Source organism: Loxodonta africana, chromosome 23 (genome assembly GCF_030014295.1).
Source record: "Loxodonta africana isolate mLoxAfr1 chromosome 23, mLoxAfr1.hap2, whole genome shotgun sequence".
NCBI classification, from domain to species: domain Eukaryota; kingdom Metazoa; phylum Chordata; class Mammalia; order Proboscidea; family Elephantidae; genus Loxodonta; species Loxodonta africana.
In genome coordinates this window covers 10761155-10833243 of record NC_087364.1, presented here as the reverse complement: position 1 = coordinate 10833243, position 72089 = coordinate 10761155, and positions in this window count along the sequence as shown.

Here is a 72089-nt window from a genome sequence, read left to right as displayed (position 1 = left end):
ATAGGGCACTATGAGTCGGAACTGACTCTATGGCACCTAAGGCCAACAACAACATATAGAAAAAACTCAATAACCAAGATAAATAATATTCTAATGCAATGTTTAATACAGTGAAATTTGTGAGGGGTGGAACTCGACAGGACTGCCTTGTTTTTCTAGGTCTCCCAAGTTTTCTACCTTTGATATGTTGCAGTCTTAGTAAGTTTCTATGGCTTGTGTTATTGGAAAATATTTGAGTTTTCCTTCTTTGACAGGTGTCTGCCTTACACATGGCTCTGACTTTTGCAGGTTTTACTGTATTAATGTTAATCCAAAAATATCCAATTAAGCCACAAAACTAAGATCATAATAAATAACATTTTGGTATAAATAATAAATAAAATCTTAATATACCTACTTTTTAAATTTTTAACTATCTTCTCAACCACTTTAATGTTCTGGAAAAAGTTACCATAAAAATCCATTTAAAAACACATATAAGGGGTTCATAGTTTTCCTTTTGCCTCAGGCTCTGAATATGGCTTAGCATAGAACTGGTATCTCCACAAGCATGTTTCCATGTACTGATCTGGTATAATTTCCTTTCTGTCTCCAGAAAGTCTCAGAACATTTCTAGTAATATGGGTCACCTGGTTATGATTTTTTTCAGCTTTTTTATGTCTGAAAAATACTGAAAAAATACTGTTTTTGCGAGAAAGTACTTTCACTGGATATAATATTCTAGGTTAATTGCACCTTCTTTTAGCACTTTTAAAGATGTTGCTGTGATGTTGTCATGGATTGAACTGTGTCCCTCAAAAGATATCTGTCAATTTAAGTAGGCCATGGTTCCCAGTATTGTGTGATTTTCCACCATTTTGTAATCTGATGTGATTTTCCTATGTGTTGTAAATCCTATCTCTATGATATTAATGAGATGGGATTAGTGGCAGTTATGTTAACGAGGGAGGACTCAATCTACAAGATTAGGTTGTATCTTGAGTCAATCTCTTTTGAGATATAAAAGAGTGAAGCGAGCAGAGAGATGGGGGACTTCATACCACCAAGAAACAAAAGCGAGGAGAATGGCGAGTCTTTGGATGGGGGCTACCTGCACTAAGTAGCTCCTTGACCAGGGAAGCTGGATGACAAAGACCTTCCCCCAGAGCTGACAGAGACAGAAGGCCTTCCTCTGGAGCTGGGACCCTGGATTCAGACTTCTAGCCTCCTAGACTGTGAGAGATTACATTTCTTTTTGTGAAAGCCATCCACTTGTGGTATTTTTGTTACAGCAGCACTAGACTAAGACAACTGTTTTCTTATTTTCTAAAGATAACTCTTTGATCATTCTAATTTTGTTCCTCAATACATAAAGTGCCCCCTCAGCTACTTTTAAGTTTTTTTTTTAATCACTTTTTTTGAGTAATCTGACTTTAATGTGACTTAGTATATTTGGTTTTTGTGTTTTATGTTTCTTGTACATGAGTTTCATGAAGTTTTTTAGATATGTGGGTTTATAATTTGCAACAAATTTGGAAATTCTTCAACAACTGTTTCTTCAGATAGTTTTTCTCTTACCCTTTTCCCTCCTCTCCTTTGGAGACTCAAATTACAAGTATAAATTGTCTCATTGCTTGCTTCATTTTATTTGATTATCTTTTTATTGGTGTTTTATTTTAGCTTTACTGCAATATTTTTAAATTCACTTCCTTTTTTTCCTCCAAAGTCTAACCAGCCATTAATCAGTCACAGTAATTTTTTTTTTTTACCTTAGCCATCATAATTTTCATTTGTATGTTTTGATTGGTGTCTTTTTATTTTTTAAATGTCTTCTATGTCTCTAATTACTTTTTTGAACCTATAGAATGCAGTAACTGTTTCAATGTACATGTCTGCTAATACAAACACAAATGTCAGTTTGGAGCAATGTTTTTCATTATTTGTATTTTCCTACTTCTTTCATTGGTGATTTTTTTTTAATTAGAAGCCAGATATTGTGACTATTGTCTTGTTGGGTGAGGCAAATTTTTCTTTTCTTATAAACATTCTTGGAGTTTGTTCTGTGACACAGCTGAGTTGTTTGTAAACAGTATTATTCATTTGTTTTGTGATTTTGAGATTATTTAAGCAAGATTGAAGCAAAGATCTTTCCAAGTCTAAATAGGCTCCCTACCGAGGCTCTATCCAATGCCCCCTGAGTCATAAGGGTTCCAGGTTTGCACTATCCCTTGCCCTTTGTGAATGATAGGTACCTTTCCCTCTAACCCTTTTGGGAGGTGATCTCCCTCCTCACACCATTTTGTGTGAAAGACTGATTTGATTTGTAAACTTCATATTCATTAGTTTTCAGCTGGATAGACAAAGGGGTCTCTCCTGATCTCCAGAGTTCACACTGTGCTGATCTCTCCTCTTCAGTGCTCTGTCCAAGGATAGATTACCCAATAAGCAAGGTAGTAAGCACCTTAGAGCATCAACAAACCAGAGGCACCAGTTGTCCAAAGCAAAGACCTATAGATGCTAAGCAGACAGGACTTAAGGAAAGGTGAGCACTACAGTGGGAAGGAACTGGCTGGACATTAAGTGAAATTTATACCAGCTTCAATGCTCGAGAGTGTATTGGCTAGAAACAAAGTTCACACAGGGTCACAAGGGTGCTCACGAGCAAGGTTGTTTAAACTATGAGGCCCCTACCACTTCAATACCTTCCCTGACATCTCTCTTCTATGGTCCTCTTCCTTGTAATTGTAACTACTTATTCATCAGGTCTCTTGGGAGTATACATTTCTTTCTAATAAACAAGAGGTGGGGATGGGCTGCTGAATCTAATTCTTGCTGCATTCACCCAATATGCAACTAGATCCAACATAAGTGGTTAGAGGGTGAGGACAGATAATATTAACAGATAACATGTCTCTGGTCCATTTTGAGAGAACCTTCTTGTACATCCAAGTCAGCTGATCCACCCAGTAGAGTTAGCAATGCTCTTCGCCATGATAAAAACACAAGGGTATGCTCTTGCCCACATCCTGGCAAACAACCAATGGGAACGCCAGCACCAGGTGATGAGCAAAAGCAAGAATCTCGAATAAGTCTACCATAGCAATGAATTGAACCAAGTCACTTTTTAACTATATAGCATTCATGTACACAGTGACATCCTAAGTAAAAATCTTAGTACCTCACATCCACTAAAAATTTTATAATCTACTTCATCTCATTTCTCGAAAACGGCATACACCACTTTTACATTCAATTGTTAATTTTATAGTCACATTTAAAAAGAAGTTACATCATGGATAGCTAAGACACACACATCCTGTTGCAATGAGGAAGTAAGCAGAGGAGGGGCACCACAGATTATCACTGTTCAGGGCCCTGACATGCCTTAATCTGGCCTGACTCTGTTCTATGAACTCTAGCCAACTTGGTTTCTGACTCTCAGCTCCGTCTCAACTCCATAAGTCTACTAGTCTGTCTGCCCTGCAGCAAGGCAAGGAGTCTGTATGTCAGAGAGACCCAAAGGACAGCAGCACCCCAAGGTCCTTATAATGACAGAATTTTGCACAGTGGTTAAAGCAGGTGACTGCTAACCAAAATGTCAGCAGTGCCAAGCCACCAGTGGCTCTGGGGGAGAAAGATGTGGCAGTCTTCTTCTGTAAAAGATTTATAGCCTTGGAAACCCTATGGGACTATTCTACTCTGTCCTATAGGGTTGCTGTGAGTCAAAATCGACTCCACGGCACTGGGTTTGGTTTTTGGTTTTATGGCTACCATATGTTGGGTGCAGTTTCAAGAAATAAAGTGGAACCAATACACAGAGGCCTTTTTGACTCATTTATATACAGTAAAACCTGTGAAAGCCACAACCTCTATAAGGTGGAAACCTCTCAGAGAAGGAAAACTCAAATATTTTCCACTAAAACTAGTGATAGAAAATTGGTAAGACTGCACCCTGTCGAAGGCGGAAAACTTGTGAGACCTGGAAAAAGAAGGCAGTCTTGTCAAGTTCCTGCTCTCACAGGCTTCACTGTAACAGGAAGCTCTAGCAAAGAAGGAAGTTTTGAAGTAAAGATGGAGACCACAGCATCCCCAGAGCAATCCCAATGAGTGAAAATCAAACTAGGATGGTTTGGAGTAACTGCAGCATCACTGTCTGTTTTCACTACCTCGGCGTTACACTGGTATTTCCTCCTCTTGCTTGCTTACAGGAGCAATTATCTCAGCTGTCAAAAGTTAGAAAGCCCTGGTTGCCAAGTGGTTAAGTGCTACAGCTGCTAACCAAAGAGTCGGCAGTTCGAATCAGCCAGGTGCCCCTTGGAAACTCCATGGGGCAGTTCTACTCTGTCCTATAGGGTCGCTATGAGTCAGAATCGACTCGACGGCACTGGGTTTGGTTTTGGTTTTTTATCAAAGGTTAAATGATGATTTTTCTTTAAAGGTCTTAAGAAGGTATTTCATTTTCTTAATTTAACTAACCTGCCAATCTGATTCACAATTAAATCATAAGCTAGGGAGACCTTTTAGTAAAACAAAAGGGTACAGAAAAATGACAATATACAAATAAAGTTTTGTAAGGTTACCATAATCAAGTCTTCCATCTCAAAATTGTCCAGTTTACCATGAACTTTCAGAAACTTCCTCTGTTTTAGCATGAATATAAATATTACCTGCTTTATAATTCCAACAACTTTCACACCAAAGGAAGAGAGAATAGTATCAACACATTCCCACCAAAAAGTGACAAGAAAAATGTTCTTCATGTCTAGTTCTAACATGCTTCGAACAGGTTCATGGTACATAAGTAAAAAAAAAGTATTGAACCTTCTTTGGTACACTTAATATCTGATAAAATACTCATTTTTGAATCCACATACATTTATTTTTGATCAGACAAGCTTTAATTCATATGTTAACACACTGTTAGGTATAAATACAAAACTTGACTACTGCTCTGATTATTGGCAAATGTTCTTAAGAAGAAATACACTGAGCTTATAATTTACTATATTTGTGTTCTTCAATTGAAAATGACTGGGATTCAACAAACTTTACACCATAGACCGAAGCACATTATTCAAAAATATTCCTTTGAAGCCTCCTGGGTGAATATTATCATCTAAAGGCCTTTCTCTAGCTTGTGGTAATATGTTGTCAGAGACAATGTAGCAAATACAGCAGTAATCTCCATATAAAAAATACTCCTACTGCGTGATCACGAGACTCAAATTGAATTAACGGAATTCTTTTTTCAATGAGTGTGAATGCATTCTACTTCAAAGCATTTTATGCTTTTTGTTCGTGAAAACACTATGTGGATGTTAATAGCTAAAACTGTCAGAATTATAATGAAATTTTCTTTGAGACTCTGGCAAAACAGATTTCTGGAATGTTTCTGCTAATGGGCTTTACCACCTAGATTTATATTAATTCACTGAGCGCATTACTTTGTGAAAGTGGGTTGCATTATGAATTTCATAAAACTACCACTTCACTTTATGGTGCAGAATAATGGCAAAGGTAAGCTACTGGGCTAATATTATCTGTCTACAGAGCTTCCCACCACTCCCCAGGTGAACGAAGTGCTTTTCATCTGTAGCATTTCATTTATTTTTGCAAATTAGCAAAACTCCTATGAAAAAATTATTTCCCCAATTTATTGAAAAAATAATAATAACAGAGGCCTAAAAATTTAAGTGACTAAAATATAGGGCCGCTATGAGTCTGAATCGACTCAATGGAAACAGCTTTTTCGTTACATACAAGCAGAAAATCAAGAGGAGAGACGTCAAAACCAGAATTTTTTAACTTTTTATTTTAAAATCATTGTAGATTCACAAGAAATTGCAGTCCCTTGCACACTCCCCTTCCCCCAGTTCCCTCCAATAGTAATAGCCTTCACAACTGTAGTACAATATTCAAACCAGAAACTTGACATTGACGCAATACACAGAGCTGGTTCAGATTTTGTCAATTTTACATATACGCATTTGGGTTTGCATGTGTGCGTGTACGTGAGTATAGTTTAGGCAATTTTATACATATGTAGATTCATACACCACCACCAGAAACCCCCTTCTGCTCCATAACTCTACAATTTTATCATTGAGAGTATGTTATATAAATGCAATTATCCAGTATGTAGCCATTAGAAATTGTGTGTTGACACACAAGGCCCCAGCAATCAATCCAGGTAGTTGTGTGTATCCATAACTCACTGATTTTTACTGCTGGATTCCATGGTATTGATGTATTGCAGTCTGTTTATCCATTCACCTGTTGCGAGAAATCTTAGGTGTTTCCAGTTTTTGGCTATTACAAAGAAACCTGTGACAAACATTCACATACAGGAATTTGTGTGGACATACGCCTTCATTTTTCTGAGATAGAAGCTCAAAAGTGCAATTGTGACTTGAATGGTCTTATAGATTGAATCATATCACCTAAATATGTATGTTGATGTCCTAACACCTGGTACCTGTGAATGGCACGTGAACTTGTTTGGGAATAGTGTCTTTGAAGGTGTTATTGTTATTAAATTATTAAGAGTGGATCCTAATCCAAGCTAACTGGAATTCCGAAAAAAAAAAAAAAAAAAAAAAAAGGCATAAAGAGGCACATAGAGAGAAGATGGCCATGAGAAGATGGTGTTATGCTTTAGCTGCACGCCGCTGATTGTAGGGATTACCACCATTCATCTGTCAGTTTGTCAGACTGTGGTTGCATGTGTGCTGTGGCAATGCTGGGAGCTATGCCATCAGTATTTCAAACGCCAGGAGGATCATCCATGGTGACAGGTATTGGTGGAGATTTCAGACTAAGACGGACTAGGAAGAAGGGCCTGGTGACCTACTTCTAAAAAAAATTGGTGAGTGAAAACTTTATGAATAGCAGTGGAACATTGTCTGACATACTGAAGATGAGCCCCTCAGGTTGAAAGGCAGTCAAAATATGACTGGGGAAGAGCTGCCACCTCAAAGTACAGTCGGCCTTAATGACATGGATGCAATAAAGCTTTTGGGGCCTTGCTGATGTGGCATGACTCCAAATGAGAAGAAACAGCTGTAAACCTCCATTAATAATAGGAATGTGAAGTGTACTGAGTATGAATCTAGGAAAATTGGAAGTTGTCAAAAATTAAATGGAACTCCTAAAGATTGATATCTTAGGCATTAGCAACCTGAACTGGGCTGGTATTGGTCCTTTTGAATCAGATAAATATATGGTCTACTATGCTGGGAATGACAAATTAAAGAGAATTTGCATCACATTTATTGTCAAAAAAACTTTCAAGATCTATCTTGAAGTACAACACTGTCAGTGCTGGGATAATATCCACATGACTACAAAGAAGCCCAGTTAATACTATTAGTATTCAACTTTATGCACCAACCACTAATGACAAAGATGAAGAAATTGAAGATTTTTACCAACTTCTGCAGTCTGAAATTGATCAAACAGGTAATAAACATGCATTGGTAATTACTGGTGATTAGAATGTGAATGTTGGAAAGAAACAAGAAGGATCAGTAGTTGGAAAACATGACCTTGGTGATAGAAATGATGCCAGGGTTCCCATGAAAGGATATCGCAAGACCAAAGAACTATTCACTGACCTATTGGAAATACCTAATTTCAACAACATAAATGGTGACTGTACGTGTGGACCTCGGCAAACAGAATACACAAGAATCAAATCAACTACATCTCTGGAAACAGAAGGTGGAAAAACTCAATATCATCAGTCAGAACAAGGCCAAGGGCTGACTGTGGAAGACACAATCAATTGCTCATACGCAAGTTCAAGTAGAAGCTGAAGAAAAAACAAGTCCATGAGGCCAGAGTACAAACGAGTATATTCCACCTGAATTTAGAGACTATGTCAAGAATAGGTTTGATGCACTGAACACTCATGAATGGAAGACCAGATGAGTTGTGGGATGACATTAAAGACATCATACATGAAGGAAGCAAAAGATCATTAAAAAGACAGGAAAGAGAAAAAAGACCAAAATGGATGTTACCAAAGTCTCTGAAATTTGGTCTTAAACATTGAGTAGCTAAAGCAAAAGGAAGAAGTAATGAAGTAAAAGAGCTGAACAGAAGGTTTCAAAGGGTGGCTTGAGAAGACAAAGTAAATATTAAAAGGAATTTTTTAAAATAATTAAAAGGAATGTGCAAAGACCTGAAGATAGAACACCAAAAGAGAACATACTCAGCATTTCTCAAGCTGAAAGAACTGAAGAAAAAATTCAAGCCTTCAGTTGCAATATTGAAGAATTCTATGAGCAAAATAGTGAATGATGCAAGAAGCGTCAAAAGAAGTTGGAGAGAACACGCAGGGTCACTGTACCAAAAATAATTGGTTGACGTTCAGCCATTTCTGGAGGTAGCATATGATCAAGAAAGTAGAGTACTGAAAGAAGTCCAAGTTGCACTGAAGGCATTGCAGAAAAACAAAGCTCCAGGAATTCATCAAATACCGTCTGGAATGTTTCAACAAATGGATGCAATGCTAGAAGTGTTCATTCACCTGTGCCAAGAAATTTTGAAGACAGCTACATGGCCAATTGAATGGAAGAGATCTATATATGTGCCCTTTTCCAAAAAAGGTGATCCAACAGAATGTGGAAATTACTGAACAAGGTCATTAGTATCACACACAAGTGAATTTTTGATGAAGAAAATTAAGAAATGGTTGCAGCAGTACATTGACAGGGAGCTGCCAGAAATTCAAGCCAGTTTCAGAAGAGGACATGGAGTGAAGGATATCACTGCTGATGTCATATACATCTTGCCAGAAAGCAGAAAATAACAGAAGGATATTTACCTGTGTTTTATTGACTATGCAAAGGCATTAAACTGTGTGGATCATAACAAATTTTGGATAATATTGTGAAGAATTAGATTTTCAGGACACATAATTGTGTTCACGTAGAACCTATACATAGATCAAGAACAGAACAAGGGGATACTTTCTTGTTGTTAGGTGCTGTCCAGTTGGTTCTAACTTACAGCAACCCTATGCACAACAGAAACACTGCCCAGTCCTGCGCCATCTTCACAATCCTTGTTACACTTGAGCCCATTGTTGTAGTCACTGTGTCAATCCATCTCCTTGAGGTTCTCTCTTTTTCACACAGACTCGTTACTCTACCAAACGTGATGTCCTTCTCCAGGGATTGGTCCCTCCTAATAACATGTCCGAAGTACATGAGAGGAAGTCTCTCCATTTATTCTTCTAAGGAGCATTCCGGCTGTACTTCTTCCAAGACAGATTTGTTCCTTCTTCCAACAGTCCAAGGTATATTCAATATTCTTCACCAACACCATAATTCAAAGGCTTCAATTCTTCAGTCTTCCTTTATTCATTGTCCAGCTTTCACATGTATATGAGGTGATTGAAAACACCATGGCTTGGGTCAGGCACACCTTATTCCTTCAAGTGATGTCTTTGCTTTTCAACACTTTAAAGAGATCTTTTGCTGCAGTTTTGCCCGGAGCAATGCGTCTTTTGATTTCTTGACTGCTGCTTCCATGGGTGTTGATTATGGATCCAAGTAAAACGAAACCCTTCAATCTTTTCTCTGTTTATCATGATGTTGCTTATTGGTCCAATTGTGAGAATTTTTGTTTTCTTTATGTTGAAGAGTAATCCATATGTAGTCTTTGATCTTTGTCAGTAAATGCTTCAAGTCCTCTTCACTTTCAGCAAGCAAGGTTGTGTCATTTATCTCACCAGATAAATTTTAGAATCGGCTAGCCTAGGTCAACCAAAAAAAAAAAAAAAAACCTTGCAAGGATGTAGTAGAAATTGTGTTAAATGAAGAAATGAAATATTTGCTACGTTGAGTCTTCCAAGCCATAAACACATTATGTGTTTCCATTTATTTAGATTCTTTGACCTCTTCCATCGGTGCTTTATAATTTTCAGCATACAGATTTGTGCATAATTTGTTACATTTATACCTAAGTATTTCATTTCCTGTTGTATGATTTTAAAAGCTATTGTGTTAATTACATTTTCTACATGCTTATTGTTTTATTGTTAGCATGCAGTACATGCAATGTAGTTTGTTTTTTTGTCATGTATCCTTTGATCTTACTGAACTCACTTATTAGTTGTGTAATTTTTTGTTTTGTTTTTTAAATAGATTCCTTGAAATTTTCTATGTAAATAAATGTATCATCTGCAAATATGGGCAGTTTCATGTCTTTCTTTCCAAACTATTTTCCTTTTCTCTCCCTTTCTCTTTCCCTCTTCTTGTCTTATGCTGGCTAGAACTTCAAACATTATATTGAATAAGAGTGTTAAGAACGCACATTTTGGGCTTGCATTCAATCTTAAGGGGAAAGCATTGAGTCTTTCACCATTAAGTATGATGTTAGCTGTAAAATTTTGTAGATCCTCTTTACTGAGTTAGGTGTTCCCCTTTATTCATAGTTTTCTGAGAGGATTTAATCAGAATTTTTTTTTTTTTAATCTGGGATTTAATGTCTAAACTTTAAGGGTGGAACATTGCTGGGACAATACCATGACAATAAATTTTCTGTATTTAGTTTTAGCTAGTGTTTCCTACTTTTTCTATCTATGTACATCTGAGTGATGAAAAGTCATACAAGCACACGTATTGAGAATTAAAAGTAGATTATCCTCACCTTAATTTTTATTTATCTCATTTATATTTTGCCTATTTTCAACAGAGAAATTCAGAAGAATGAGATAGAAAGAGGACAGTGTTGCAAGCAGGTACCTGTTGCCCTCAAGTTGAGTCCGACTCATAGTGACCCTATAGAACAGAGTAGAACTGCTCCATAGGGTTTCCAAGGAGCAGATGGTACATTCAAGCTGCTGACCTTCTGGTTAGCAGCCTCTTAACTCCTGTGGCACCAGGGCTCCATGGAAGCAGATAGGAATAGACAAAGCTGGGAGAGGTAGAATTGCATAGTGGCTAAATATGTTGTTCTCTGTTTTAAATACAAGTTTCATCACTTATTCCCCATGGTTTTATCACTTACTGTCCACGATATCCCCACTCTAGTGAGAATAATGATAATGGTACAATCTCTATATGAAGACTGTAATCACTGAATTAATTAATTCATGTCAAGTTCTTAGAACCATGTCTGATACATTGTAATACTGGGTGACATAAGCCACCAGTAGAATTAACTGTTTTGCCCTATGTATGTTAACTTGCTGGTTGAATGTTCAAGCTTTGTGAATGTAGTGATATTGTCTAAACAGGATCTTTATTGATTTGTTTTACTTTTATAAAGTTTTGGAAGCCAACGTAATTAAATCATTGAATCAGTATTCAAAATAAATAATTATAATAATCAACAATGAAACTTAAAATTTGTGGAGATTTTTTTCTACTGAAACATATAATAATTATGCTATTGATAATGTGAGTATGTGAGTAGATACATTCAGAAGGAATTTAATGAATCAGCCAATATGTGGCTGAAAAGCGTGATGCTTACAGTTACTTATGTTGCAAAATTTAATTAGCAGTCTGTCAAAATTACCCAAATTTCTTTTTATTCAATATAATGGTGATACTCCAGTAATTTAAGTTCTGGTTTCTGATGGAATATAAAAGAGTGTTGAGTATAAAGAAAAAGAAAACCTCAAAACCACTTTCAAAACATATTGAAACTTTAAAATATTTCTGAACTTTTAAATGGTCCCCTGAGTAGAGAACAAAGTCTGTGGATATTGTCTGAAATGAACAGACAAGAGCGCTCCCTAGCCAGAATCCCTCAGGCCAAATATACTGTGTAATTTGGCCTAAAGCACTATTTCCAATTTCTATTTTGCTTCACTCCAAAGTGTTTAATAAAATGCAATAAAAATTAAATATTTGCTTTAGCGAACTTATTTTTCCAACTGTCGTCTAGTATATCTAGCTTATGTACCCATGATAACACCTTTGTTCTTATGAAGAAATTATTATAAATTCAGAATTTTTTATTCATTCATTTAACACATACAGTGACTGCCTATTATATATAAAAATATAAGAATATATATGTATTTTTCTTATTTTTTTATATATAAGGCACTAATATTGTCAGTAAGATTACAAGGGTAACTAAGAAATAAAGGCCCTTTTGGGGAGATTGACAATAATAATGATAAAATAACAAATTAATATGAAATATGGTGTGAGATAATGATATGGACAATGAAGGGTAATGAAACAAGGTAAGAGTATAAGGGGATACAGACAGATACAGTGTTTTATTGTGGTTGTTGTTGAGAATATACACAGCAAAACATAAACCCATTCGGCAGTTTCTGCATGTACAATTCAATGACATTGATTACATTCTTGGAATTGTGCAACCATTTTCACCCTTTTCTGAGTTGTTCCTCCTCCATTAACATAAACTCACTACCCTCTAAGTTTTCTATTTTTCAAGTTGCTGTTGTCAGTTTGATCCCATATAGATAGATCTTTAAAGAGCATAATGCTCAAGGCAGACATTCTTTACTAGTTAAGATAAACTACATATATAAATATATATATATATATAAAATTTATTGTGCTTTAAGTGAAAGTTTATAGTTCAAACCAGTTTCTCATACAAAAATTTATAAGCACATTTTTATGTGACCCTAGTTGCTCTCCCTATAATGTGACAGCACACTCTTCCTTTCCCCCTGTATTTCGTATGTCCATTCAACCAGCTCCTGTCCCTCTCTGCCTTCTAATCTCACCTCCGGACAGGACTGCCCATTTAGTGCCATGTATCTACTTAAGCTAAGTTGCACACTCTTCGCCAGTATAGTACTACCGGTAGTACTCTTGTGCTAGTGCTTGAGGTCTCTATTCACCTGGAGTAACAGAGGAAGAAGGAGAGTGTGTAGTCTAGTCCAATCTTTGTTTGAAGGTTTGGCTTCAGGAATGGTTCTAGTTTTCGTCTAACAGTCCAGGAGCCATGTCTTCTGGAACCCTCCAGTCTCAGTCAGGCCACTAGGTCTGGTCTTTTTACTAGAATTTGAGTTCTGCACCTCACTTTTCCACCAGGAGATATTTTTGGTTTAAGGTTTAAAAATTATCTCAGGACAACAGATTCAGGGATTCATCCAACCTCCATGGATCCAGAAAGGCAGGATTCCATGAAAACTTAAAATTCTGCTCTGCATTTACCTCTTTTGATCAGGATTCATCTATAGAATCTTTGATCAAAATGTTCAGTAATGACAGCAGAGCACCGTCCGGTTCTGGTTTCCTGTCCGAGGAGACGGTTGTTCATGGAGGCAATTAGCCACACATCCCACTTCTTCCTCCTGTTCCTGACTCTCCGTCTTCCTCCGTTACTCCAGGTAAATAGAGACCTCAAGCACCAGCAACAAGAGTAGGAGGTAGAACACAAGCACTAAACACAGTATTAGGCCAATTAACAGGAACGTCCCATGTAACTATTAGAAGGTGATCCGGTAAGGTCTCTGAAACCTGAATAAAATGATAGAGCGAGGGTGTAATTCTGTTCAGAAGAGGTCTTCGGTCAAAAGAACAGAAAGTATAAGGCCCTGAAGTGGGATGAATGAGTCATCTACCTAAATGCTAAAAAAATGCACACTTTATTATACATGGTTTTAAGGCCATGGGAAATACAGAGTCGTGCCTCGAAGAGTTTTTAAAGTAGCCTCAAATCTACTCTGAATTCCCACGAATTGTCCACAGAGCTCACAGTGTAAAATATCCAAGAATCAGGAACTTCTGTAATCATTGTCCATCTTTCATACTAGACTGCGCATACCTCAAAGTCAACGTGGTGTCTATCTTATTTATCTAGTGCTGCTATAACAGAAATACCACAAGTGGATGGCTTTAACAAGGAGAAATTTATTCTCTCTCAGTCTAGGAGGCAAGAAGTCCAAATTCAGAGTGCCAGATCCGAGGAAGGCTTTCTGTTTCTGTCGGCTCTAGGGGAGGATCCTTGTCATCGATATTCACTGGTCAAGGAACTTCTCAGCACAAAGACCCATGGTCCAAAGCCTCTTCTTTCTTGGTGATATGAGGTTCCCCTGTCTCTTTACTTGCTTCTCTCTTTTATATCTCAAAAGACATTGGTTTAAGACACAACCTAATCTTGTAGATTGAGTCCTGCCACGTTAATATAACTGCCTCTAATCCTGCCTCATTAACATCACAAAGGTAGGATTTACAATACATAGGAAAATCACATCAGATGACAAAATGGTGGGCAATCACACAGTACTGGGAATCATAGCCTAGCCAAGTTGATACACATTTTGGGGGAACACAATTCAATCCATGACAGTTGTGTATATAGGACTGCTGAGCCCTGACATTAAAAAGAACAAAAAGTATGCAGCAGGGGCCCAAGGTAAAGGACTGTCAGATCACATCTCTGTTAAACTTTAAAAGACTGTAAAGATTGGTCCTTGAAGCCATGGCTGGAGTCAGAAATCCACCTCTTCTGATGGTGTCTTACTCAACTCTGTGTCCAAAATAAATCCTAGATCCCTTGTATAGGTCGGGCATCAAATCAATATTTGTTAAATGAAAAGTTACAAATCCCTGAGACCAAGGAGGTTATTTTATCCCAAAGAACGTGATGAAAGTTGTGTTTCAGCTGATTAAATAACAAATACCTGACCACTCTAAGAAAAAAAAAAAACAGTTAAATAGACTAAAGTGATTGTGATTACATCTTTTTCTCCTTTTTGATTTCTTCTGAATTACTATACTACCTGCCACCCAAATGCACATACCAATGTCCCCACTTGGTTTATCTTTAAATAGGCAAGGAGAGGAAAGCTTACGTTTTGTTACGATTCCATTCTATAAAAATAATGATGCTATGTTAAGTCAAACATCATTTCCTGAATGTCTACTGTACATTGAAAACCTATTTATTGGATACCTAGTATTTGTCAAGCACTGATTGAGGCACTGGGAATATGCAATGATGATAACAAACTAAATTTCCTCTATTGTAGAAATTATACTCCTTAGAATGAAATAAATGATGAACAAAAATATTTAATACAGCGTCAGATAGTTCTAGGAAGGACATTTTGCAAGATAAGAGGATAGGCAGTGAACAGGGATTGGATTTCTTTTTTAGATATAAATGTCACCTGAATAAGAGTCCTAGGTGATGCAAACAGTTAACATATCAGCTGTTAACAGGCTGAAAGCTTGAGTCCACCCAGAGGTGACTTGTAAGAAAGACCCAGCGATCTACTTCCAAAAACGCTATGGAGCACACCTCTACTCTGACACTCTGACACACATGGCATTGCAATGAGTTGCACTCGGTCGGCAGCAAATTCTTCATTCTTTTTTTTTTTTTTTTGGTTACATGAATGAGGATTTTGTTAAATCAAGAATGCACATAGAAAAATTTAAGATAACCATTAAATGACCAGCTATAAAATTTATAACTTCCAAATAATGGCAATAAAAGAGAATATGTTTAAAAAAAATGGCCAATTCAATAGAAGTCAAAGAAAAAAAAAGGCAGACAAAATGAAATAAGTATGGTGAATAGAAAATGTAAAATAATATAATCAACATAAAACAAGTATATCATTCATTTAAAAAAAAGTATATCATTCATTACAATGGATTAAACTCACCATTTGTAAGATATAACTACTCCTATTGAATCAAAATAAAATCTATTGAATCAAAATAAAATCTAGGCTATTTACAAGAGTATTAAATAATATAATGATATGGAAATGTTCCATATAAAGTTATGGAAAAGTTTGGAAAGGGTCATAGAATACTATTATAAGACAGCTTTATCTAAAGAAAATTTCAGAGGTTACTAAGCCAGCAAGGGACATTGGTTTCTAAGTTTAAGCAGAAAGGAACTGATAGTTTAAGGATGACACCAATTTAGAAAATATTTCAATCTCCCATTTGGGAGAAAATATGGTTCTCAACTGACCAGAGAGAACAGAAAAGAGGATACATATTAAAGAAAAATGGAAGGGCTAGAGACCATGGAACTTTGTGATCAATTAGGTGCGGGGGAAGGAAAAAGTAGAGTTTTTCATTTAAGTTATTGTGCACTTTTACTCAGAATGGGTATCCAGTGGAATCAGCCAGCCTAAGCAGAGATACTGCTTCCTTCCTTGAATGGGTTCCAATGGGAGACCTCTGCAAAAACCGTGAAAGCAACCAATGAAACCAGCAGCTGGTATCACTCCAGAAGGTACTGACGCAGACGCAGAGCTGTGCAGTCACGTAAGACTGTGCACCTCGCCCCTACTCCCTTTCTGCCCTGGTCCTTCAATTGAAGAAGTCAGAAAGAAAGCTATCAAGTGGGAGAGGAGGTCCTTAAGGAGTGCACTGTCACACATAAGCAGGCCTGTGTAGGGTCGCTATTAACTCGAAATCAACTTGACGTGATGGGTTTGGTTTTGGTTTTGGTATAGCATAAGGCTTATAACAACAACAACAACAAAATTATGTATGTTTGCACTGGTCTACACTGAAGATTTGTGACCACTCCAGTAATAACCCCTCACCCCCCAACAACAACAACAACAAAATCATTGCCTTCGAGTTGATTTCGACTCATAGTGACCCTATAGGATAGAATAGAACTGCCCTGCAGGGTTTCTAAAGAGTTGTTGGTGGATTCGAACTGCCAACCTTTTAGTTAGCAGCCGAGTTCTTAACTACTTGCAAGGGAACAGAGGAGTTTTAATTTTGTACAAGGGACTGTAAAACCTATGTTTACTGCCAAAGATGTCACTGAGTGGAGGAAAAAGAAGGATGTCAAAGAATAGATGTTAAATGACAGTGGGGGAAAGACAAAGATTGGTTTCATTTACATTATGTCCAGTCCAACTCATTTAAGAAAATGTTTATAGTCTGAATAGTTAAAAATGTTTAAGTAAATATTTGGGTATTGGGCTGTGTTGATTGAAACTGTTTTATGAACTGCTCTGATATTCCTCATGGGAAGATCACAAAAATCCAAATACAACAGTCCTACTGAACTTGCACACTTTTCAGTTACTCTGTCTTAAAGTGAAGAATATATTAATCTTGATGATGGATGTTGAACTTTCTAATCAGGGCTTTGTAACAAATGTTCTTCACTAGACAAATATACTTTGAGTACCTTCTCTGTTTTAGGCAAAAAGCAGAGACTCTTGGAATATACTGATGTGTAAAACAAATTCACTTCCGGCCATTAATGTATACTTGGTATTGTTGCTGTTGTTAGGTGCCCTCAGGTCGGTTCCGACTCATAGCGACCCATGTACAACAGAACGAAACACTGCCTAGTCCTGCGCCATGCTCACAATCGTCGTTACGCTTGAGCCCATTGTTGCAGCCACTGTATCAATCCATCTCATTGAGGGTCTTCCTCTTTGCCACTGACCATCCACTTTAGCAAGCATTATGTCCTTCTCCAGGGACTGATCCCTCCTGACAACATGTCCAAAGAATGTAAGACGTAGTCTTTCTATCCGTGCTACTAAGGAGCATTCTGGTTGTACTTCTTCCAAGACAGGTTTTTTGTTCTTTTGGCAGTCCATGCTATATTCAATACTCTTCACCCGCAGCACAATTCGAAGGTGCCAATTCTTTTTCGGTCTTCCTTATTCATTGTCCAGCTTTCGCATGCATATGGTGCCATTGACAATACCATGTCTTGGGTCAGGCGCACCTTACTTTTCAAGGCGACGTCTTTGCCTTTCAACACATTAAAGAAGTCCTTTGCAGCAGATATGCCCAATGCAATGAATGTGTCTTTTTGTTTCTTGACTGCTGTTTCCATAGGAGTTGATTGTGGATCCAAGTTACACAGTATAGTAAATTTATATAGTGATGTCCATGAACCCATTTAACTCTATACCCCAACCGGAAAATACAGCCAGAAGCTACATTTTTCAGTATTTTTAAACTATTTAACATGTTTATTTAAAAAAACAAAAACAAAAAACTTCAATGAATGCATTTGCTCTAATATTTTTTTTAAATGAAAGACACACAACTGAAGTGTTGATTCAGTTATGATTCTCAAAAACATAATATAAATTAGTCAGAGTTAGAAATAATTACGCATGCTAAAGCAGGGGATCTTTAATCTCAATTGGATGCTCAATGAACTTAAGCTAATAAATCATGTGCTTAATTGTGAATAAAAAGTACAAATTTATAGAACACGAAAAGCTGTCAGAAAAATTTCGTCCATTCATGTGTCATTAGGAATGTGACTCTGAATTTAAATAGATGAAATCAGCCTTATAGTATTTAATATCTTTCTAGTTTGCATAATTTTTAATTTTTTTTTTCAGGAACACACTTAGATTGTCTATCACCCAAATCAAACTGGCTTAAACAAAATCAAAATGTGTGCTTTCATAGCTTCAAGTTTAGTGCTGGAGTGAAAAGTAGGGTTTCCCAAGGTTCTCTAGGCTCCACCTTCTTCTAATGACTGATTTCTCCATCTGGTAGACTCATGTTCACGTCTATAAAAGTATCATCTATTAGAGTGAGGCAGGGTTGCTTATGGGAGCGTTAACCAAGGAGCAAGCTCAAACTTTCATAGAAGTCTACAGAAAAATTCTCCTTGCTTTCTTTGGTCTGAGTTAACATAAGCAAACCAAAGCTGTCAGCAGTTTGAATCCACCAGCCACTCCTTTGAAACCCTCTGGGGCAGTTCTGCTCTATCCTGCAGGGTCGCTATAAGTTGGAATTGACTTGACAGCAACAGGTTAGTGAGATCTAGACCCAAAAGGTAGATTTCTTAAAAATCAGGAGCCCCTAGGCAAGAGAAAGAGAGAAATGGATGCTCAGCACCAGCAAATATTGTGTGCTACAATACGAAAATAGAAAACTGCCTTCATTTTATACATGCACATGTATGACTTTGCTGCTCATTTCAGTAGTATCAACAATTAAACTTATAAAGAGATGCGCAATGACTTGACAACCCTGAAAACATTTAAAGGTGACTCTAAGAGGATTTACACTTAAAATGAGAAGGTGTGCTATGGTCTTTAGGTTCACTTCCAGTCCTGAGATTGTCTAAATTCTGTGATAATTATTATCATTTTTGTATTTAAGCTAAAGCTTTTAGCTAAACAGAACACTCTTTTGAGATCGTGTTTTTGGTGCCTTAATTTAGCTATATGGCATCTCTACGTTGTTTTATTTGCTTTTTGGTTTTCTGAAAATGTAGATTATAAAAGCACAAGAGAAGTGATAGATATTTGGAGATATTCCCTTGCATAATATTGAAAGACAGATAGTAAGAGAGGATGGTATAAACATGGACCTTCTGCCAGTTGGTCAGTTGGAAATCATGAAGGTTACCCCTGGTCATTTTGCTCATTCTAGAACATCAGTTTTCTCCTTTTCACTGTATCCTCTGTATAGTCTCAAAACCATAGGATGTTTGACCATAATTAATACACAAGGGCATCAATCTTTGAGAATCATTGATGGATGCAGGCAAAAGCCAAACTTTGTATATGTCTAGAATTAATTCCCAAACACTTAGAATAAAACCAGGGTACAAACTGAATCGGCAATTTACCAAATAATGCTTGCATATTTTAGAATACTTATCTCTTGAAATAAATTATACAGAAGGCTATTTAATAAATATTAATATTAAATACTGTAAGGTTAAAAGACAAAACAAATATTTCAAAAGTATGAAAGTTATACAGACAAAAAAAAAAAAAAGAGGGTCTGCACACTGCATTGCCTCCTTCTTCCTGCTGATTTAAAGGCCAAGTTTCCTTAGAGGTTTGCTCAGTAAATGTCTCCAACTGTTTCTATGTCCTACCGCATCTGGTAGCCAACATCTGTATCATCTTCGGTTACTAATTACAGGTTCCTTTGTTTCCACAATCCTTTCTCCCAGTATGTTTTATATTTAAATCACAATTTTGAGAGAGCTTACATTTCATTTTCAATTCAGCAAATACTTTTCAGCCGCCAGTTATGCAGAAATTGCAATGCTAAGCATATGGTGTCTGAAGGAGCTGTGTGAACTTGAACATGATTTTTTTTTTCTTTCATTGCAGTTTCCTCATCTGCCAGATGACAATATTTCTTACATCGCCGTGTGGTTAGGATTAAATTACTCAGTGCGATGGCAAGCATTCTCTAAATGGTAGTTATCATTATCGTTATCGTCATCACTAAGTAGATGACAGAACACCGATTTAGGAGCACAAGTGATGATCCCAGCAATGACAGATTGTTTCCACCTGATCTGGTGAGCTGAGAAGGGGCAAAGAACAGGCATTCTCTCAGCTCTTAGAAAATTCCTGATGGTTAAAGGGGCCCTCTTCGCTCACCTTTGCTTTACACCTGTCTAGGCAAATGATTAAAAACAAACAACAATAACAACAAAAAACTAGCCTACACTGGATTAAGTATGATGGCATTAAAATGGGAAGAATGAAAAATCCTTCAGAGGAAATAATTTTATAGAAATGGCAGTAGAACGTAGGGTGGTTTGGAAAAGATTTTCTCAGATCAGCGTGTCTAATTTCAATTCTGGGTTCTACTAATTTCCAGCTGCGTTCCCCTGGATAACTTACCTCATTCCAGGCCTCGTGTCCTGGCATATAAATGGGCTAGTTATAACAGCACCTACCTGAAATGGTGATTTTGAGGATTAAAATATTCCAGGGGTCTAGAAGCATACTTCATGAAATGTATTATTTTATCATGTGTTCTTATATATGAAATCCATATCAGCAAAATATATTAATTTCTGCACCCAAAACATATTTTATCATAGTATTCACCCATTCATTTTATTCTTAGGGTAAACAATTTTTTATTAATAATGTATTACACCTACTGCCAAAAGGTAAGTAGTATAAGAGAAGTAACAAAACTGTTCTCCACCTTATATACATATCAGATATATGTATCTATATGTTATACATACATATGTATATAAATATATACCACATGGATATATGGTATATGACATACACCATATTTTTATGAAAATAATGCATACTTTCTACATTTGTTTGCTAACCTACCACTCCCCTCTAGAGATGTTTTCTCAAGACAGCTATGCCAATTTTTGTACATGTTGCTGTAAAAAAATTAGCATAGCTCACAAAAATACCTCTCAGGAAGATGGCACAGTTGGCAAGCAGAAGTGGAAGGTGTTCACTATTTGTATAAAAATATAATATGATATATAATTATAATATAATATAATATAACATAACATGACATAACATGACATGACATGACATAACATAACATAACATAATATAACATAATATAATATAATTAATATGATATAATATAATTAATATGATATGATATGATATGATATGATATGATATGATATGATATGATATGATATGATATAATATAATATAAATCATTATTGGAGCCCTAGTAGTGCAGTGGTTAAGAGCGATGGCGGCTAACCAAAAGGTTGGCAGTATGAATCCACTAAGCCACTCTTTGGAAACCCTGTGGGGCAGTTCTACTCTATCCTATAGTGTTGCAATGAGTCAGAATCACTTCAGTGGCAATGGGTGTATCATTATTAACATATATGCATGTATGCATGTATGTCGTTGTTGTGGTGTGCGGTCAAGGCAATTCCGATTCGGAGCAACCATATATAACAGAGTAGATCTGCCGTATAGTGCTTCCTACGCGGTAATCTTTATGGGATCAGATTGCCGGGACTTTTCTCTTGCGGAGTTGCCAGTGGATTTGAACTGCCAACCTTTTGGTTAGCAGCCAAGCACTTAACCATTGTGCCATCGTTATAGCTAAATAACAATTCCAAAGAAATGTATCAAGTGTCTGTGTAATAGAAGGGAATGGACTGTCTATACCTACATATAGAGAAATTCAAAATAAGAGGAAATGCTTGAATTAAGGGGGAACGTCAGGAAAGACTTCCAACCACAAGAAGCTCTTGGGTTATTCTAGAGCAGCGTACTCTGGGTCAGCAGCATCTGTAGCACCAAAGAACATTCGGAAATGTAAATTCTTAGACTCTATCTCACGCATTCTGAATCAGACATGTGGTGGTAGAGCTCAAAAATCTGTGTTTTTTGTGTTTCTGATGGCCACTTAACTTTGAAGAACATGAGTGAGAGAAAATGAAAGTTCTGCTAGTCTGAGCTCCTCCACCCCATGCCTTTCCAAATTTCTTATTTTATTCCGTACAACAAAATAGGCTTCTTTATCACGCATGGGTTCACTATGAGTCAGAATGAACTCTACGGCAAATTGTTAATCACGTAGACTTTCCATTAACACCAACCAAGATGACCAATTACAGGATTTGGCATAATAAAAGGTAACTTCTCCCTAAAGAATTCTGCCACTTGCTTTAAACATTTTTAGCGCTGCTACTTCCCTATCTTTTCCTTTGGGATGTGAACTACTCTAGGGAAGAAACTGTTTATGCTCATCTGTCCAACGTTTTGGTATATCACATGCTTACCATTATTAAACCAAAACTATATTAAGCCCATAATAGAAACTGAAGTTTATGGAATATATGATTTGCAAACCAGGGTAACAGTTCAACTAACCAAAAAAAAAAATCATTGCCCTGAAGTTGATTCTGACTCATAGTGACCCTATAAAAAAAAAAAAAAAAAACTAGTGCCATCGATAGGACAGAGTAAAACTGCCCTATAGGGTTTCCAAGGAGAGGCTGCTGGATTTGAACTGTGGACCTTTTGGTTAGCACCTGAAAACTTAGCCACTGCGTCAAAAATGTTCTGAAGATGAGAGAACCTCTGAAGACCCTTGTACCTAATCTTATCAGCATCACCATGGAAAAAAACCAGGAAACAGTGTTTACATAGTAACGATTTACCTTAAAACACAGCTTTCAGTCAGATCCTGGAGTCCCTGTTTCTAGAAATAGACTGCACATAGATAATTCTTCAAAAGAGCTCAGTACCTAAGGTAAGAGAGTCCTCCACTAAGCTGCTTACCAGGCTATTGTTAGACTTCTAGGTGACTGTAGGAAGCCAGTTTCTTCAAGGCTTAATGTTCAAAAGGATACCTAAGGGCAAATGGCCTGGGTGGATCACCCCAACTCCATGGACCCCGAAATCTGGATTCCAGGAGAATTAAAACTGTTTCTCACCATTTATACTCATTTATTCACATGTAAAAAAAATAATTGGCAACAATATTATTTTGTGCTTTTCCGTATCCATTTTTAAAATGCTTAGTCTATTTAAATGAATCTCCTAATGCGTATACTATAAAAATGTCACCTCCTTGGAGAGGGAATTCCTTATCACCCTATCTAACACAGCCCATGGAAATCACCATAACAATTTCCTCTTCTTAAAATAAATTAGATATTTACTTATTCATTGACTAACTCCCTCCATGGAATATGGTTCACTATCCCATTTCTAGAGTCTAGAACACTATCTGATGGTTAACAAAGGCTCAAAATTTTTAAATGGTAACACTTTGCAATCTAATGAATAAATAAAAACCCAGACCCAGTGCCATCCAGTCGATTAATGAATACATTTGTTAATAAAATAAATGCATTTTAAATTAAGCTAATCCTCATGCTTATTAGTAATAAAAGCATAATCTTTATATTTTGCTATTTGAAATGTTATTTGGAGTGCTGTATATTTCATTTATTTCCAAGGATACTTCAATATATTGGTAGAATACAAGAAATAGGTTATAATAGTCAATAGAGCTTTCTAATTTGCCAGAGTTAATTTGTTCAGTTTTTCTGTAATTACTTTTTTCTTCCTTAATCTTGTTTTAGCTCTCTATCATCAACTGGAAACCCTGGCGGTGTAGTGGTTAAGAGTTCGGCTGCCAACATAAAATGTCGGCAGTCTGACTCCACCAGGCAGTCCTTGGAAACCTATAAGGCAGTTCTACTCTGTCCTATAGGGTCTCTATAAGTAAGATTCCGGAATTAAAGTACTGTCCCTAAGAGATCGTTTTATTATTGTTTCTGAAGTGGTTATTTCATAGTACTTCTCAAATCCTTCCTGAAAATTCTCGCCTACAGCTATAAACAAATTGTCATTCCCACGGCTCAGATTACCAAGTACATCTGATGAAAAATTATTTAAAATAATGAGCCTAATTTTTCTTGTACAGAAAAGATGAAGCCTTCAAGTATTATGGCTTAAGTAGATGACGGCCCCAGCGAACTCACTGGATACCAAGAGGTGCCAAGGCCATCTGCCCGCGGTCCGCAAAGCTGCTCTGCTGGGGATGATAGCAGGCCAGGATCCTCCTCACACTTGCTCCGAAACCCTCTCGGTTTACATTTTGTCTTTATGGCTGCCGCATGGCCTCCCCTTTTCCAGGCTTCTACTGCTGTGAGTCGGAATCAACTCGACGACAACGAGTTTTTTTGGTTGGTGTAACAGACAGTAAAAAGGGGAAAGGGCAGAAAACTAAAGATATGTGTCAGCTGTTTTTCTCAAAAAGCAATAGTTTATCATTGAAAACCAAAACCAAACCCACTGCCATTGAGTCGATGCATACTCATAGTGACCCTAGAGCGACCCTAGAGGACAAAATACAACTGCCCCATAGTTTCCAAGGAGCACCTGGTGGATTGGAACTGCCGACCTTTTGGTTAGCAGCTGTAGCACTTAACCACTACGCCACCAAGGTTTCCCTTTATCATTGACCTCACCTTAAATAATACTTAAATCTCACTGACCAGAACCAAGTCACATAATTATTCCTAACCTCAAAGGAGTCTGGGAGGTGTTGGGTCATGTTGATTGTGACATTGTCCTTTGGAACAAATTTAGATTTCTTTTAGAAAGGAAGGGCGAATGTATACAATATAGGTAACTATTATCACAGAGGAAACCCTGGTGGTGTAGTGGTTAAGTGCTACGGCTGCTAACCAAAAGGTTGGTAGCTCCAATCCACCAGGTGCTCCTCGGAAATGCTATGGGGCAGTTCTACTCTGTCCTCTAGGGTCACTATGAGTCAGAATCGACTCGACGGCGATGGGCATTATCACAGATGTCAGCCGCCAAAAAGTATCCTGAGTATGACTAACGGATAGTCTTGAAAATTATTTTTTTTAATGACATTCAAGTATAAATTCACTTTTTTCTTCTTTTAAACATATTCTGTACCTAAACAAAAATAAAACCAAACGAACAAAAAACCCAGCACTGTTGAGTTGATTCCGACTCATAATGACCCTACAGGACAGAGTAGAACTGCTGCGCACGGTTTCCAAGTAGCAGATGGTGGATTCGAACTGCTGACCTTTTTGATTAGCAGCCGTAGCTCTTAACCACTGCACCACTAGGGCTCCATTCTCTGCTTAGAACCACGTTATCACATTTTTACTGTACAAATACAAATGGACATTGCTCTAGGCAGTTTGATATGATAGACCAAAAGTAGTTTAAAAAATAAAATGAGGGAAACAAGACATCTCAATGCAAGCCAAAACTATGATATTAGCCCTTCATTGCAGCATTTATGAATTCAAATGACATATTATAAAATATAAATTCTGATTATATATAGGCTCAATTATTTCTCCTTTATATAGAGTCTTCAGGCAACCTTTGGTTCTCAGACACATTTTTGGCTCCACAAATGAAGGGAATTTGACTTATTAATACTTGCTTTCCTCTTCTTATTGCAAGCACTTGATGAATCTCTGTCCCATAGTTCAGTATACAGAAACATACAACATTAATTTTTTATTTCCAAGATAGTTCAGTCTTTTACATTCAGGAGTGTCCAATAAAATATCTAAGCACTGGCAAATGAATGAGTTGGGAAGGATATAAAAAGGGATTCTTCTCTGTTTCCCATTTGGAAGACTGTTTAAGTTAAACTTTCTCAGTCTTCCCAGCAGCAAAAATTTTCATGTTAATTTTATTAATCTATTTATGTTTAGAAATACTTTTTTTTGCGTTAACCATTTATCATCTTTATACTGGCAAAGATGATCAAATTAAATTAGCTAGTATACATTTTACTGTTTTTATTTTAGCAAGGATATCCATATGCTTTGCACTCACAGAAGATAACAGTCTTTCTACTATGATAATTAAGGAAACACACTCTGATGAGAAAGTTAATCATACTGTTGTTTGTTCCTTTATGATTGTTCATTTTATTCCTTCATTTTGTTACTGATATTTTATTTAAATTATTTCATGCAGGATGGCAAACCATGCACTGGTAAAAGAAAGTTGATGTATTTAAATAAGTTACACTTGATATGGTAACTCCCAAACAGCCTGAAGGCTATACGGGTTTATCTATGTAGTATGATAATCAATTCATAAATTATGCATACCTAAACCCTTTTCACCTTAGGCAGTTTCTAGATGTCCAAAAAACATTAAGCTGTAGCACTCACAAATCAATGATTTAAGCCATCTTAATGGCCAATTAGGACTGTTGCAGAGTTAATCTAATCCTTTATGCATTGTTGACTGTTAACAGTGAAAAAACTTAAAAGGTTTTACCCAGATGTATAAACACACTCTTTGACTTTCTAGCTTTAAGCTCTTACTCGTTCGCTGGTGTCTGTGTGCATTTTCCCCAACGTTGAAGAACGTGGTGGCTAACTGTTCACAATGAGGAAAGAAATGGATATTTACACACATTAACTTTGTAATAACAGAGTACTACACCTGGAAAAGAGAAGGTAAATTTTTTAAGGATACATTGTAAATGAGGCTCTTTTTCGTTGACTGTGAATGATGAGATGATAAACAAACAAACCAAACCAAACTCATTCCCATCAAATTGAATCCGACTCATAGAAGCACTGGTCAAAAATTCTAATGATATTGTCCGTGTTGACAGTCACAAAAAATAAATCGCCGACTTAGACACGAAGTGTGTCACTCTGCAGTTGAGGCATAAATGTGGTGGGTAAATTATAGGACTCTTCCTTTTTCTTGACTGTGTATTTAAAAAAAAAAAACCACTGCCGTCAAGTCGATTCCAACTCATAGCGACCCTATAGGACAGGGTAGAACTGCCCCATAGAGTTTCCAAGGAGCACCTGGCGGATTTGAACTGCCAACCTCTTGGTTAGCAGCTACAGCTCTTAACCACTATGCCACCAGGCTGTGCATATTTTATAATAAAGATGATTACATTTTAAATTAATTTGTCTTGGTGGTTATAAAATGACTATCACTAAAAATCATTTATTAAGATGTTACTTATTTTTTCCATTTTATTCATGCCTCCTAAGACTCTTCAAAGAAATGGAAACAGACATGGATTTAGTTACAAATATTTTTTAGCAAAAAAAGAAGTAATTACTGAAGTGCATAAGATCTCAGAGGAAGTTTTAAGGATGAGTACTGGAATAACTCATTGACCAAATCAATCAAACTTAAAACTTTAATGAAGCTTATATTTGAACGCCCTTTGTGAATAAAAATCCAATTCCTTCTTAGGAAGCCTATTTCATTGTCGTGTATTTCTAAACATGAAAAAAAAAATCATTATTTATTCATTAATTTATTCAACAAATGTCAATTATTCATTTAAATTATGTGCTAAGTACTGAAATCAACTCTAATTTGACTAATTTTAGCCCCATTCTTTGACCTGTTAGAACAATGCTATTTTCCCCCAGCAGAGAAGTCATTAAATATTTGAAATTAGTTATGATGTTTTATTCTTCAAAAATACGCTTTTCTTCAAGTTAACCATTTGATGTTGTCAGTTATTTTTCTTATAAGATGTTATCTTTACACCCCCATCCTGTATGCACATACCAAAGCCAGTATTTCATATCTTTACACATCACATTTCAAAGCAGAGGACTATGCTTTTCACAGTTCTGTATACTCAGTTTCTATCGAGGCAACAGATGTTTTGCTTTTTGGCAGGCTTTGGCACTGTTGGTAATTATTGAGTTATGGCCAAGTCAGATCTCATATCCATGAACTACTGCCTTCACTATCCACTACTTTGCATTTCTTTTTCTCTTTGTTTTACACCCAAGGTCGTACTTAAGATTCATTCTTATCAAACTCCATATTCTTGGTATTCATCCAGCATTCCAGTTCTTTGAGACAACCTGAATCCTAATTTTTGTCATCAACAATTGCATCACTTATTTCTCCTGGTTTTGTATCATCTCAGATCTGGAAAGTAATATGTTCAGTCTTGTTCATAATCTGCACCCTGTCTCCTCGTCACAGCTGGGGTCAATTGATCCACGTCGGTAGACATACACTATCCCTTTATTGCAGGAGCTATCTTGTTCCATCGGAAAATATTTTAGCAGTTTTGGCCTCACATTTGACAAAAATATTGCATGATATCACACGGATATGATACAGAAAGGCAGACTGAATTTTGGTGCCACTGTGCTGATTCTAGTGTGAACTACAGTTAATCTGCCGTACCTACTATTTGAAATATTAGAAAGAAAATAAGGACTCATGTAACATTTTCATATAAGATTTTAGGTATTCAATGCATATGCAAAATATTAGATTCATTACTTTTTTGAAAAAAGATTAACTTAGATACCAAACACTGCATATTTTTTTTAAAAATGAAGCTAAAATTTGAAAACAAAGAAACAAGTGAATTCTACCTACTTATCATGTTTTTTTTTTTTTTTTTTTTTTTTTGCCACCTGAATTTTCCTAGAATTTAGCAAGGCCATCAGACTCAAAGTGGCCTTCTGATATTTGAGTGATTAATTTGCTTTATAATAGCATGCTTGACAAGCATAAGTCCTTTCTGGTTTTCTTTGTTATAGGTTTGAAATAATTTCCAAGAATATTCTTAGATGTCTTTATGCCAAGAAGTATTCATGAGATAATATTCTGATCATATTAAAAAAAAAAAAAAAAAGAAAGAAAATCCATTGGTTTCAGGAATTTTCTAGGGTTTTCAATTTCAGGGAAAATTACCACGCCTTGGAAACATTATTTTGGGGGGAGCATTGGGGTGAGGTGGGAAAGCTTCTTTTCTTTCTATCGTGTTTACTTGTGGTAAAACTCAGAGTAATACCCCTGGCTTCTTTCTATGGCTTCCATTTATCTCTTCTCCCGAGGAGGAGGTGACATACCTCACTGGTGAGTACGGGAGAGAAAGCTGAGCTTGCTTGGTCCCTCAATCCCTCTCTCCTTCAACCTCTTGGATATCTACCTCCCTAAAGTGGGTGATCATTCTACTCTGCTTTTCTGTCATGTAACTTAAGAGGGAGGAAAAAAAAAAAAAGAGGGAGAAGGTGTAGCTAATTCTTAGGTTGGGTATTAGAAAGCCTACCTCTTCCAAGACAGAGTTTTGTAATAAAAGTAACATTTGAATATCTGTCTGTCTACTTATTGTGAATATCTCTGACTTAAAAACAAGGCTGAAATTTATTTAGCCCCCCAAACTACAATAGAGGAAAAAAAGTAGCAAAAATATCAAACTAGGTAACCATGATCACAAAAGAAGTACACATTGAAACAAAGGGAGATTCTCCCTATTAGTCTGATATTTAAAGTAATTTCAACATCCCTTATCAATTCATTGATTGAATACTTTTTTGGGAGGGGATGACAAGGGTAGGATCAGTGGATCCAAGTATTATACTTGGCCTCCTTTTGGGAATGGATAAACATTTTATTCAATAATTATAGTATTTTCTACAAATTTTCCATATTTTAAGCTTTAACCCACAAATCATAGATTCCTAGAACTGAGAGCTATGGCTCTGAGAAATCTGATTCAGTACCTTCTTTATATAAAGGCCAATTTCTAAAAAAAGTTCTTTACGCAAAATTTCCCTTCCTTTATCTGGTAGATTCTAAAGCATTACGGTGATTTTATTAATCTCAAAATAACATTGGATTATTTTCACTAAATTATACCCACACTATGGTAAAATACATTTTTTTCTTTTTTTAGCAAGTATAGAAAGGGTATTACAAATCTCTAAAACAGGAGAACCTTTATAAATAATTAGACGAATAACTGAGGAATTTAAGGGTAGAAATTGTAGGCACTCCTTTAGTAGAGCATTCTACTATTGAACAAATAAACATCATACAGTTTTGTCCTTTTGATATATTAAGCCTTCAGCATAGATAATTTCATGTGGATTTTTTTTATGATTCACTGTCCTTTTTTCATTGCCCTTGCACAAAGTGGAATTAATCCCAGGGAACCAGTAAAGTTTTCTTGTTTCAATTTTTGTCCAACTTCTAAAATTTTTACTACTTGATTCTCCAAAATATTAGACTATTCTTAACACTAGGTAATATTACCAGGTTACCTGGTTGGCAGAGGTTATTAGATCAGATCCCTTAGAGAAAGATTTATTCAACCTAATACAAGTTATCTTCACCCTCATTTTATAACAGCAATAATATTTCTAATCTTCATGCCTCAGAACTTGACATCACATTTAGCTTTATATTCCATAAATTATAGTGTATATTCTGAAAGGGACAGAATTTGGGGAAAATTAATGTTTCTAATATTGGCTTTTTAACAGATGGCTGCCAAATCATTAAGCTTCTTAACAACAGACCACTAAGGAATTTTTAAAAATGAGTATAGCTTTTTTATAAATACAGTTTTCATTAAAAAAAAACCACACTAACAACACAAGGTTAAAGAGTAGAGGTGATTTGGAAATGTCAAATCCAGCTTCATCCTAAAAATACCCTTTAAGCAAAATGCATATACAAAGGGACATGGAAGAATAACCCCAACACATGGAATTATTAAAAAATAATAGTGAAAATGACATAGTTATAAATTAGGAAAAATGGTGGGGTGTGCATGTCTTATTTGCTTTTGAACATCCAATTTCCTCACCAATTAGTATGTCTTTCATTTTGATATAAGTGAAATTAATTATTGGCAAAAAGTTGCAATGTAACAAAAGAATGCATTTTATCTTAAAGAATAATAAAAAAAAACAGAAAAGAGAACCTTTTACTTTCACATTATCGACATAATTTTAAAGCAGGAAAAAAGGGAAGAATTTAGGATTTTTTGGGGGGGTGGTGGTGGAAGAGAATGGTTATTAATGTTTTCCATGAGGATATCAACTTGTTGAAAATCAGCAAATAATAATCTAATGTTCAGATGAATTTCTGGAAAGCCCGTGAGAATTCTTTTTGCTTGCACTGGAATGTTAATTCTACAACAAAACTAATTAAACTATGGGCATCTCCGCATTGATGGAAGATATTGATGGTAAGTGTTGAGAAGTAAATATACACCTTCTTTCTGTCTGGTCAGCTAGAATCCCGTTAGCCATTAAGCAGCTCTTAACACTAACACTAGGGAGCACACTTTTCTCAGGAATTATCCTGGGAAAGGAAGAGACAGGAGGCTTCCTGTCTGTAAATCAGCATCAGGCAGCGAGCCAACCGTGCCCGGCTGTATAGAATGACAAGGCACGCAAATATGACAGTGCTAATGGTAAACAATGACAGCTCTGTCAGGAAGCTGAGAGGCGTTTCATACTTCTGCATGTGCCGATGAAGAAGCAGTTATTTTATTTGCGGCATATAAAAATGACAGCATGAACTCTTCACCCCCTTTTTTTCCCTTTAAACATATCAAAATTAGAAGGGTGTTAGCAGCTTTATGATGGTTGGAATGGAACGTAGGAGGCAGTAGGAATTTGGAAGTTAGAAAAAAATTCTCTTTCTTTAAGTAAAAAATATAAAAACATTTTGATGAAAAACTTTTTTAATGTAATTGATCTTAGATTTGCAGTGAACTTACCATAAATCCCTCTCTTGTTCTTAAATACATATAATGTCAGCTAGAGAGGGTACAGAGCTTAGCAGGCACAATCCAACAGATATCTCAAGGGAAACACTTCTTATAATCTGGTTGTTGTTGTTAGGTGCCCTCCAGTCAGTTCTGACTCACAGCACAGTATATACAACAGAAGGAAACACAGCCTGGTCCTGCGCCACTTTCATGATCCTTGTTATACTTGAGCCCATTGTTGCAGCCACTGTGTCAAACCATCTCGTCGAGGATTGTCCTCTTTTTGCAGACCCTCTACTTTGCAAAGCTTGATGTCCTTCTCCAGGGACTGGTCCCTCCTGATAACATGTCCAAAGTATGTGAGACAAAATTGTGCCATCCTCTCTTCTAAGGAGCATTCTGGCTGTACTTCTTCCAAGACAGACTTGTTCATTCTTTAGCCAGCCAGGTACGTTCAGTATTCTTCACCAACGCTATAATTCGAAGACATCAATTCTTCTTTGGTCTTCTTTATTCATTGCCTAGATTTAGCATGCATATGAGGCAATTGAAAACATTATGGGGTGGGTCAGGGGCACCTTAATCCTTAAAAATGACATCTTTGCTTTTTAACACTTTAGAGAAATCTTTTGCAGCAGATGTGCCCAATGCAATGTGTCATTCGATTTTGTGACTGCTGTTTCCATGGGTGTTGATTGTGGATTGAAGTCAAATGTAATCCTTGACAAGTTCAATCTTTTCTCCATTTATCATTATGCTGTTTATTGGTCTAGTTGTTACGATTTTTGTTTTCTTTATGTTGAGATGTAATTCATACCGAAGGCTGTGGTCTTTGATCTTCATCAGTAAGTACTTCAAGTCTTCTTCACTTTCAGCAAGTAAGGTAGTGTCATTTGCATATTACAGGTTCTTAATTAGTATTCTTCCAATCTATGCCATGTTTTTCTTCTTATAACCCAGTTCCTTGGATTATTTGCTCAACATACAGATTGAATAAGTATGGCAAAAGGATACAACACTGATGTACACCTTTCCTGACTTTAAACCACACTGTATCCCCTGGTTCTGTTCGAACAACTGCCTCTTGACCTTAAAGATCTTAGTTCACATGCCCCATATTCTGACAAGGAAAGAAGGACAGAAAGTCCATTGAGTCACCCACAGTGCTTGGTACATCATATTTTAATCAGCATTTATTCAAAAGTTTGTTAAGTATCTACAATGTATAAAACATTGCCTAAACTCTTTTGAAAGATAAAAAAAAAAAATGAGACAAGAGGCTTTGTCTTTGGAGAGATGGCCATTTCTCAAGGGGAAATATGAGCACATGAGCAATGGAATGACAAAATATCAAAATATGATCAAGTGTTATGCACTGAGAGATTAATTTGTACAGGGTGTCATGCTAGGTGTTGTGGAAGTAATAAGGTGAAAAAGATATGTGCCTAGACTAGAAGAATCCTAATATAGAGAAGAAAAAAGACATTTACAGGCATGACAGTTATTATTAAAACAGAAGAAGCATGAGAGGGTGAGAAATAAATAGGTGCAATAGGGCATTTTTACAATAGTGAAACTATTCTGTGTGATACTGGAATGGTGGACACAAGACATTAAGTATTTGTCAAAACCCACAGTCAGAAGAGATTCTGAACATTCCTCTTGAGCACAGAGTAACTAAAGTGAACAGAAGGAATGGTGGCATAAAAAAGATGAACAAAATATTTCAAAGAGCTGCTCGAGACAACAAGGTAAAATATCATGAAATGTTCAAAGACCTGCAGTTAGGTAATCAAAAGAGAAGAACATTATACGTATTTTTCGAACTCAAAGAACATGAGAGAAAATTCAAGCCTTGACTTGCAATATTGAAGGGTTCTATGGAAAACTTTGAATGACAAAGAAATCATCAAAAGAAGATGAACAAAATACACAGAGTCACTGTACCAAAAAGAATTGGCCGATGTTCAACCATTTCATAGGTAGTATATAATCAAGAACCACTGGTATTGAAGGAAGATATTCATGCCTCACTGAAGGAAACATTGCCCGGTCCTGGGCCACCCTCTGAATCACTGCACCTAACAAAAACAACATAGGACAGTACAACACAAAGAGTGAACCCGAATGTAAACTATGTTGTTGTTGCTAGGTGTTGCCAAGTAAGTTCTGACTCATAGCAAACCTATGTACAACAGAATGAAATACTGCCCAGTCATGCACCATCCTCACAAAAGGTGGTACGTTTGAGCCAATTTTTGCAGCCACCGTATCAATCCATCTCCTTGAGGGTCTTCCTTTTTTTCGAAGATCCTCTACTTTAAAAGCATGATGTCCTTCTCCAGGCACTGATCCCTCCTGATAATATGTCCAAAGTATATCTGATGAAGTGTCACCATCCTCACTTCTAAGGAGCATTTGAGCTCTACTTCTTCCAAGACAAATTTTTCTCTTCTTCTGGCAGTCTATGGTATACTCAGTATTCTTTGCCAATACCATTATTCGTAGTCATCAATCCTTCTTTGTTCTTCCTTATTCATTGTGCAGTTTTTACACTCATATGAGGAGATTGAAAATATCATAGCTTGGGTCAGAGGCACCTTAGTCCTCAAGTTGGCAACTTTGGCTCTCATAGACTTGTTTTAATTTCCTTCAGCTTTAATGTAAATTTGCGTATGCACAACTGATGGTCTATTCCATGGTCAGCCCCTGGCCTTGTTCTGAATAATGATATTGAACTTCTCCATCATCTCTTTCCACAGATGTAGTTGATTTGATTCCTGTGTATTCCATCTCCCCAGGTCCATATGTTTAGTCTCCACTTATTTTGGTAAAAAAAGGTATTTGCAATGAATAAGTCATTGGTCTTGCAAAATTCTATCATGTATAAATATTGGTTCATCAATGGTGTGGAATGTACTACAACAATGAAAGATGTTAATAACAGGAAAAACTTTTTGCAAGAAGAAGGGAGTATATGGGAACTCACTATAGTTTATGAACAATTTTTCTATAAATCTAAAATGCTTTAAAAATAAAGCCCATAGAACAAAAAAAAAAAAAAAAAAGAAGGTGGAAGAAGGAAAAAGAAAGAGCGTAATGGGTTCAATGATATGCCAAAAGGAAAGAGTGATTGGTGAGAGTAATATGAATAACAACAAAATGCTTTCGCTCTGAGAGTCACCATGTTAAATAGTTTACAAATCTTATGTCATATCTCCCAAACGACCTATTTTATAAATAAACTGAAGCTCAGAGAGGTAGTTGTTAAGCCACAGAGTGAGGAGAGAAATACATCTCTCGAAACATAAAGATTTAGCTACTTCTAAAGGCTTGACGACCTGCTTCTGTAAAGATTCAAACCAAACCAGACCCATTACCATCGAGTCAATTCCAACTCATAGTGACCCTATAGGATGGAATAGAACTGTCCCATGGGGTTTCCAGGAGCAGCTGATGAATTTGAACTCCTGACCTTTTGGTTAGCCGACTAACTTTTAACCACTACGGCACCAGGGCACCTCCATAAACATTATAGCAAAGAAAACCCTATGGTTGCCGCTGTACTCTGTCACATGTGTTTGAGTTGAAATCAACTCGAGGGCACCTAACAACAACATAACTATTGCTGCCTCTTGAGCTTTTTGGGTCAGTTGGGCCAGCCCAATCTCTGCCCTGCTCGGGAAAGTATTATGAAGCTCTTCAGCTCCACTAAGTGCCCAGAGGCACCCCACTCTGCCAGTAAGCAGCAGGCTAAAGGTGCTCAGTCTTGCTCTGTGAGTCAGAACATGCGCTGTAGCCACATTTCTCTGTAGACTTAAAGATCACTTTGTTGTCTGGTGCCAGTCTCCAGGTTCTGCTGCTGCCACTTCTCTGCCACTGCTTCTTGCAGTCTTGCAGCATCTCTGGTGTTACAGTTTTCTCTTTCTCTATCTCCTGGGTCTAGGAAGTTCTCAGTGCAGGAACTCCAGGTCCAAAGGACACACTTCACTCCTGTCTCTTCTTCTGGGTGTAGTGAGAGCCCTTTCTGCTCCGGGATTGACACTCTTTTAAGTCTAGCAGGATGACAAACTGACCAATCCCTTCATTAGGTTTCCATATGCATTATTTGCATCATCCCACTCACCCCCAGAGGGACTTCATGAACCTTATTAGTATTATTAGCAAGTTGTCCAGTCCCCCTGGTGGGCCTTATTAGCATAGGTCTTTTGGTGGGAGTTACAAGACGATGCAAGAAAGGCCATGTAGGAGCAATCCATGGCATCACAATACCAAAATCCAGTTCACCTAAGAACTCTCCAATAAGTTAACTTGAGTTGAATTTATGATATCTGCCACCTATAGAGGCATAATTAATACACTTGCTCTTCGGAGGAAGAAAGAATCCAAGAAAGTGATATTCGCACTAGGATTTAGAGTATTAATAGTATTTCAATGACAATTATTCCAGGAGAAGAAGGGATAAAATGCATGAAACCTTGGAGGACAGGTTTCAGCAGAGCTTTCCAGAATAAGACAGACTTGGAAGAAGGACGTGGCGGTCTACATCTGAAAAAATTGACCAGTGAAAACCTTATGAATATCAGCAAAATATTGTCTGATATAGTACTGGAAGATGAATCCTTTAGGTTGGAACACACTCAGAATAAAACTGGGGAATAGCTGCTTCTTCAAAGTATGGTCAACCTTAATGGCATGAATGGAGTAAAGCTTTCAGGACCTTCATTTGCTGATGTGGCATGACTCAAAATGAGAAAAGATGGCTGCAAAATACCCATTACTACTCAGAACATGGGATGTAAGAAGCGTGAATCTGGGAAAACTGGAAGTTGTCTAAAATGAAATAGAATGCTTGAAGAAAGATATCCAAGGCAGTACTGAGCTGAAATGGTCTGGTTTTAGCCATTTGGAATCAGACAGTCATATGCTTTACTCTGCTGGGAATGACAAATTGAAGAGAAACAGCGTCACATTCCTTGTCGAAAAGAACATTTCAAGATCTATTCTGAAATGCAAAGCTTTCAGTAATAGGATAATATCCATATGAATACAAAGAAAACCTGTTAAGACCATTATTCAAATTTGTGTACCAACCACTAATAACAAAGAAATGAAGAAAATAAAGATTTTTACCAAATTCCCTGGTCTGAAGTTGATCAAACACGCAATCAAAATGAATTGATAATTAATGATGATTGGGATGCAAAAGTTGGAAATAAAGAAGAAGGATCAAGATCAGTATTTGGAAAATAAGGCCTTGGTGGCAGAAACTATGCCAGAGATGACATGACAGAATTCTGCAAGAACAACAACCTACTTATTGTAAATACCTTTCCACAAAAACATAAATGGTATCTATACACATGAACCTCTCCAGATGGGATGCACAGAAGTCAAAACAACTACATCTGTGGAAAGAAACAATGGAGAAGCTCAAAATCATCAGTCAGAATAAGCCCAGGAGCTGACTGCAGACCATCAGTAGCACATATGAAAATTCAAATTGAAGCTGAAGAAAATTAAAATAAGCCCACGAGAACCAAAGTATGACCTTAAGGATAATGCAGCTGAATTTAGAGACAATCTCAAGAAAGATTTGATGCATTGAAGACTAATGACTGAAGACCAGACACGTTGTGGGATGTCATCAAGGATATCATACATAAAGAAAGGAAAAGGTCATTAAAAAGACAGGAAAGAAAGAAAAAACTAAAATGGATGTCAGAAGAGACTCTGAAACTTGCTCTTGAACATAGAGTAGCTAAAGCAAACAGAAGAAATGATGGTGTAAAAAAAGCTAAAAGGGGTTTTCAAAGGGAGGCTTGAGAAGACAAAGTGAAGTGTTATAATGAAATGTGCAAAGACCTGGAGTTAGAAAACAAAAAGGGAAGAACACATTTGGCATTTCTTAAGCTGGAAGAACTGAAGAAAAAGTTCAAACCTCGAGTTGCAACACTGAAGGATTCTGTGTGCAAAATGCTGAATGACTCATGAAACAATCAGAAGAAGATGGAAGGAATACACAGTCCCTATTTTTTTTATCCACCAGGAACTCCTTGGAAACTCTATGGGTTAGTTCTACTCTGTTCTGTAGGGTCACTGTGAGTCAGAATAGACTCAATGGCAACAGATTTTTTTTTCTCTTTATACCCCAAAAGAATTGGTTGATGTGCAACCATTTCAGGAAGCAGCATATGATCGAGTACAGATTGTACTGAAGGAGGAAGTCCAGGCTTCACTGAAGGCATGCTGAAAAACAAACACCCAGGAATTGACAGAATACCAACTGAGATATTTCAACAAACAGATGCAGTGCTGGAGGTGGTTACTCTTCTATGCCAAGAAATTTGGAAGATAGCTACTTGGCCAACTAACTGGAAGAGATCTTATTTGTACCTATTCCAAAGAAAGGTGATCCAACAGAATGTGGATATTATCGAACAATATCATATATATCACACACAAGTAAAATTTTGCTGAAGATCATTCAAAAGTGTTTGCAGCAGTACATAGACAGGGAAAAGCCAGAAATTCAAGGTGGATTCAGAAGAGGATTTGGAAAGAGAAATGTCATTGCTGATATCAGATGGGTCTTGGCTGAAAGCAGAGAATACCAGAAAGATGCTTACCTGTGTTTTATGGACTATACAAAGACATTTGATTATGTGAATCAAGAAATTGTGGATAACATTGCAAAAAATGGGAATTGCAGAACTCTTAATTGTGTTTATAGGAACCTGTACTTAGACCAAGAGGCTGTTTTTTGAACAGAACTAGGGAATACCACATGGATTAAAGTTAAGAAAATGTGTGTCAGGGTCGTATCCTTTCACCGTACTTATTCAATTTCTATGCTGAGCGATAATCTCAGAAGCTGGACTATATGAAGAAGAATGCAGCATCAGGTTTGGAGGAAGGCTCATTAACAACCTGAGATATGCAGAGGACAAAATCTTGCTTAATGAAAGCGAAGAGGACTTGAAGCACATATTGATGAAGATCAAAGGCTAAAGCCTTTGATATCAATTGCACCTCAACATAAATAAAACAAAAATCCTCACAACTGGACCAATAAGCAACATGATGATAAATAGAGAAAAGATTGAAGTTGTCAAGGATTTCATTTTACTTGGATCCACAATCCATGCCCAAGAAAGCAGCAGTGAAGAAATCAATCGACATGTTGTATTGTGCAAATCGTCTGCGAAAGACCTGAATAGCAAACATATCACTTTAAGAACTAAGGTGCGCCTAACCCAAGCCATGGTATTTTCAATTGCCTCATATACATGCGAAATCTGGACGATGAATAAGGAAGACCGAAGAAGAATTGATGCCTAGAATTGTGGTGTTGGTGAAGAATATTGAGTACACCATGGACTGTCAGAAGAAGGAACAAATTTAGGAGAAATACAGACAGAATGCTCCATAGAAGCGTGGATGGTGACACTTCTCACGTACTTTGGACATGTTACCAGGAGGGACCAGTCTCTGAAAAAGGACATCATGCTTGGTAAAGTAGAGGGTCAGTGAAAAAGAGGAAGACCCTCAACAAGATTGATTGGCACAGTGACTTCAACTATGGGCTCAAACATAGCAATAATTGTGAGGATGGCGCAGGACGGAGCAGTCTTTCGTTCTGTTGTGCGTAGCATCACTACGAGTTGAAACCGACTGGACTGCATCTAAGAGCAGTAAAACGTGGTTTATAATTTAGGTTTGAGCTACATTACAAAGTCTCTTGAACATTAAGAGTTTACATATCATATTAACAATCTAAGTTTTGGTATGGATCAGAGAAGGCATATGCACATAATTTTCAAAAAGCATTGTAGGTAGCATTGTTAAATATGATTGGATAAGGTGTAAAATCCACTGCTGTTGAATAGATTTCAACTCATAGCAACCCTATAAGGTTTCTAGTGCGTAAATGTTTACAAAACCAGACTGCCATATCTTTCTCCTCCTCCCCAGTGGCTGGTGGGTTTGAATCACTGACCTCTCAGTTACCAGCCAAGAGCTTCAAACACTGTGCCACCAGGTAGGGTATAGAATTACATATTATCATTGTAGTCTATATGAGAGATGATTAAGCTCTGAAAAAATAACAGCACAAAATGGAAACACGGCTTGAACTTTGAAGTAACTGGGTTTGATAGAGTAGGTCATGTATTTGGATTTGAATGCCAACAGTTAGATAAAAGGAAGAATGTCAAGCTCCCCCATCTTTCACCATGGGCAGAGTGTTGAATGAACTGAAAAGAGTTTGGGGTTTTGAGTAAACGGTCATGTATAAAACTAGATTTCTACTCAGAAAACTGGAGCTTAAACTCTAAAAAAGTTTGTACAAGCCCGTGGGAGTTAGTGAAGATCATGGTTTTCTGGTGATAGGTTATTTTTAGGCACTTTGTGTTCTGAGCATATGGGACCACAACCACTTTTAAATGGCGCCATCTCTTGTATCTAATCTTTTTATACAGATTTAAAAATAAAGTCTATAAAACAAGAGAAGGAAGAATGACAAAGAGAGGGCACAATGTGGTCAATGAGATACAAAAAAGAAAGAGGGAATGGTGAGAGTAATATGAATAACAACAGAAGTGACTACATGCTGAGAGCCACCACGTTAAATAGTTTACACATCTTTTGTCCTATCTCCCAAAACCAAAATCAAAAACCAAACCCATTGCCATCAAGTCGATTCCCACTCATAGCGACCCTATAGAACAGAGTGGAACTGCCCCACAGGGTCTCCAAGGAGCATCTGGTGGATTCAAACTGCTGACCTTTTGGTTAGCAGCCATATTTCTTAACCACTAAGCCACCAGGGTTTCCCTATCTACCAACCTATTTTATATATATATATATATATATATATATATATATAAAACCCACTGCCATCGAGTCAATTCTGACTCATAGCGACCCTATAGGACAGAGTAGAACTGCCCCATATAGTTTCCAAAGAGTGCCTGATGGATTCAAACTGCCGACCTCTTGGTTAGCAGCCGTAGCACTTAACCACTATGCCACCAGTGTTTCCATATATATATACACACACACTCACATATTATGTAAAATAGGTATGGAAACTGTAGCTCAGAGAGGTAGATGTGAAGTCACAGAGTGAGGAGTGAAGTACATCACTATCTACTTTAACTCAAATTATCTCGAGGTCTTGAATGGAAATAATGTGGATTCCTTAGCTGAGTGGGATCAGAGAATGTGAGAGTTAACATAGAGACAATATGGAAGCAGAACTAATGGGATGTAGGCCATTGATTAGGTATGGATATTTAAAGAGAGAGAGAAGATAATATAGCTCATTTTGGTTTTAAAGTCCAGATGAAAATTTAGGTGTTAGTTGTTTCAAAACAGCTGGTAAGGAAGGACATATATTGTATTTTTATGCAAAAAACACACTCCTTCTATGCCTGTTTGCCAATGGAACCCTCCCCCCATGAGGGTATTTTGCTATACCAACTGTTTTTACATGTAACTATTAAAAAAAATTAGAATAATGCACTTATTAAAATACCTTGCAATTGGCAAATGAAAGTAGAAGGTGTGTGTTATTTGTGTAAAAATATTGTAGGAGTATAAGAAAAATGGTGGTGAAAACGTGACTGGTGGTAGACATTTTGAGTTTGAGGTAATGGCCAACTATTTTAGTACAACTGTCCATTTTCTTTAAATGTTGATATGAAACTCAAGAAAATGAGGCTATAGATAAAATTACTGAGATGTTTGATTTTTTTCAAATAAAGAGAGAAAAAAAGGCTGAAGTCAGTTCTCTGTGGAAAGGCCTGCCTTTCACATTGAAATGACAGAGAAGAACAGTTATAGAATCAGTAGACTTGCCACATAATTGAAAATAAAAATATCTTAACAGGAAAGGGTTCTCAATAATGTCAATTCCTGCAACTGAAGGAAGCTGAAATAGATTTCATCATTTTATGATAATATTTGAATAGTGGCAATTTCAATAGAATAAAAATATTGATGGCAAGAGTTTGAGAAATGAAAGAAGGTTGGGGTTACGAAAGATTGAAAATAATAAACAGTCTATGTTAGAATGAAGTTTGTGAAAAAGGAGTAAAAAGTAGAACAGTAGCTAAAAGGAAGGAAGACTTTGTGAAATGAATTAGGCAAGATGGGCTAAGATGTGCTGCAGTATCAATTTAATTATCAAACCTAAGAAGATTTATTTCTGGATCATGCAAAGTGTGAAGAGAGTTGGGTGACTCTCAAGGGCAGCCCTCTTCCACGAAGTGACTCAGAGTTCCAGGTTTTTCCACATTGTCTCTGCCATATCAGCAGGTGGCTTCTGTGATTATCATGGCAGGGGAAGAGAGTTCACAGACCATGTACTCACACCCAATCTTCTCAGTTTTAGCCTAGAAATGACACACATTACTTCCTTTCACCATCCACTTGCCAGAATTAACCACGTTGATGTAGCTAATTGCAGGTGGTGTAGGCAGCACAAGGATGCTTGCTGAGCAACGTTGTCTCAGGCACATTAGTACTGAGGGAAAAAAAAAAAAACTTAGAATGAAAGGAGCATGACATTAGACACAAGAAAAATTATCTATTTATAAAAGAGTTAGAAAAAAATTTAGTTTGAGTACTTGTTCAAAGTTATGGATTATCTAGATCTTAAACTCTATCACTCACCGTGAAAGTGATAATTTCTTTTTGTACTAGATGGATCCCTGGTGGCACAGTGGTTAAGAGCTTGACTGCTAACCAAAAGGTCTGCAGTTCGAATCCACCAGCCACTTCTTGGAAGCCCTATGGGACAGTTCTACTCTGTCTCACAGAGTTGCTGTGAGTCAAAACTGACTCAAGGGCAACGGGTTTACAGGCCTCTTCTGCAAAGTGAATGTTTCACAATAGATAATCTCTAAGATATATTTCAACTGTGAAATTCTGTGATTCTAAGACATTTTGTGGCTTGAAGATCAAGATCCAATGTTGTACTTTTAATGACCATTTAGAATTCAAATAACTATTTCCATTTACAACTACTCAAAAACAATTTAGGCTTTGTAGGATACAGATATTGGACAAACATAATTATAGAAAATATATGGATGCTGTCAGCTTTATTATTTCTTAAATTTATATATATGTCAATAAAGACATTTTTATTTCCTGACATAAAATCACTATTGTTGTTTAGCTCATTTTTCTACATATGTATATAACCTGTAAGAGCAGCTATAGAGTTGTCATTTACTTATTTCATTTTTTTTAGAAATCACTTACAGCTTTTCATTACTGAAGAAACTGGTAATAAAAGAAGCAAAATAGGAATGGCAAGTATCTAGTAGTGGAACAGACAGAGAAATGAACACATCAGCACTTATTTTTTATGGCCTAGATAACCTTCCTGGATTTATATACCTGACGGTTTGAACTCTTTTACCGCTGATAAGAATTAAAATTCATTCCGTAAGCTCCTCGATTGATCACTGAAAAAAGAGCCAGAGAGAAGCAGCAGCAAGGCTCAATCTATTCTCCATGTATATGGTGCTTTATATTAAATCTGGAGAATATGAAAAACAAATTCAAATAATCCCATTCTTGTAGAAGTGTTCATTGAAAAAATCCAGGTTACCGGAGTGACTCACTGGAATGGAAAGATATTTCAATCAGAAACAATGTTTAATTAAAAAAAAAAAAGTTTATTTAGGCTGTGTACAATCAGATTTGGGTGAGAAGAGCAAAAACATTAAACTATTTGGAGGTGTAAGAAGTTCATTTCAAGTGGCTTGAAACTGAGAGCTACTTTTTTCTTGTTCAACAAACCAAAAACCCAGTGCCATCGAGTCGATTCCAAGTCATAGCGACCCTATAGGCAAGGGTAGTACTGCCCCATAGTTTCCAAGGAGCGCCTGGCAGTTTTGAACTGCCAACCCTTTGGTTAGCAGCTGTAGCACTGAACCACTACGCCCCAGGGTTTCCGGTTTTTCTAGTTAGGAAACCATAAATGTTAGAAAAGTTAAAGGTCAGTGGTTAAATAGTATTCACTTTCTATGCAAAGAGATGAGTCTGGAGTTAGATTACTTAATATTTTGATTTGTGTGTATTTTTTTTTTTTCAGTTAGATACCAAAGATGTAGAGGAAATAAATAGCAAAACATAATGAAAAACCTTTTTATTTAAAAAAAATATTGTTTTTCTCCTGACTACAACTAAATTTGGAGCCCTGGTGGAATAGTGGTTAAGAGCTCGGCTGCTAACCAAAAGGTCAGCAGTTCAAATCCACCAGCCACTCCTAGGAAACCCTATGGGCAGTTCTACTGTGTCCTATAGGGTCACTATAAGTCAGAATTGACTTGACGGCAGTGGATTACTACCAAATATACAAGTAGGCCATGGTTTAAAGACAGGCTGTTTCAGACAACAGATTCATGGCAAAATATTAAAAAGATGTGTTTGAGTTCTGGAGGGAAGAAATATAGTGGTCGTGTCCTTTATAAAATTAATTCACACAACTAAATATCAGAACTATATTTTTCTTATTTGAAGCTTTTGAACAGTATTTACAAGATCTAGAACTATGGAATCTGATGTGAACATTATAAAGATTTATTGAATTTTGTATTAAAGCAGAAATAAGATATAATCTATAAATGAAGAAAATTCTGCATATCTTGGGTTATCTCTTTTGTTTGCTTTGTGCTTTGTTTTGTTACTTTGGGAATAATCCATCTAAGTAGAAAACACGGCCTTCTGTAACCCTTATGGTTCTGTCTAAACATTCACTTTTAGGGGGGAAAAATTATGTTCAGATTTAATCAACAAATTTTCCAATAAAATGTCAATAATAAACATATTCTCTTCTCGCTAGTATATGCTCTAACAAAATTAGAGTATTTTTGATAATGAATTGGGGACAGCTCATTGAACAGTTTAGATTCAAATAGTGCCAATTTGCCCATTTGGTTCGTTAGTAAATTGAAGGACTAAAATGTTTAGCTTGTCTTTGCAAATGCTTTCAACTCTTTTAGGCTTTTTTTTTTTTTTTCCTTTTCTTTTTAGTTGAAACATTTCTGTATTAATGTCCTTCAGATACTCTTTCTTAAAGAAAATGTCCTTTTGAGGCCTATTTTTGGTATGATGTAACTCTTAATATAGTAATTTCAAGTTTAAAAATACCACATATCTAACGAATTCCTATATGGCACTCTTTGTACCCAGTAATCATATCAATATGGTACTAATAGCTAGTGGAGACGCTTACATATTCTTCTTTGTTTTTATAAATCTTAACATAAATAATATTCTTAGGTTTAACTCCATCGCCATCATCTAATGGATGATAAAATGTAGGAATAAATTTTATAGCAGATTAGCTTCTTAAATGTCTCTGGAGAGAATTGCCCCAGTTGTCAGTACACAATATCTTAGCAGCTGAGTTATAAGCATGTCAAGTTGGCAGTTGTGTTCCTAATGGAGGGAGAATTATCGCAATGACAAGCATTTATCTAGCTTCCCTCCGCCCCTTCACATACTTTTGAGTTCCTAGACACCCAAACTCTAATAAACAAGTTCAGGGTAGTGATTGCTGTTCACAGGCAGGTTGTTAGTATTTAAGTAAATTATTTTGGCCTGATAGTTTATTTTAGTTATGTTACCATAATGCATAAGGTCATCATCACATTTACTTTGCTGTGCTGGCATTTTTAATGTAAATTAAGGCTTTTGTTTCTACAGTAATTTATTGTATCACATAGCAGACTTTAAGGCTCACTGGTACATTACCAGCTTTTTTATTAAGCTTTCCCTTTTATATATATATATTTTTTTTTTATGAGATTTACTGCATTGAGGGAAAAAACTAAATTAGTCTAGAAGGATTGTAACAATAGAGTGAAATAAGTTTTACATTTAAGATGTGGTTTGTATGATCAACAAGGATTGATCTTCCTTCTAGGTTTATTTAGTGATAAGTGTTAAGATATGCAGATACCACATGGAAAATGAGTTTCCTATTCTTTGAAGAGTCAAGATTATTTTTCTAGATAACAAGCCAAATTTTGTATGAATTCTGAAACTGAGTTCACCTACTCTAGACCAGTTAAACTTTTGACCACGTACAAAGAACTACTTTTTACTTTCTTTATGATCATGTCTTAAATTTTAGTTATTTCTTTAGTTTGTCTTATAAACTACAGATTAATAACAAAAGGAGAAAAGTAGAAAAATTGAGTCTATCTCCCTTCTTTACCTTATCCTTATGATCTTTTTTGGTATTTTAAACTTAGAGAAAAAGGCATTTGTTTAAAACCTTTAACTTAGATTTATTTAAATCGAGTTAATAAATAATGCAGTCAAGGTTAAAAATTTAATCACATTGATCATATACACAAAATCAACTTAGTTTTCTAATTTTTCTAGAAGTCGGTTAATCTTCTTTATAAGCCTCTACCCTACTTGGTAGAGGAGAAATTGAGATTTATCTTTTAATTTTATCCTGGTTTCATCTTCTTTTAAAAAGTCTCTTTGGGTTAAATTTTTAGTTTATTCTAACTTCCAGACAAGAAGCATTTACATTTTCTCATATTCAGAATGAAATAGGGGAAATTTTATCATACTTCCTGGCAACACAGCAAGAGTAGATAGTCCTGCTGTTGTCTTTCTATGCTGGCCTTGATGTTGGGGCGTTTCTTCCTCTACACTGCCACCTGCTGAGATGTAATCCCTTCATCTGGCTTTTGCTATTATGGTAACCACTTCTGCTGACTACTGACTGTGCCATAAGCTCAGCTCATCGAGGTACTGTATTTTATGCAAATAACACATGTATTATATGTTTTTTGCCAACCTCTAAACTCCCCCACATGTTATTTTTGTATGTGTGCTATGCCAATTTTTTTTTACATGTTGTAACTTCGATTTCTATCCTGATAACATAGAAACTTAAGATAGATACTGATTTTACATTACTTGCATTTGAAGCCAAACCCTATCCTGACTTCTTGACCATGGCTTATATCTTTATTATGCAATTATGATCAAAAGTAATATTTTTGGACTGTTTTCATACACATAAGCACGTGTCTTAGGCTGGGTGCTCTAGAAAAGCAAAACCAATAAAGCATATAAATATATAGAGAGATTTATATTGAGGGAATGGCTCATGCGGTTGTAGAGGCTGGAACATGGGACAGGCTGGAGGCCTCTCCTGATTCGCATAGCCACAGGGACTGGTGAACTCAAGAGTGGCAGGTCAGAAATCAGGGCTCTAGTTCACAGGCTGCAAAGGCTGATGAATCCCAACATCGGCAGGCAAGATAGCAAGGTAAGCTGCTAGCTCAAGTCCCAAGAATCAGAGGTCAGACAAACAGGAGTCAGATGCAGGACGCAATGTGAGAAAAAGCCCACAAGCCTTGCCAGAAAGTCCACTTACATTGAATGCAGTCCACACCCCAAGAAAACTCCCTTTCAAGTGATTGGCTACTCACAGCAGATCCCATCATGGAGGTGATCGCATTATATCAAGTCTCATCAGGAAAATGATCATATCACTATACAACTCCCAAACTATATCATAACTGCCAAACAACTGCGAATCATGGCCCAGCCAAGTTGACACACAGCCTTAGTGATCGCAGCGCGAGATTAAAAAAAAATGACCAGAATGAAAGAAAATGAACAGAACGATACGATTTACCTGAATATTGGAGGATGGGTAAATGAGGCTGAAATTCTCTTCTGGAAATGTCACAAGGCCTGAGTGATATATGTGCGGGCAGGCTATGCCAGGTTTGTTTTACTTAATTTCATCATTCCCACATGTTATATGTGTTGGCTGTTTATTTACGTGGGTGTGTTATTCAAAAAAAAAATACGTATCTATCCTTTTCCCAAACCCAGGTCTTTGATAATTGAGCGAGTCTTTCAGCAACTACATGTCCCCTCACCAGGCCATGCTGAAAACTCTTGATTCCCTGAACACCAGGGACAAGCTGTGGGCTGATCTCATTATCACATGTACAGCAAATTCTCTCCTTCACGGTGCTAGTATTACCCACCATGTTTGACATGTCGCATGCAAGACTAACTGTAGGCTTGCAAAAACAGGAAAAAAAAAAAAAAAAAGTCTTGGGTTGTCACATGCTTATTTTTATGGTTCAATTTTCTACTCATTCCACCATTTAACCCGCTCGAATGTCTGCCATAGGACAGGGAAAGAAATGTTCTTTCCTTCTTCCTTCTTGTTGCCGCCTATATTCCACCAGGCCCAGAAGGAGCAGGCTTTCCTTCTTTTTTCTTACCTGCCAGGACTTCCCCTTTGTGGCATCTTTATTTTTCCTTGAGTCACCAAGGATCCAGATTCCATTTTAATAGTAGAAATAAGATCTCTTATGTCCTCAGAAAGAAAATCTCTGAGTTAAAAAAAAAAAAAGTTACTATGAGTCAATTCTGACTCATGGCCACCCCATGGGCATCAAAGTAGAACTGTTGTTCATAGGGTTTTTAGTGATTGATTTTTCAGAAGAAGATTGCCAGAGCTTTCAAGCAGGGTGCCTCTGTGTAGACTCGAACCTCCAAGTTTTCAGTTAGCAGCCGAGTGAGTTAACCATTTACACCACTCTGCCATACTAAGCAAGAATACAAGAACTTTATTCTGGGGTATCAATATGATCTCTAGCTGATCTAGTTTTCTCCTGAGACTCACTTCAGTTTTTTTTTTTTTTTAAAAGAAAACCTCCATTTATACCTTTAGTAAAATCATTTGACTATGTTGCTTCTGTTTTGTGGAATGTGCTTGAATTTGAGGTATTAATTTTTCCCTACGTATTCCTTCTATTAAAGCTTTATGTTAAGCCCCACCTAGTCTCCTTTTTACCTATTCTTGCAGTTTCTGAGAGTGAATCTTCTTTGAAATTCTGGGACTAGCATTGATAGAGTCCTTGGATCTTAACAAATCTTTCTTTAGTTACCCTCGTTAATCCATGATTACCCATCAACTTTTCTTCTTCCAGAAAATTTTGAAATGGAATTTCTGAATTCTGCCATATTGTTTTGTTGCTGTGGGATTATACATGTTTGTTTTCTTTCCAATTGGTCTCAGAAGAAAGAAGTTATAAATGCCTGTGATAAACCTGCCGTATGTCTTCTATGTAGAGTGGCCATATTACTTATTGTCCAAATTTGCACACTATTGAGAGTGAAAGCTCCTCTATCAAAAATTTCACTAGAACAGGTTCAAACGGGAGTGGAAGTGAGCAAACCAGCATAAACGTTCACTCTATTTATTAACGACTTCCAGAAAAAGTGTAAATGATGTCCAGGGATGAAAGAGGTTGAGAACATTTTAGGAAAGGTAACTGAAGTAGACTGGTAGAGATGTAATACTAGATCCCCAGTAAATGGAAAATGTGGCAGGTAGCAGAAACTTGACTGAAATACACAATTTACTGGGTAAGAAATCAAGACTTAGACGAACAGATTGCCCAAGATCAGCCGACTCAATGATCATTGAAGGGAATTCAAGGCTGCTTCGGTTTGATGCCATATATGATGCATTTTTCATAATACAGTGACAACTTCACGGAAGAGAATGACCTTCAGAGGCATCATTTTAATTTAAAGCAGAGTGGCCCCCTCTTCCTAAAGGATTGCTGTAGAGAATTAGTTTCTGGGTTTAAAATAGCCAAAGGAGACAGTTGTTCAGAAAAAGTAAAAGAAAAACTCTTTTACCAATGTAAAAAAAAAAAAAAAAAAAAGAAGGGTTTCAATGAAACTAAGGACACAGTTTAAGAAAAAAGATTTAAAAACATTTCAGAGACAGTAGCTATGGATAACTATCTGAGGAGGACAAAAACATAAATATAAAAATTGTTATTCTAATCCATTTTTTCTTGCTTGCTGTATTTAAGTTGTTCTTTTCCTTCTCCCCTCTTTATTTCTCTGTCTTTCCTAAGTACATCCAGAACTCCTCCAACAACTCCTTCTTTGATCTTCATCTCAATTCTTCTCTAGGACATCACGCTTGGCAAAGTAGGTCAGTGTAATAAAGGAAGACCCTTAACGAGATGGATTGATACAGTGGCTGCAACAATGGGCTCAAGCATAACAATGATTATGAAGATGGGACAGGAGGCAGTGTTTCATTGTGTTGTCACTATGAGTCAGAACCAACTTAACAGCACCTAACAGCAACAACATGAGATGGGATGAGAGTCCCTCGGTGGTGTAAATGGTTAACACGATTGGCTGTTAACCAAAATGTCAGAAGTTCTAGTTCACCCAGAGGTACCTTGGAAGGAAGGACTGGCAATCTACTTCTGAGATTTAACCATTGAAAACCCTATGGAGCACAATTCTACTTTGATGCAAGTGGAGTTGCCATGAGTTGGAATTTACTTAAAATCAACAGGTTAGGGCCTGATGGAAAGCTGCTTTTCCTGGTCAGCTCCAGTAGCATTGCCTATGAAAATAGCATTGTGGAGCCTGGCTGCTCCAGCTGGGTCTTCCATATCGCTGCCTTCTGTTAACTGGAATAGAAATTTGTGCATATGAACTGTAATTTTCTAAACTGGAGACATCATGAGGAAATTTTCCAATAGACAAATAATGTGAGATTTAAGTTTTATGTATATTAAATTTCATACTTTCACATATAGGGGAAGTACATCATTATAAAGCATGGTTACAAATGTATGTCATTTAGACAATCGACATGTTGCTAGGTAAATTTTGCAGATGCCAAGAATTTTATCTGTTAAAACATTGTCATGACTGCCTATTTGTAACTCCTGTAAAGTACACAAGCTTGTTGAAATTAATAATTTCACTAGAACGACAGGTTTAAATGGGAAGTGACATGAGCAAAATGCAACATACGTTCACTCTTTTTATTAAGGACTTCCTGAAAAAGTATAGATGAAGTCTATTTGATTTCTGAACAGGTAATTTTATGGATTTATGAATGTCAAAGAAAAGTGAGTATAAAGGAAATAAAGTATATCTAAGGAATATATAGATAGATGTATATACGTGTATATACATATATTTGGAAATAGAATTTGCTCAGTTTGCTTCAATGTAACCTTATTTTTCATATTTTCATTTTCTACTTTTCCCATCATACCATTTTAAAATGTTTATCATTGTCATTTGTATGCATACCCTTTGGGGTTCAAGGCATTAGCTAAATGAAAAAAAAATAACTCTAGTTTTGAAAAAACTTTGGAGCAGATCCTATGTAGATTATGAGTAGAAAATGGCTAAGAAGTAATTTTCTCTGCATAAATAACTTTCTTAGTAAGGAAAATGACAGCAAACAACTAACAAGAATAGTAAATATTAATGCCTTCTGTATTTCTATGTACAGGGTTAAACCTATTCTTTTGAAAGAACTCTTCCTCCCTAAACCAGAGGTGTGCAAGGATGAGGCATGTGGCAGGGAGACAGGTAGAATCCCTCCCATGATGCTTTCAAAGAAGAATGTAATGTTAACATTAATTCCTCTCTCTGAATACCCTTCCATTCATCTACTCCACTCACTTTTTCTGACTATTACTTATCATTCCAGGGTCAGCTCAGTTGCCCTTCTTCCAGGCAGCCCACCATCACCTCCATCACTGTTACCATCAGCAGCATATGTTCCCCACACCCGGGCATTGACATCTCTGCCACTGCCACCCCCACCGCCATTACCCTTCCTCCTTTAGGCTACACAAAGTGAGGTATTCTGTTTTCCCATAAGTATACAAATTTTCTTTGCAGAGAGAGCATATCTGTTAGTAATTTTATTTATTTTTCATACTGCAGTGGATATTATGTATCACTGCATTCCAGGCCCAAGACTTAGCACATGGTAGCCATACAAAAAGGCATCCTGGTGGCCAGGTGGTTAAAGTACTTGGCTGCTAATCAAAAGGTCAGTGGTTTGAACCCACCAGCCTCTGCTCCAAAAAAGAAAGATGTGGCAGTCTATTTCCATAAAGATTACAGCCTTGGAAACCCTATGGGGCCATTCTACTCTGTCTTATAGGCTCTCTATGAGTTGGAATTGACTTGGCAATGGATTTGGTTTTTTGTTGTTGTTGTTGTTTACGTCTTCTTTGTATTCTAACTTGTATCAATTACAACCTTGGATTCATAGTATTGTTGGAACATTAGTCTACTAATATGTCAGACTTTTTCCAAGTCAGACATCTTCCATTCGTATTAATTCATTAAAAGAATAGTGTTTTTTTTTTTTCAATGATTAATGTTTAGTGAATGTTACATTAACATCCAGGAAACGAGGAAACTCAGAAAAATTTTCATGCGTAGCTAAGATTTGAAATTTTTTAGCAATAGAGAACCCGAACCAGCAATCTGACAATATTGCCTGTGAATATTGGCTTCACTTTCTAGACAATCATTTCTCTCTCCCTCCCCTTATGTATATTTACATGAATATTTATATATGTATATAAAATCACTTTCTTATAACACAATGATTTCCAAATTTCCTCATATGAACTACACTTTTTTGAACTTGAGACACAATGAGGAAATCTTCCAATAATCAAATATTGTGAGGCTTATTATTAAGTTATTACCTGTACACAGACCAAGAGGCATAAGGGGGTACTGCACAATTTAAAGGCAGGAAAGATGTGCTTCAGGGTTGTATCTTTTCACCATACTTATTTAATCCGTATGCTGAGCAAATAATCCAGGTAGCTGGGCTATATGAAGAAGAACACCACATCGGGATTGGAGGAAGACTCATTAACAACCTGCGTTATGCAGATGACACATTGCTTGCTGAAAGTGAAGAGGACTTGAAGCACCACTGATGCAGATACAAGACTACAGCCTTCTGTATGGATTACACCTCAGTATAAAGAAAACAAAAATCCTCACAACTGGACCAATAAGCAGCATCATGATAAATGGAGAAAAGTTTGAAGTTGGCAAGGATTTCATTTTACTTGGATCCACAATCAATGCCCATGGAAGCAGCAGTCAAGAAATCAAACGACGTATTGCATTGGGAAAATCTATTGCAAAGGACCTGTGTAAAATGTTAAAAAGTAAAGATGTCACTTTAAGGACTAAGGTGAGCCTGACCCAAGCCATAGTGTTTTCAATCGCCTCATAGGAATGCAAAAGGTGGACAATGAATAAGGAAGACTGAAGAAGAATTGACACCTTTAACTTATGATGTTGGCAAAGAATACTGAGTATACCATGGACTGCCAGAAGAACAAACCTGTCCTGGAGGAAGTACAACCAGAATGCTCCTCAGAGGCAAGGATGGCGAGACTGCATCTCACATATTTTGGGTATTTCATCAGGAGGAATCAGTCCCTGAAGAAGAACATCATGCTTGGTAAAGTAGAGGGTCAGCAAAGAATAGGAAGACCCTCAAGGAGATGAATTGACACAGTGGCCACAAAGATAGGCTCACGCCTAACAACGATTGTGAGGATGGGGCAGGACTGCGTGGCCCTTCTTTCTGTTGTGTGTGGAGTTGCTCTGAGTCAGACCCGACTTCCAACACCTAACAACAAGAACATTACTGAGTTTTATATATGCTCAATTTCATGCTTTCATCTACGGGGGAAGTGCATCACTGTAAAGATGATTTAAATGTGCGCATTTTAGACAAACGGCATGTTACCAGATAAATCTTGCAGATGCCGGAAATCCAAGCATGGTACTTAGAGGAAAATGAACTGAGTAACAGGTTGATTTTTCTAATCCTTTTGGAAACATTTGTGGAGAGAAACATCGAGACTTTTAATGAAACAGTATGAGCACACTTGAAAGACACAGCAGCCTGAGATGGTGGTAGAATATTTTCCCCACAGCAAAGATAAATGAATGAGCAGACACTTTCTGTTACCCACCCACTGAGCTGGTAGTGCCCAAGACTCCCAATAACCTCTGTTTGACTTGTCACTTGCAGGATAAATTTGCTCATATATCACGACTGTCAGAATCCCTTTTCGGCAACTCTATCGGTAATTAGCTATGCCTTGTTAGTGCTCAAGGCGTGTGCATCTGTCACGTTGATAAAAAGGTTTAGTTGTTGTTTTTTATTTTTTTTAATCTCAACTAGCATGTTCACCTCTCAGCATTATGAAGCCAACAAGGAACCACAATATTGATTGAACCCTCATTGATGACCTTTTAAAATGCTTACATTGCTCAAATACTAAGAGCATACTACTATGCCACCCTAAGGAGTATTAAATATTGAAAAGAAAATTCTCAGGTTAATATTTAGAACCATTCAGAATCATAAATACTCTGGAAAAGTTTTCTGATTGAGTCGAGCAATGTGAACTTATTATGACTATATTTTGCAGGTTTTTTTTGAGAAATGGTAGTTAACAAAATGCATTTATATCATGCCTATTAATAAACACCAGAAACTAACAACGTGAGCCATTTCAACAGTTCCATTGAAAGTAAAATGCCATTTAATATGTTTATTGGAGTTTAGAATAAATAACGAGGTAGATATGAAATCATGTAGACAAGGGAGCTTCTAATGTGGATTGTCAATATAATCAAATGCGGCAATTTTTAAAAATAAATATTCTCAGAAACCAACCAAAACTTACCAGAAATCTATAAAAAAGGAAGACACTACAAACCAAGTGAGGAAGGCAAGCTATAGACTCAGATGAACTATTTGAAAAAAAGTCTTAGATTGATATTATAATTAACATTTCAAAAATATTTCATGTATATTTGAATTCTACAAATAAATTAGAAAGAGACCAGTATTAAAAATAAGAAAAAGACGTGAGTAAAATATATGCTAGTCATAGTTTGGATACTAAGTTCACATCAGAAGCCAAGGGAAATGTTTTCTCTGTCAGCCTATCTTCTCAGGTAAACCAAAAAAAAACCAAACCCAGTGCCGTCAAGTCAATTCCGATGCACAGTGACCCTATAGGACAGAGTAGAGCTGCCCCATAGAGTTTCCAAGGAGTGCCTGGCGGATTCGAACTGCCGACCCTTTAGTCAGCAGCCGTAGCACTTAACCAGTACTCCACCAGGGTTTCCTTCTTCTCAGGTAAAAAAAGAATGATAGAAGGAAGATGTGAACAGGTCTTTTGAGCTTATCATTTCACCCTCAGTTAACATGCAGCTATAAATAAATGTGTTAAATGTATTACAGATGTATTAGAATTTCAAAAGTAGTACACTTGTGAATTGACTTTCCTGTCATTTTATATATATAAAGCTCATAAAACTGGGACATAAAATTAATAATAAAATAACTCCATTTTCAAAAGCTTCTTCAAAATTATCTTCATTTGCCTGGCAATATATTAGACAGAATGCCATCAAAATTTATTTCCTAGGGCATTTATAAAATACTCATTTTTCTTTTTGTTTCAAATGAAAGGAACCACAGAGACAGCCCCATCCAAATCTTAATCAGTTCACGCTGACATGGCAGCATCCGCATTAACCACACCATATGCCCGGCTGTAAAATGCAGTCATTAGTTTGTACACCCCGAATAGCAGATTGCTATGTTACTAATACATTAATGCATATTAATGGGGAATCACAGAAATCTGCAAATACACGTGTCAATTTCTTTTGCGTGCATCTCAGGAACAATGATGAAGACAGTAACACAGGCGTTAAAAGAGACTCTTACGCTGCTGCTATGAATTTCAGTCCAAAATGAATTATGCAAATTATTCACACTAACTAGTTGAATATTAAAATGGAATTTTGAAGCCTACAATACCTACCTGTTTTGAAGTAATTATATTTCTATAGAAAATCACTCCTGTAACTGTATTTGGGCAGCAATTTTTAATAAATCCTTCATTTTTAAGCCAGGAGTATGGCTTTTATTTTGGTGAAATCAAATATATTATACATGCACTCAAATACATACTTGGATGAGGCCTCTTTACTGGGTTAGAGCACAATATCATTTTGTACTGCATAAGTCTCTCACAGTTTTTGTACCTTCAATAATGTGTTATTATTATGATAGTTAAAAAAAAGCTATAACTCTATAGTTACAATACCTTACCTTTTTTACAATAAACCTCACATGTTTAAAGTGTATAACTTGATAGGTTTTGACTTACATATACAACCATGAAACAGTCACCAAAATTAACATAATGAGCATATCTACCACCTCCAACAGTTTTTTCATGTGTCTCTGTAATCCTCCCTGCCAACAACGCATCTCCAGGCAACCTCTGTTCTTTCTGTCACTCTAGATTAGTTCGTATTTTCTACGGTCTTATGTACGTGGAATCAAAAAACATGCACTCTTTTTAGTCTGGCTTCTTTTATTCAAAATGATTGTTTTTAGATTTGTACACGTGTGTATTAATCATTCATTCATTTTTATCGCTAAGTAATATTCCATTCTACTATTTATTTCTCAATTCATGAGCTGATGGGCATCAGGATTATTTCTAGTTTAGTGATGTTACTAACATACAGTCGCTTGGAGCATCCATGCATAAGTCTTTGTACGGGCATACACATTCGTTTGTTTGGAGTAAGTCCCTAGAAAAGGAATAGATGGGCCATATGGCAGGAGTACGTTTAACTTATAGAAAACTATCGCATTGTTTTCCCAAGTGATTGTGTCATTTTACATTTTCGTCAGCAATGCATGAATTTTCCAGTTGCTCGAATTCAAGGCAACATTTTGTATTGCCAGTCTTTTTTCATTTCAGCCATTCTAATACGTAGCTAGTAGAATCTCCTTGCCGGTTTCATTTATTTGCAAATAACTAAAGAATAGTGATGTTGGGTCTCTTTTCATTTACTTACATTTACGTGTTCTGTTTAATTTTTGTTGTTGTCATTCTTGACTTATTGAGTTTGGGAGTTCTTTACTCTGGATGTGTAGATCGTAAATATTTTATCCTAGTCAGTGACTGAAGTCTGAAGTCTCTTAACAGTGCCTTTTGAAAAAGACCAATTTATAAGTATTTTAATGTATTGCAGTTTGGGGAGCATATATATAAGAAATCTGTTTAAATCAAGATTACAAAAAGTATTCTTCTATGTTTTCTATGCGATATATTACTTTTTTATTTTAAAATATGTCTGTGATCCATTTTGAGTTAATTTTGTGAAATGACATGAGGTTTTTTGTTTGTTTGGTTGTTTTTTTTTTTTTAAACATACAATTGTTCCAGAACCATTTGTTAAAAAGACTACCCTTCCTTCCCCCACTGAATTCCCTTTTAACTTCTTCAAAAATCAATTGTGGCATGGTTTCTGGACTAGTTATTCTGTCTCATCGACCTATTCACCCTCCTTTACACCTATCCCAGTCTTGACTACTGTAGCTTTATAACAAGTCGGGTAGTTTAGGTTTTCCAAATTTCTTCTACTTTTTCAAATCTATTGGCTATTCTAAATCCTTTGCATTATCATATAAAAAATTATTATCAGTTTTAAAAATTCTACTAAAGAAGGCTGTTGGCATTCTGACTGAAAATGAGTTGAATCCACAGAAAAATTTATGGATAATGGACATTTTCACACTATTGTGGCTTCTGGCTCATGAATACAGAGCCTCTCTCCGTTTACTTGTCTTCATTAAATTACCTCAACGATGTTTTTATTTGTCTGTTTTTGTTTTTTAGTTTTCAATACAGAGCATTGCTCATCTTTTTTTTCCAGATTAATCTCTACATGTTTTAAATTTTGACACTATTGTGTTTTTATAATTCAATTTCTGATTGTTCTTTGTGGCCTAGTGGTTAAGAGCTACAGCTGCTAACCAAAAGGTCGGCAGTTCAAATCCATCAGGTGCTCTTTGGAAACCCTGTGGGGCAGTTCTACTCTTTCCTATAGGGTCGCTATGAGTCAGAATCAATATGACGGCAACAGGTTTTTTTTTTAACATAGAAATACTATTGGTTTTATGCATTAAGATTATGCTCCCTTATATTTTATTGGTAAACTCACTGGTTTTAGCAGATTTTTTTTTTTTTTTGTAGATTCCATAGGATTTTTTTTTAATGCAATGATAATATCATCTACAATTTTTTTTTTTTAAGTTTTACCTCTTTTTCTCCAATTTTGATTTTTTAAAATCTCCTTTCTTGCTTTATTCCACTGGTTAGAATTCAAGTACAGTTTTGAATAGAAGTGATAAATTGCTAAAATATTATTTAGAAAATTCATGGCTAAGTATATGAGTGATATTGGTCTATAATTTTCTTTCCTTGTAATAACTTGATCATGTTTTGATATCAGGTAAACATTCCACTCCAACAATGGGTTGGGAAGTATTACCTCCTTTTGAATTTCAGAAAGAATTTGTGTAGAGCTGGCATAATTTCTTCCTTAAATCGTAATTCACTAATGGAGCAATCTGGGCAAGAAGTTTTCTTTATGCGAAGGTTTTTAACTAAAAATTCAATTATTTTAATAGGTATAAGACTATTTGGACTATTCATTGCTCCCTGAATGAGCTTTGGTAACTTGTGGCTTTCAAGAAATTTACTCCTTTTATCAAAATGTTCAAATATTTCACACAAAGTTGTTCATAATATTATATAATATTCATTTAATTGGCTTTTAATATCTGTTGAATCTCCTATGTTGTCACCTTCCTAAATCTGTATATTAGTCAATTGTGTCCTGTCTTCTACTTTTTTTTCTGCTTCTTCTCTTCCTTCTCCTTCTTCATCTTGCTACACTAGATAATAATTTCTTAGCTTTTCTCAGTTAATCATCATTTGATTACAATTGATTTTCTCTATTTTCGTATTTCATTTTGCACTGATTTCCACACTGACCTTTATGTTATCCTTTCTTCTATTTACTTTGGGTTCCATATTTTTTTTTTTTTTGCTAAGTGTTTTCTCTATTTTTTCCTTCCAAGGTGAAATAATATGAGGTTACTGATTTGAGCCTTTCTTTTATTCTGTACAAGCATTTAGTGATGTAAATTTCCTTCTAGGTACTGCTTAGCTGAATCCAAAAAATTCTGATATGTGCATTTTCATATCCATTTAGTTCAAAATACTGATTTTTCTTCTTAGCGATGGGTAATGTAGAATGTGTAATTTAGTTTCCAAATAACCTTCAAGTTTTCTAACATCTCTCTTTTGTTTCTTATTTCAATCCATTTTAGTCTGAAGAAGTTTTTAAAACTATATGAAAAATTTTAATTTATTGAAGCTTCTTCTATGTCCCAGAATATAGTTTATCTTGGCAAATGTACTTAGTCACTTGAAAAAAATGTTTATTCTGGTAATTTGGATAGATTTTTAAAAATGTGAGTTAGGTCAACTTGGTTGAGAGTATTTCTAAGTCTTCTGTATTGCTAATGAGTCAATGAACACCACTTCGTAATTATTACTTCATTTATACATCTTTCAACTCATACAGGAGAAGAAAACACTTTTCTATTGTCTTTTTATTTACCTGTATTGTTACCTGTGCTAATGTTCTTTCTTTCATCATGTGGACTCAAATTACCATCTAGTTTTTTTGTTTTGTTTCGTTTTTCATTCTGAAAGCCTCTTTTTAGTATTTCTTGTTATTTCTGTTAGCTATCATTGTTTTTTTGCAGATGATTAAAAATAACTACAGCCATACATCAACAGGAAACTGCCAGAAATTCAAGCCAGATTCAGAAAAGGGTGTGGAACGAGGGGTATCATTGCTGATGTCAGATGGACCTTGGCTAAAAGCAGAGAATACCAAAAAGATGCCTACCTGTGTTTGGCTGACTACTCAGAGGCATTTGACTGTGTGGAACATAACAAATTATGAGGAACATTACAAAGAAAGGGAAGGCCAAAACACTAAATTGTGCTCATGCAGAACCCAGAAGCGATGGTTCAAACAGAACAAGGGGATACTGTGTGATATAAAATTGGAAAAGGGGGTGCCAGGGTTGTATCCTTTCACTATACTCGTTCAATCTGTATGCTAACCAAATAATCCAAGAAGCTTTACTATACGAAGAAGAATGTGGCATCAGAATTGGAGGAAGACTCATTAACAACCTATGATATGCAGATGACATAACGTTGCTGGCTGAACATGAAAAAGACTTGAAGGACATACTGATGAAGATCAAAGACTACAGCCTTCAGTATGGATTACAACTCAACATAAAGAACACTAAACACCTCACAACTGGACCAATGAGAGACATCAAGATAAATGGAAAAAATACTGGAATTGTCAAGCATTTTGTTTTACATGGATCCACAATCAATGCCCATGGAAGTAGCAGTCAAGAAATGAAACATTTTGCCTTGGGCAAATCTGCTGAAAAAGACCTCTTTATGTTATTAAAAAGATGGCACTTTGATGATTAAGTTTCACCTGACCCAAGCCATGATATTTTCAACTGCCTCATATGCATGTGAAAGCTGGACCAAAAAAACAGGAAGACCAAAGAAGAATTGACACCTTTGAATTATGATGTTGGAAAAGAATATTGAATGTGCCATGGACTGCCAAAAGAACAAATAAATCTTACTTGGAGGAGGTGCAATTAGAATGTTCCTTAGAAGCAAGGATGGCAAGCAAGGCTTTACACTTACTTTGGACATGTTATCAGAAGAAACCAACCTCTGAAGAAGACACCATGTTTGGTTTAGTAGAGGGTGAGCAAAAAAGGAAGACCCTCAATGAGATGGATTGACACGGTGTCTGTAACAATGGGTTCAAATATGCCTACTATTTTAAGGATGGTATAGGACTGGGCATCATATCATTCTAGGGCCAGTATGAGTCAGAACCAGCTCAGTGTGACCTAACAAAAGCAACAATTGTTGTTTTGCTGCTTATTTGTTTCTTTAGTGACTGTGTTAAGCTAGTTCTGTAATGTGTGTATTTCACATAATGTGCAGCCACTATAGTCTCTTCTTGGTTGACTTAGTAGTTGCCACTTTTCTCTCCAAATTCTAGTCTACTTGTCCTCCCCAGTTTTCTACCTTCATGTCCTCAACTCAGAGAGACAGCCAAGATCTGTCTGAGTTCCCCCTCCCAGTGAAGTGTATTAGAAAAATTTTCCCAGGTATTAATCTTGGACAATCATCGGTGTCACCTAACTTGTTTTCTGTCTTTCAAGGATCACAGTCTTTCATTGTCTAATTCCAATGTCTTGAAAACTTCCCCCTCCTTATTAAATTATTCCTCATGGAAGGAGTAAATCTGGTTCTATTATTTCATCTTAACTGAAAGTGTAACTATGTTTTCTATACACACTATATACCCTCAAGTTTATCTAAACTTCCATTTATTCATTTTCCAAATGTTTTGCAAATATTTAACAGTCCTGATGCCATGGGGCCCACTGATCCATGTATACAAAGCAGTACCAAAATAAATAATGTAAATTTGACATAAAAAATGTGCACACTCAAAGCTATTCCAAATAATATTCTTAGTTCCTCTTTCAGGTTAGGAGTTCTATCAAATTCTTAAATTACCAAGAAAAGTTTTGTCTATTTTAATAACATTTCACGTTTATCAAATAAAATTTTCAGAGCTGTAATATTGTGTGCACGTCATCAAATGCAATAATAAAATAAAGTTGGAAAGACAGGAAAGTTTTAGGGGGAATATAATAATCCATTTTTAGGCAACAACTCAATCTGATTCTAAAATGTTCTATCTGTAGAAAGTGAAAATTTTGACTTCAAATTAAGATAGTTTTTAAGTTTATATCTGAGTGTCCACTACAGTCCAAAGACAAAATAATGACAGACAAAATACATAACTCAAAAAATATCAAAATGTACTCATTGCCCGGAAAGAAGATACAAATTAGAATGGACAAGAAATGGGACAGAAACAGTAAGTCATTGAGGAGATGGCATTGTGGGTCTGCTAGATATGGAGTTCATGGAGACAAAAACAGTTCCATGTGTAGTTCCTCTTAGTATATGGAATATAAAAGAAACCTACCTTTGCTTGATCTGAGACTTAAAAAAAAAAAAAAAAAAAAACAACTCTCAACTCAAAAAGGAAAGTGGTGTTGTTGTTTTTGACTGCTTTCTGGGGCTGCCACATATATCATGTTCTAGATGGAAGGAGATAGTGGGAATCATTCAAAGCTCAGATCTTGAAGTTGGACCATAATGCCTGCTATGGTCCTTGGATTAGCTTAGTTCACAGCATTACCTTGTGAAAAAAGTGACCCAAGCTATCCAGTTGTTTTTGTCTTAGAACCTCAGACATCCAGATGGAGGCAACTGCGAATCTATCAGAAGAGAGAGAAAAGTCCATAGTCAGAGCACACCTTCTCAAAATGAGTTCACAAATTAAAATTTCAAAAAAGGATGATGAAGAATAACTCTAAGACAGAAAGAGGTATAATCAGATGAAGTAAAAACGATACCTAGAAAGTACTTTAAAGCTCATTTGCTTAAAAAAAAAAAAAAGAAGCCCTTCTCTGTCAAGTCAATTTGATTCGATGCCAACTCATAGTGACCCTACACTACAGAGGAGAACTGCCCCACAGTTCTAAGGGGGCTGCCCCTAGTTCTCCAGAAGCTGCTGGTGGATTTGAACTGCATACCTTTGGTTAGCAGCCTGAATTCTTAACCACGGTGTCACCAGGACCTGAAATTTGTTTAGGGTCTTCAAAAATATAAAGTAATACATAGCACCCACTAAACAGAGCAAGCAAAAGCAATTGAATATGAAACAAGAGCAGGAGCATACGAAAATTAAACCTAATTAGAAATATAAATTGCTAATAGGATCAGGAAACGGTGGTGAATATCAGTAATCATTTGGGAAACACTCATTAAATATGCAATGTTACATCACTACACAACTACTACACACATGTACACACTACACATATATTTTAATAGCTAAATATAAAAGGATTGTCTATACCTTGTGCTTATGAAGGTGCTGAGCAACTGGACTTTTCATATATTGATAGGGAGATAGCAAAATGATGCAACCACTTTGAAAAACAGTTTGGCAGTTTTTATAAACTTAATATACACTTATCATACTACCCAACATCTTATTGTTTATATAATAACCCAAGAAGGTGGACTATGTGAAGACTATGGCATCAGGATTGGAGGAAGACTCATTAACAACCTTTGTTATGTAGATGATACAACCTTGCTGGCTGAAAGTGAAGCAGACTTGAAGCACTTACTGATGAAGATCAAAGACTACTGCCTTCAGTATGGATTACACCTTAACATAAAGAAAACAAAAATCTCACAACTGGACCAAAAAGCAACATCATAATAAATGGAGAAAAGATTGAAGTTGTCAAGGATTTCATTTTATTTGGACCCACAGTCAACACACATGGAAGCAACAGTCAAGAAATCAAAAGATGGAGGTGGGGCCAAGATGGCAGAATAGTCAGACACTTCTGGTGATCCTTCTTACAACAAAGACATGAAAAAAAGAGTGAAATAATTATATTTATGACAAGCTAGGAGCCCTGAACATTAAAGGCAAAGTTAGAAAATGGACTGAGTCACAAAGGGAGGGAGAGACTTTTCAGAAGCAAAGAGGAGTTGTCAGACTTGAATCACCAGGATCCCTCAAACACCATTCCTGGGAGTGGTCGCAGTGGGCCAATAGTAGCATTTGGCTGCAGTTTCCTCAGGGAGAAGCAGCCAGACATACAACCTATTCACACCACCAGAACCAGAGGAGAGCGATGCTCTCAGCAAAATCTAAGTACTTGCACATATTTTACCATGCCCTCACTCCCAAGCTTGCTTCAGTGGCTGTCGATTGCCCTGGGCCTGAGATAGGTCCTGCTTAGTGACCTGAGCCATCCTCCCAGCCTTAGAGAAGGAATAAATTCACAATTGGGGGAAAAGATAATTTGCCAGCTCCACCAGCCTGGGGAGCTCAGGACAGAAGCGGCTCCTATCCAGGCAATAATGGTCCATGGACTTTGAATACCTTTCCCACCCTGCATGGGCCTATGAGGGCCTATTTCAGAAGAATAGGCCCTTGATGGCAGACTTCAACCATTTCAGCTGTGCGGTAGAGAGATGGGTATTTGATATGTGACAACACTTTGCCTATTAAACAGAGTCCTCACCTACCCACATCAGGGGGCTAAGGACTGGTGGCTCCACTCAGTTCACCCAGCCACCTTCAACAGGGGTTCAAGGATAACTGGTATCTCCCAGTCCATACAACAAAAATATTAGGAGACCATGGTCTGTCTGCAAAATACACCCACCTGTACACTGTAGGGAACAGGGAAGTGCTTTCTTCACAGTCACTCAGGGGGTGGTTCTCCCCCCGCCCCCACGCCTCGTTCAGAGCACAATCCCTTGCTACAACCAGATACCGGTACCTACGCCAATCACCCCTGCCACTCTAAGACTTTAGGATAGAGCCTGTACCACACACTTGATGACCAGCTACGTGGACACCTGAGCCGAATTCATATGAGAAAAGTGAATGTACTCCTAGACTGATATACCCGACAACAGCTCTATCTATCTGATGACAGGACATGGGAGCTTCAAAGGCAAAAATAATCAAGCTAGCTCACTCATGCAACCCATCTGGGCATATCAAAACTAAACAAAAGAAGAAGCTAGGATATAGTAAAAAATAAGCAAACATAAAATAAACAAATTCAATAACTTAGAGATGGCTTGGAGACAACAGTCAATATCAAGTTACATAAAGAAACAGACCGTGGTCACTTCAACAAGTCCTCAATACAAAGAATCAAGGGATCTTCTGAATGAAGGTCTCTTCCTGGAATTACTGGATGCAGAATTCAAAAGATTAACATACAGAGCTCTTCAAGACATAAGGAATGAGATTAGGAAGCAGATCAGGTAATATGCGTAACAAGCCAAGGAGCACACAGATAAAGTAGTTGAAGAAATGAAAAAGGCCATTCAAGAACATAATGAAAAAATTAATAAGCTGCAAGAATCCATAGAGAAACAGCAATCAGAAATTCAGAAGATTAACAGCAAAATTACAGAATTAGACAACTCAATAGAAAGTCAGAGAAGCAGAATTCAGCAAGTGGAAGGCAGAATAGGTGAGCTTGAAGATAAAGTACTTGACACCAATATATTTGAAGAAAAATCAGATAAAAGAATTTAAAAAAATGAAGAAACCTTAAGAATCATGTAGGACTCTATCAAGAGAAATAACCTACAAGTGATTGGAGTACCAGAACAGGCAGGGATAACAGAAAATACAGAGAATTATTGAAGATTTGTTGGCAGAAAACTTCCCTGATATCATGAAAGATGAGAAGATATCTATCCAAGATGTTCATCAAACTCCACATAAGGTAGATCTTAAAAGAAAGTCACCAAGACTTATTATAATCAAACTTGCCAAAACCAAAGATAAAGAGAGAATTTTAAGAGCAGCTAGGGATAAATGAAAAGTCACCTACAAAAGAGAGTCAAGACAGGGGCGGAGCCAAGATGGCGGACTAGGCAGACGTTACCTCGGATCCCTCTTACAACAAAGACTCGGAAAAACAAGTGAATCGATCACATACATAACAATCTACGAACCCTGAACAACAAACACAGATTTAGAGACGGAGAACGAACTAATACGGGGAAGCAGCGATAGTTTCCAGAGCCTGGAGCCAGCGTACCAGTCAGGTACGGCACAAGCACAGAGACCTGCTCCACCCCCTTGAACTAACCCCGGGAGGGGGACCAGCCGGTTCTACGGGAGGCATGGGACACAGCCAGTAGGAGAAGTCCCCGGGAGGCAGCGACTGGTATTGGAGCAGGGAGAACAGCGTTCCAGCCGGGACACTCGGTCGCGGCACAAGCACGGGGAGCTGCTCCACCCATCTGAACTAACCCCGGGAGGGGGCCCACCTGGTTCACGGGGGCGGCACGGCCACGCGGCTGGAGGGACGAGAAGTCCCCGGGAGGCAGCGACTGATTTTGGAGTCTAGAGTGCACCGTCCCAGTAGGGGAGCCTTGACGCTGGGCGTGGGGCTGGAAGCGGAGGATCTGACCGTGACTCCAGGGGGCCAGACCCCCTGGGGGCAATCTCCACACAGCCAGCACACATAGGCGACGCGCCCGGGGGAATCTCAGATATAATAGTCATTCCAAGCAAGACAAGCAACTCTGGCTATATTCTGAGGTGCTACTCTCCTATCTCTCTGTTCCCTCCCCCAGGCGGCTTCATTAACATCTGAATAGCCTGAGCCAGAGGGAGAACTCTGATAGGGATCTGACTGCAGTTTTTTTTTAGCGGATTTTCTGGAAAAACTAGTTTCCCAGTGATGGCTCGGAGACAACAATCCATATCAAACCACTTAAAGAAGCAGACCGTGACAGCTTCTCCAACCCCCCAAACAAAAGAATCAAAATCTTTCCCAAATGAAGATACAATTTTGGAATTATCAGATACAGAATATAAAAAACTAATTTACAGAATGCTTAAAGATATCACAAATGAAATTAGGACAACTGCAGAAAAAGCCAAGGAACACACTGATAAAACTGTTGAAGAACTCAAAAAGATTATTCAAGAACATAGTGGAAAAATTAATAAGTTGCAAGAATCCATAGAGAGACAACATGTAGAAATCCAAAAGATTAACAGTAAAATAACAGAATTAGACAACACACTAGGAAGTCAGAGGAGCAGACTCGAGCAATTAGAATGCAGACTGGGACATCTGGAGGACCAGGGAATCAACACCAACATAGCTGAAAAAAAATCAGATAAAAAATTTAAAAAAATGAAGAAACCCTAAGAATTATGTGGGACTCTATCAAGAAGGATAATCTGCGGGTGATTGGAGTCCCAGAACAGGGAGGGGGGACAGAAAATACAGAGAAAATAGTTGAAGAACTCCTGACACAAAACTTCCCTGACATCATGAAAGACGAAAGGATATCTATCCAAGATGCTCATCGAACTCCATTTAAGATTGATACGAAAAGAAAAACACCAAGACATATTATCATCAAACTCACCAAAACCAAAGATAAACAGAAAATTTTAAAAGCAGCCAGGGAGAAAAGAAAGGTTTCCTTCAAGGGAGAATCAATAAGAATAAGTTCAGACTACTCAGCAGAAACCATGCAGGCAAGAAGGGAATGGGACGACATATACAGAACACTGAAGGAGAAAAACTGCCAGCCAAGGATCATATATCCAGCAAAACTCTCTCTGAAATATGAAGGAAAATTAAGATATTTACAGACAAACACAAGTTTAGAGAATTTGCAAAAACCAAACCAAAGCTACAAGAAATACTAAAGGATATTGTTTGGTCAGAGAACCAATAATATCAGATATCAGCACAACACAAGGTCACAAAACAGAACATCCTGATATCAACTCAAATAGGGAAATTACAAAAACAAACAAATTAAGATTAATTAAAAAAAAAATACACATAACAGGGAATCATGGAAGTCAATAGGTAAAAGATCACAATAATCAAACAGAGGGACTAAATACAGGAGACATTGAACTGCTATATGGAGAGTGATACAAGGCGATATAGAACAATACAAGTTAGGTTTTTACTTAGAAAAATAGGGGTATATAATGAGGTAACCACAAAAAGGTATAACAACTCTATAACTCAAGACAAAAACCAAGAAAAACGTAACAACTCAACTAACATAAAGTCAAACACTATGAAAATGAGGATCTCACAATTTACTAAGAAAAATGCCTCAGCACAAAAAAGTATGTGGAAAAATGAAATTGTCAACAACACACATAAAAAGGTATCAAAAAGACAGCACTAAAAACTTATTTATCTATAATTACCCTGAATGTAAATGGACTAAATGCACCAATAAAGAGACAGAGAGTCACAGACTGGATAAAGAAACACGATCCATCTATATGCTGCCTACAAGAGACACACCTTAGACTTAGAGACACAAACAAACTAAAACTCAAAGGATGGAAAAAAGTATATCAAGCAAACAATGAGCAAAAAAGAAGAGGAGTAGCAATATTAATTTCTGACAAAATAGACTTTAGACTTAAATCCACCACAAAGGATAAAGAAGGACACTATATAATGATAAAAGGGACAATTGATCAGGAAGACATAACCATATTAAATATTTATGCACCCAATGACAGGGCTGCAAGATACATAAATCAAATTTTAACAGAACTGAAAAGCGAGATAGATACCTCCACAATTATAGTAGGAGACTTCAACACACCACTTTCGGAGAAGGACAGGACATCCAGTAAGAAGCTCAACAGAGACACGGAAGATCTAATTACAACAATCAACCAACTTGACCTCATTGACTTATACAGAACTCTCCACCCAACTGCTGCAAAATATACTTTTTTTTCTAGTGCACATGGAACATTCTCTAGAATAGACCACATATTAGGTCATAAAACAAACCTTTGCAGAGTCCAAAACATCGAAATATTACAAAGCATCTTCTCAGACCACAAGGCAATAAAACTAGAGATCAATAACAGAAAAACTAGGGAAAAGAAATCAAATACTTGGAAAATGAACAATACCCTCCTGAAAAAAGACTGGGTTATAGAAGACATCAAGGAGGGAATAAGGAAATTCATAGAAAGCAACGAGAATGAAAATACTTCCTATCAAAACCTCTGGGACACAGCAAAAGCAGTGCTCAGAGGCCAATTTATATCAATAAATGCACACATACCAAAAGAAGAAAGAGCCAAAATCAGAGAACTGTCCCTACAACTTGAACAAATAGAAAGTGAGCAACAAAAGAATCCATCAGGCACCAGAAGAAAACAAATAATCAAAATTAGAGCTGAACTAAATGAATTAGAGAACAGAAAAACAATCAAAAGAATTAACAAAGCCAAAAGCTGGTTCTTTGAAAAAATTAACAAAATTGATAAACCATTGGCTAGACTGACTAAAGAAATACAGGAAAGGAAATAAATAACCCGAATAAGAAATGAGAAGGACCACATCACAACAGAACCAAATGAAATTAAAAGAATCGTTTCAGATTATTATGAAAAATTGTACTCTAACAAATTTGAAAACCTAGAAGAAATGGATGAATTCCTGGAAAAACACTACCTACCTAAACTAACACATTCAGAAGTAGAACAACTAAATAGACCCATAACAAAAAAAGAGATTGAAACGGTAATCAAAAAACTCCCAACAAAAAAAAGCCCTGGCCCGGACGGCTTCACTGCAGAGTTCTACCAAATTTTCAGAGAAGAGTTAACACCACTACTACTAAAGGTATTCCAAAGCATAGAAAATGACGGAATACTACCCAACTCATTCTATGAAGCCACCATCTCCCTGATACCAAAACCAGGTAAAGACATTACAAAAAAAGAAAATTATAGACCTATATCCCTCATGAACATTGACGCAAAAATCCTCAACAAAATTCTAGCCAATAGAATCCAACAACACATCAAAAAAATAATTCACTCTGATCAAGTGGGATTTATACCAGGTATGCAAGGCTGGTTTAATATCAGAAAAACCATTAATGTAATCCATCACATAAATAAAACAAAAGATAAAAACCACATGATCTTATCAATTGATGCAGAAAAGGCATTTGACAAAGTCCAAAACCCATTCATGATAAAAACTCTTACCAAAATAGGAATTGAAGGAAAATTCCTCAACATAATAAAGGGCATCTATGCAAAGCCAACAGCCAATATCACTCTAAATGAAGAGAACCTGAAAGCATTTCCCTTGAGAATGGGAACCAGACAAGGATGCCCTTTATCACCGCTCTTACTCAACATCGTGTTAGAAGTCTTAGCCAGGGCAATCAGGCTAGACAAAGAAATAAAAGGTATCCGGATTGGCAAGGAAGAAGTAAAGTTATCACTATTTGCAGATGACATGATTATATACACAGAAAACCCTAAGGAATCCTCCAGAAAACTACTGAAACTAATAGAAGAGTTTGGCAGAGTCTCAGGTTATAAAATAAACATACAAAAATCACTTGGATTCCTCTACATCAACAAAAAGAACACCGAAGAGGAAATAACCAAATCAATACCATTCACAGTAGCCCCCAAGAAGATAAGATACTTAGGAATAAATCTTACCAAGGATGTAAAAGACCTATACAAAGAAAACTACAAAGCTCTACTACAAGAAATTCAAAAGGACATACTTAAGTGGAAAAACATACCTTGCTCATGGATAGGAAGACTTAACATAGTAAAAATGTCTATTCTACCAAAAGCCATCTATACATTTAACGCACTTCCGATCCAAATTCCAATGTCATATTTTAAGGGGATAGAGAAACAAATCACCAATTTCATATGGAAGGGAAAGAAGCCCCGGATAAGCAAAGCACTACTGAAAAAGAAGAAGAAAGTGGGAGGCCTCACCTTACCTGACTTCAGAACCTATTATACAGCCACAATAGTCAAAACAGCCTGGTATTGGTACAACAACAGACACATAGACCAATGGAACAGAATTGAGAACCCAGACATAGATCCATCCACGTATGAGCAGCTGATATTTGACAAAGGACCAGTGTCAATTAACTGGGGAAAAGATAGCCTTTTTAACAAATGGTGCTGGCATAACTGGATATTCATTTGCAAAAGAATGAAACAGGACCCATACCTCACACCATGCACAAAAACTAACTCCAAGTGGATCAAAGACCTAAACATAAAGACTAAAACGATAAAGATCATGGAAGAAAAAATTGGGACAACCCTAGGAGCCCTAATACAAGGTATAAACAGAATACAAAACATTACCAAAAATGATGAAGAGAAACCCGATAACTGTGAGCTCCTAAAAATCAAACACCTATGCTCATCTAAAGACTTCACCAAAAGAGTAAAAAGACCACCTACAGATTGGGAAAGAATTTTCAGCTATGACATCTCCGACCAGTGCCTGATCTCTAAAATCTACATGATTCTGTCAAAACTCAACCACAAAACGACAAACAACCCAATCAAGAAGTGGGCAAAGGATATGAACACACATTTCTCTAAAGAAGATATTCAGGCAGCCAACAGATACATGAGAAAATGCTCTCGATCATTAGCCATTAGAGAAATGCAAATTAAAACTACGATGAGATTCCATCTCACACCAGCAAGGCTGGCATTAATCCAAAAAAAACAAAATAATAAATGTTGGAGAGGCTGCGGAGAGATTGGAACTCTCATACACTGCTGGTGGGAATGTAAAATGGTACAACCACTTTGGAAATCTATCTGGCGTTATCTTAAACAGTTAGAAATAGAACTACCATACAACCCAGAAATCCCACTACTAGGAATATACCCTAGAGATACAAGAGCCTTCATACAAACAGATATATGCACACCCATGTTTATTGCAGTTCTGTTTACAATAGCAAAAAGTTGGAAGCAACCAAGGTGTCCATCAACGGATGAATGGGTAAATAAATTGTGGTATATTCACACAATGGAATACTACGCATCGATAAAGAACAGTGACGAATCTCTGAAACATTTCATAACATGGAGTAACCTGGAAGGCATTATGCTGAGCGAAATGAGTCAGAGGCAAAAGGACAAATATTGTATAAGACCACTATTATAAGATCTTGAGAAATAGGAAACCTGAGAAGAACACATACTTTTGTGGTTACGAGGGGGGGAGGGAGGGAGGGTGGGAGAGGGTTTTTTTATTGATTAATCAGTAGATAAGAACTGCTTTAGGTGAAGGGAAAGACAACACTCAATACATGGAAGGTCAGCTCAATTGGACTGGACCAAAAGCAAAGAAGTTTCCGGGATAAAATGAATGCTTCAAAGCTCAGCGGAGCAAGCGTGGGGGTCTGGGGAACATGGTTTGCGGGGACTTCTAAGTAAATTGGCAAAATAATTCTATTATGAAATCATTCTGCATTCCACTTTGAAATGTGGCGTCTGGGGTCTTAAATGCTAACAAGCAGCCATCTAAGATGCAGCAATTGGTCTCAACCCACCTGGAGCAAAGGAAAATGAAGAACACCAAGCCCACATGACAACTAAGAGCCCAAGAGACAGAAAGGGCCACATGAACCAGAGACCTACATCATCCTGAGACCAGAAGAACTAGTTGGTGCCCGGCCACAATCGATGACTGCCCTGGCAGGGAGCTCAGCAGAGGACCCCTGAGGGAGCAGGAGATCAGTGGGATGCAGACCCCAAATTCTCATAAGAAGACCAAACTTAATGGTCTGACTGAGACTGGAGGAATCCCGGCGGCCATGCTCTCCAGACCTTCTGTTGACACAGGACAGGAACCATCCCCGAAGACAACTCATCAGACATGAAAGGGACTGGTCAGCGGGTGGGAGAGAGACGCTGATGAAGAGTGAGCTAATTATATCAGGTGGACACTTGAGATTGTGTTGGCAACTCTTGTCTGGAGGGGGGGATGGGAGGACAGAGAGAGAGGGAAGCCGGCAAAATTGTCAAGAAAGGAGAGAC